Below are 72,089 nucleotides of genomic sequence, written 5' to 3'. Positions count from 1 at the left end.
TTGGCAGTTTGTAGTTTAGTGTCATTTGTCAATTGTCTATACAAACTGAGTGACAATAGGTTAGCTTGAGCTCCTGAATCCAATAGTGCTCTGGCTTTGATTTGGTTGGTTCCTACTTTGCATTGAATGATGGGTTCTTCTTTGTCATTATCCATTTCTGTTATGCTGACTGCGTTTATTCATATTGCTCCTTCATTGCGCTGTTTCTGACGCAGTAGTCTTCTTTTCTCCATTCTTTCCTTCGCCTCGGCTTGCGCTTCCTCCTCAATCTTTTTCTTTTTCTGGACACGCAGCTTTTCTTGATGTATTTTGAGAAGCATGTCTTGGGTTAGCGGCAAAAGATACTTTTTCACTCTACATCCACTAATCCAATTGGGCATTTCTTCTCCGTCTAATGTAGCAAGCTTGACGGCTCCACTTGGTGATAGATCTTTAATCACCAGAGGTCCCATCCCTCGCTTTTTAAGCTTCTTAGCATGTTGTTTCAGATTGTAAACTAGGACATAGTCCCCAACCTTAAACTCTTTAGTCCGCACATGCTTATCAAAAAATTCCTTTTGTTGCCTTTTTTGAGCGTAGATAGAAGCTACTGCTTTTAGGCGAAGCTCGTCTAGCTTTTCCAGGTCATCTATTCTATCAGAAAGCTCGTGCCCTGTCCACTCTAGATCCTTAGCCACCCTTAAGGTTGAAATCAAGAATTCTATTGGTAAGATAGCATTTAGCCCAAAAACCATGTTATATGGGGTCGTTCCTATTGATGTTTTATATTCTACCCTATATGCCCATAATGTTGAATGCAACTTCTGGTCCCAGTCAGTTCTCGACTCAGATACAATCTTCGTGAGGACCGTGCATATGGTTTTGTTTGTTGCTTCAGCTTGTCCGTTTGCTTGTGGATGATACGGGGCTGATTTCCTATGGATTACCATGAATTCATCTAGAAGGATCTCTATCATTTCATTTATAAAATGTGTGCCTCGATCACTCAAAATTTCTATTGGCAATCCATATCGTACAAAGACGTATTCATATAGAAACTGTGCCGTGGTCCTGGCATCTGCTCTTTGAGTTGCCTTTGCTTCGACCCACTTTGTTAGATAGTCTGTAGCCACAATGATGTATTGTGCATGAGTCTTATATGCAGGAGGTGAAATGGGTCTGACATAATCAATCCCCCATTTTGCAAAAGCTCTTGCCCCCATCATTGGTCTAAGCGGCATATCATCTCTTTTAAGTGGTACTTTGGTCCGCTGACAGTCATCGCACCGTTTAACGTATTCCTCAGCGTCCATATGTAATGTTGGCCACCATATTCCTGCGGCTAAGACAAGTTTTGCTGGCTTATCACCTGAGAAATGGCCTCCACCTACTCCTCCATGAGCTTGCTCCAGGATTATCACATACTCAGACTCTGATGCGCAAATCCTAAGCTGGTTGTCTTTACCTCTCTTATAGAGTTGATCTCCTATTAAAGCGTAATCTCTAGCTTCTATCTCTACAGATTTCTAACGAGCTTTTGACGTTCCTTCTGGGAAAGTTCTATTTGTGAGATATTCAACAATATACTGACTCCATTCTGGAGCGATCGTTATCTGATATAATGTCGAATACTCTGCTGGCGGTTTTGATGGATATACAACACATACAGTGACATATTCATGTACGCTTTCTTTCATTCCTGGCCAATAGACTCCCAATTGTAACAAATTTCTATATGTGTTCCTTCTTGAACAATGAAATGTACATTCCTGAACATGTGCTTCGCACAGATATATATTATATTCCTCAGGATTGATGCATAGTCGTAAAACATGATCATTTCCCAATTGATACAACCTTCCTGCAACCAATTGAAGATTCTTGGATTACTGAATAGCAATATGTTTCTGGTTGTATTCTCTTCTATCGAACTCTCCTCCATAGGTTAATAGGTTAACGACATTTTGAGACCACTTCGGTATCATTTCTATGTTGAACAAGTACGCGTCTGGCATGTCGTCATCTACTCCTACAGGGTCTTCTCCATTCGTCAATCGCGAAAGATGATCAGCTCTAAGATGTGTTTTTCCTTTCTTTACTACTACCGTGAAGTCGAATTCCAGTAAGATAATGAACCATCTCACTATTCTCCCGGTATTGCATGGTTTATTCACTAGGTAGAGCAAGGCTTGGTGATCCGTAAAAAACACAAACTTGTTGGCTAGAAGATAATGCCGAAATTTCTTCACAGCATATATCATTCCTAATCCCTCTCGCTCTGTTGTGGTGTAATTCTTCTCTGCATTGTTGAGCTGTCGACTGGCGTAACAGATAGGAAAATCCATGTTTCCTTCTTCTGGCTGAGCCAGAATGCATCCTATTGCATATGCCGAAGCATCTATATGCACATGGAATATCTTCTCCCAATCTGGTGATTTCAAGACTGGAGCGGTAATGAGTGCCTCTTTCAATTTCTTGAATGATTCCTCACACTCCTCTGTCCATTCAAAGTTCACTATTAGCCTGTAAAGTGGTTGGCCTATTATAGCGTACATGTAAATGAATCGTCTATAATATCCGCAATGTCCCATAAAGCTCTGCACTTGTTTCGCATTGATTGGTCTAGGCATATCCACTATAACTTTTATCTTCTCTAAATCCGTGGATATTCCGTTTTGTGAGACAATATGTCCCAGAATTCTGCCCTGTCGGACCATAAACACACATTTCTCAGGATTGAGACAAATGCGATATGTCCTACATTTCTCAAATAATTTTCTTAGGTGTTCTAGATGCTCATCTCTCAGAAGAGAATGTACACATAAGTCATCCATGTATATTTCTAGAAACAACCTTAAGTATTCTTTGAAAGAATGCGTCATCAGCCTCTGGAAGGTTGCGGGAGCATTGGTTAGACCAAAAGGCATAACCCTATAAGCATAGATTACCCACTCAGTTGCAAAAGCTGTTTTATGTTGATCTTCCAGTGCTATGGCTAGCTGGTTATATCCTGAAAAACCATCAAGAAAAGAGTATGCTGTTTTCCCTGATACACGCTCTAGAACATGATCAGTTATCGGCAGGGGATAATTGTCCCTGATTGTTGCAGCATTCACTTTCTTTAAGTTGACACACACTCGGAGTTTTCCGTTCTTCTTGGGTACCACCACAATTGGAGATACCCAATCGGTGTGTTCAATCTCGTAGATGAATTCAGCTTCCATTAGCTTATCTATCTCTTCTTTGATTCGCTTAGCAAACGTATCATTATATGTGTATGGTCTCTGTCTGCTAGGTTTTGCGTCTTGTTTCAGTGGGATTGTGTGTTGGCATATCGATGGGTCAACTCCTTTTAAGTCCTTATAAGACCATGCAAACACATCCCTATACTCTCTGAGAAGACTCAAAAGTCTCTCTTCCTCGCCTGGAGACAAATCTGTGGCTATGTACACCGGTCTAGGTGGCTCACCTGGAGCTGCTAAATCAACTTTTTTTGCATCCTCCGGTCCGTCATAAGATTCGTTCTCCTTTCTCTCTCGAATAGGTTGGGTTAATACCACCTTCCTATCCTCTATTGTGAATTTCCTATAGTGAGAGGGAACATCCATGTTTTCCTTGATTTTGGCATTTTCGTCCTCTCCACTCTCAATTTCTGTTGTCCAAACTTCTTTCAGAGTTTTCTTGAGCTCTCTGTACTTGTTTCTACGTTCTAACTTGGACTCCGTGTGTTCTCTGTTGCGCTTGTTCTTTTCTGATTTTTCTGTTTCTGTTTTCGTTCCATTCCTTTGAACTTGATTTCTTGAGCCTCTTTTGTCTTTTCGTAAGCTCTTTTGATCATTGCCTCTCATTCTTCCAGAAATCTTGTCCTTAACACAATCTTCCGCCCTTACTAGCATTAGGAATTGATTTTTTCCTCTTATTCTAGGCATCGGATTGGTTCTAACCTCCTTTGTTTTTCTCTTTGCTCTATAGCGTTTCTGGCGTTGTTTAGTTTGGTTCGGAACGTCATAAAATCGGACATCCGTTATAGTTTCTTCGTTTCTGCTTGAATTGTCCGTTGACTCGTTGTCTGCTTTATTTCCCCACTCAGGATGATCGGGAATGTCGTGAAACACCTCCTCTTCATCTTCCTTTTCCAGTGTATCGTTCTTTTCAGTTTCTTTTTCGAGTACAGTTCTCAACATGAAGTACGGAACCACGTTGTACCCGTCCTTGTCGCAAAATTTTGTTGTGGGACCATCCGGAATTGCACAAACATCTAGGGTTTCTCGAATGTGTGTCCATTCTAATGGTTCAAGCGTGTCCTCTGGAAAGGGTTCTCCTATATAAGTTTCGTCTTCGATAGCCCTTTCTAAAACACATTCTTCTCGTTTCAGACTTCCACATTTCGAAGCTCCACACATCCATAACTCCTTGGGCTTACCTAACCAAGCTGGAAATTCGGATCCCGCCAAAGTAGTTGAATCAAACTCCTCCACCGGTGTTCGGTTCACATCTTTGTAGCTATGGTCTTCAGGTTCACACGTGTAGTGGTTTCCATATTTCTCAGGTATATGTGATCGTAGCCCCAATCCTGGACCATTTTCAACTGTCTCATGAATGGTCTTCCCAATATGATATCATAGTTATTCTCCTTACCAAAATCGACAATAGCAAAAGTATGTTCGTATTCAATGCCGCAAGAAGTCACTACAACTTTCTCTAATAACCCCATAGGTTTCTCCATGTGTCCATCTGCTAATTGGAGTTTCAACCTAGTCTTCCTTATTGCTGGTTTTCCCCATTTTTTCCAGATTTCTTTTGTAGCAATGGCTACCCCAGCTCCGTTGTCTAGTATTGCCATCGTGTTTACTCCTTGGAATTCAACTGGTAAGGTTGTATTCCCCTCTTCACCTTCGCAATATTCTCCGACCTTGTTTAAGGGTACAGGCTTAGCGTTCTTTTGTGGTTTACTCAGCTCTTGTATACCCTCTTTCAGTCTCGATGTTGGGTCTTTTATCCCGAATTTCTCCAAGCATTTTCCTACAGTGGTCCACATATGTGGTCTTAGCCTCAAAAGCTCAGCTAGAGTGATAGTGCATGTCACTGGTGTTGACAAGATCTCTATCAATCCTTGCGAGTCCATGAATTTTTCTGATGAGATTCTTCGTGAGGGAAGTGCTCTAATCTCGGATTTTGCTTCTTACTCTCCTAAGTATGAAGGTAAGGTATTCAGTGAATGAGGTTTGCTCTCCATTGTTCTAACAGAGCCCCCATCTCCCCAGTAAGATTGCAGATCCAAGTCCACTTGAGATCCTGCCTCAAATTCCACTATGGGAGGATTCCTGATGTCCTTTTCCCAATTTGTCTGATTAGCTTGGCAACTTAGCTCGTTTGCAAAGTTTGCCTCTCTCACTTGTTTCCAAAATTCATTGTAATCCTCATCTCTTTCGTAAGACCTCTGTATGACTGGATGAAAACTCTCTATCTCCTGATCGGTTGTGTTCAACACTATGCGGTCATCCTTGTGTGTATTTTCAGGTTTTTGTGCACTGGGAGTCTTTTCAGCTACCCGTGAAACAATAGTCTCTTCCTGAATTGGGTTTTCCGTTCCACAATTCATTGTTTCTTTTGGTGGTTCTAATAAGGCTTGTGCAGTCTCGATCATTCTCTGGCACATTTCAAGTCTCTGCTTTTCCAATTCCGCGTTTGGGTATGTCATCCACCTCTGTTCTTGTGTTTGGTTGTTCTTTAACCTAGCTTCGTAAGCTCTCATCAGTGCGTCCAATGGTTCGTGTACTTTGTCGACTAGCACTGATCCCCCTGAGCTTAAGCTCGCTGTTTCTTTGATACTCTTTTGTTTCGTTCTTTCCGGGCTCATCTCTCGTTTCCCGTTTTGACTCTCAAGTTTTTCTAATCTATCTTTACTTCGCTTTAGTTCCTCAGCTAGAATAGCATCTTCACGTTCTTTTCTCAACTTCATGCGTGCTTTTCTAGCTTTCCATGTGTTTTTCTGACTCCGCGGTCCTGGACTAACCATTTCAATCGCTAACTTTCCATTCTCAGGTTCTCTAGTGGTTTTCTTAGCTTGAGCTCTAGTAACAACTTGCGTTGGTATCAGAGTTTCATTTTCAGACCCACTGCTGGTAGGAATAGTTATTCAATGTCGTCTTTTGCACTTTGTTTGGATTCTTTGAACAATCCTCAATGAAGTGAGTAACCCCACACTCAGTGCAATAAGCGTTAATTCTAATGATTTCCGTATGTGGGAAAACATTCATCAGATGGTCACCTCCACACTTGTAACACGGTCCTAGTGTTGGTCTTGGTCCCATTTGATTTGTCCTTTGTGGATAGGATGGTCTTTGTCCTGTTAACCCTCCATGAGCTATGAACATCAATGTTCTTGCGTCCAAATTGTATCTCTCTTCATCAGAAGCACTTGTAATTGTTGGTATTCCGACATTCCCAATCATGCCCCATGGTTCTGGTTGTTTGGGTTCTTCTGGTGGGTAATACACAGTTGGAGACATGTGTGCACCAGATTCTTCATAATAGGCTTGAACAGGCACTAGGGCTTGTTCTTCCTGATTCTCTAAGGTTGGTGCATATCTAATGCCTACTGGTCTTGCTCCTAGTAAAGGTGGTTGTTGTCCCAATACCGGTTGCGGTCTTTCTATCCCCATAGGTCCTGGTACATTTCCCGTTGGGTATCGAGGTACTGGATGTACTTGAGGTGGTGCTAATTGAGCAGGAGGTGCATACTGACGATCCCTTACATACCCCTTGTTGTAATAGCACTCATCTGTTGGATGGTTTGTCCATTTTTGTTCAATAGCACACCATTTCAGTGTTTTTGGCAATGGTTTTTGGTATGGTGCCATCCTTTTTAGAGCATCTTCTATAATTTGCTCTACATTTGGCATGGTTGTTGTTTGAACATTCTTTTTAGTGGTAGTCTCGCTCGCTACGGAGGAGGAGCTACTGGATGCAAAATCTGTATCCGCTGACACCTCTCCATAAACCGTACAGTTATCCACTAAGTACAATGCCTCTCTCGTTACTTGCTCGAAACTTGTACAAGCTTTCAAGTGCAAGTCCTTCTTGAGAGTGTCGTTTCTCAGTCCCTCAATAAAGAGAACACATAGTCTGTCATCTTGTGGTCGTTCACGTACTGGACATCTCTCAATGTATTGTTTGAAGCGAAGTGAAGCTTCCTTCACTTTTTCGTGTTCTCTCTGTTTAAAAGCATATTTTGTGAGACCGTATTGTGCTTAATCCCTCGTTTTGAGAATTCCTCAGCAAACTCTCTTAGCAAATGGTCAATGTCATGGAATCCCCCTATGTTCAGTGGTTGAAACCATGTCAATGCCGTACCTTCTAGAGTAAGACCAAATCCCTCGTATTGTGTATGGAAATCTGTTATCTGCTCAGCTCTTAAGACTTGCTTAAAGAGTGACACATGTGCATACGGATCTCCTGAACCACCATACTTCTTTGGCATACACTTGGCTACTTGAGATGGTCTCATACGTCTATGGTCTGCTACCAATCTCATTGCTCCTGTGTCCCGGCTAAAGCCTTCTCTAGCATCATGGACTTCATGGGTTACCCTTGTCGGTTCCCCTGCCCTGAATCTACTACTAGGAGGTAAATGTGATGGTTCCGCTTCAAACCTTGGACCTGGAGTGGTATATGTGTGGATTGGAACTGCAATACCTCGATTCGTATCCATTGAATCTCTGGAATGTAATGATCCCATTGGTCCGGGCTTCGAGTACTGAGGTTGACTGAAAGAGTCAGCAGCCTGAGTTCTTTGTCCTCCTGTCGTCATTGGGTTTTGCCCTCTATTTGTTGGTGCTGGTCTTTGTGAGCTAGAAGTAACATAATACTGATGTAGTGGTCCCCCAAAGTATGTATATCCTTCTGATTCTTTCTTGCCCATTGTTGAGTATTGCCTCCCATACTTGTCGTAAGCGGAAATTTTCACTTCAGATCCCTCTGTGTAGGTAAAGACATAAAGTCTTTTTTGGTCGGTCAACTCTCCGGTGTAGGGTTCTTCACATCTATAATAGAGATCTTGCTCCCCATTATTATATTTATATAGCCCCACATAGATGTTATCAGTGTTGATCCTTGTAGTTTCATTCTCTCTTCTTAACCTCGCATCAAGGAAGTTCATTATTGGTGCTTTCTCCTCAAGTTCTTCATCTACTTTGGCTTTGGTGCCCATCAATCCCCACTTGTACACAATGTTAGGGTTTAGGACTACCAAGTACATGGTACCCTCGTCATCTAGATATCTATCTCCGCTATAGCTCACAGGCACTAAGTCCTTGAACTCACTAGGTCTATCTTCTATCTTCACACAATAGCGGTCCATTCCATCCTTGTAGATCTTGGCACCTTGCTCATTGTCGTACTGATATTTTATGAACAATAGCTTCATTGTGGCGGAAGGGTTTGATGATCCTGCTGCCATATTTTCTCTGTTGTTGAGGTTCAAGTGTTCCAAGTGTTCGGTGAAAATCTCGTAAGATCTCTCCGAAGAAGTATCAGAGACACTTCCTTCAAAGATTGGCTCTAATGGTTGCACCCAACTTTGGTTTACACTTCCCTCGGTTGATATGACACTTGCTGGTTCCCCTTGTTTTGGTTGGTTATTCTGGAGGTTCCTGCCCGATCTCAAATTCATCAATTCCCCTGAAGGACTTTAACTTTTCCGTCTCGGCAATTTGTTTTCCCCAAGTTTTTGTGGTCAGAATTGATCCAAACTGATTGATACTTGGTCAATTGTTTAATCTTGTCAGTTGGACAACTTCTGTTTCATCAAGTGAGAATTTTGTTGTTGTTATGCTGAAAAAGATATTATACGCGTATGATGTTTTTTTTCACAGATTTAGACTATTTTGGTTATGCTCACTCTCAGTAGGCCCCTTATGCTCTTTCCACTCACAAAATTCAGTTTGAACTCTGTTTGAGCAAGTTATGGCTAATTTAGGCTTTTCTTGGCAATTTTCCGCTTTTGACTTGTTTTTTGGGTCAATTGTGATCCAAATGGGATGAAACTTGAAATATAACCTCTAGACAGCTATTACAATGGATTTGTGTTAGCAAAGTATCAAAATATGTCCAAAATTAGGTCAAAGACATTATACGCGTATGATGTCTTTTTCATCAATTTGGGTCAAACTTGATATTTATGCTTCCAACAGTGCTTGTAACAATCTTGTCAGGTCAGATATAAAAAATAAGCAGTGGATGTGCTAAAAGACATTATACGCGTATGATGTCTTTTGTCCCAGATTTTGACTATTCTTGGTTTTAAGCCTTCTCCAATGTTTATAATTGAGTTTCAAGTGTTTTTGTCAGGTTTGAATGTAAAAACAAGATCTGAATCCAAAATTTCCTCTTCTTTGCGTTTCTTGGACTCCAACTTGTCCTTTTGGGTTTCTTTGAGTGTTAATGCTCTTGTTTTAAGTTGAAATTAGGGTATAACCCCCCTTTTGAACACTCTGGTAAAGTCAAAATTTCTGTTTTGGTCTCTGTTTGGTCATTTAGACATCATACATGTATGATGTCTAAAGTTGCAGATTTCCAGTTTTTGGCACAGAATCCTTCTAAAGCTTTCTCTAGTGCTCAGCAATTCACAGATACACAGAAAATTTCTCTGACTTTGTTTATTGCAAGTTTCACTACTAACTCGACGGTTTAGTGATCTAACATGCAATCAACCATATCAAGCAAATACTCCAATGATTACTAGCTCTAGATCAGGATCAAATGAAGTCCTACCTAAGCTATTTCTAATCATAAAATGGTTTTGGTAATTGTGATCTTAAAGAGATCCACTGCCACTCACGGACTAGCAAATTCTTTTCTATCAACAACTACTCAACACCAACAAAAAACAAACAAATCTAAGCTAAACTAAAATTACTGTCAACACGGAAGACCCAGGAATACCCCACTTCCTAGTATCTCTCGAGATCTTCGGAGTCCACCACTCCTAGATCTTTTCTAACTAAAGTATACAAAGTAGTTTATACGACTCACCTCGTAGGATTAGTCTAAGGTCACCTACTTAGGGCTCTCGTCCCCGACAGTGGCGCCAAATGTTAAGGCGGTTACGCCGCTAGCGGAAGATAAATAGCGAGAACTCAACCAACAACAAAATTTGTCAGACGAGGACGAAGCTTGACCCGCAGGCGCATGGAAACAACTAGGTGGGTGTCAAATCACCTACTCGACCTTCTAATGACAATCACTACTAAGGAAATCAAATCTAAGTTCTAAAATACGCAAGTGACTGAAATCCGTACTACGAACGAATGCTATACGAAACAGGATCTAGAATCATTGAATCGATCTCAAACTCAAGGGGAAGTCTATGCACTAGGTAAGAACAACACCTTAAAGACTTGAACTGCAAAATCAACCTATAATCACTCCGTGCGGTAAACGCGTATGAAGACAGGCCGAAAAATACAGGTGACCGAAACTTGACCCCGATGGTACTAATGCGTAGCTCTACTCGTTGTGGTTCTATAGATATGCTGCACTCTCTATTCCGACACACGAGTTATAAGAAAACTCACACCGAAGCTCGTAGGAACTTACCACACATAGAAGCCGATAGCGCGCACTCTGGGTATCAGTGCGTAGCTCACGCCGTTGCTAACACAATGGCAGTGTCGCTTCTCCAATGGCGGCTCCGTAGCTCGCGTAGCAAGTAGATAAGACTCTCTCTCTCTCTCACTCTCTCTCAGACACAGTCACGGCGCTCAAAAACTCACTTTGATTAATAATCTGAATCTCTTTAGGTTACAAAAACATTGGCTTATATACCTCAGCCTTGAAGGTGAGAACATCTCTAACGAATTACATCAGCGAGTGAAATTACTTCGGAATTACAAGCTGGAAACTCAATTGAGTCCTGTTACTTAATGAATGGCTCAAATCAAAATTAATGTCGGAAAGACATTTATTACAATCAATGGTTACAAAAATTATGAGTGTGAGCAAAAATGTGGGTGTGATCCTCTGCTGGCTCAACAGAGCCTACCTTGGACAAATGGTGGAGCATCCTTCTCTCCATGTCTCAATGGACCCTTGCTTAGACAAGGGTGGACCTTTGCTTCTCTCTATGTTTCAATAGAGTTAGCTTGGACAAGTGGTGGACCTTGGAACCAAACCCCCATGTAAAACCTATCATGGTCACTCCAAGTAGTAAGAAAGAATAACCTTTAAGATGTAGCCTTATAGGTTGGACAAGTGGTGGACCTTAACACCCACATATTCTTAATAAAAGTGGTGAATCTTAAGACCAAACCACTCAGGCTACTAGCAATAATAGCTTGGACAAGTGGTGGACCTTGAATGTAAACCCCTCATCTACGACATATCGTGGGTTTAATGTTTTTCGATGGAGCCTAGCATCTTGGAGACATGGTGCACCTTGCTTCTCCTCATGTTTCAATGGAGCCTACCTTGGACAAATGGTGGAGCATCCTTCTCTCCATGTTTCAATGGTCCCTAGCTTAGACAAGGGGTGGACCTTTGCTTCTCTCTATGTTTCAATAGAGTTAGCTTGGACAAGTGGTGGACCTTGGAACCAAACCCCCATGTAAAACCTATCATGGTCACTCCAAGTAGTAAGAAAGAATAACCTTTAAGATGTAGCCTTATAGGTTGGACAAGTGGTGGACCTTACACCCACATATTCTTAATAAAAGAGGTGAATCTTAAAACCAAACCACTGAGGCTACTAGCAATAATAGCTTGGACAAGTGGTGGACCTTTAATGTAAACCCCTCATCTACGACATATCGTAGGTTTAATGTTTTTCGATGGAGCCTAGCATCTTGGAGACATGGTGCAGCTTGCTGCTCGTCATGTTTCAATGGAGCCTATCTTGGACAAATGGTGGAGCAGCCTTCTCTCCATGTTTCAATGGACCCTAGCTTTGGACCCTAGCTTGGACAAGTGGTGGACCTTTGTTTCTCTCTATGTTTCAATAGAGTTAGCTTGGACAAGTGGTGGACCTTGGAACCAAACCCCCATGTAAAACCTATCATGGTCACTCCAAGTGGTAATAAAGAATAACCTTTAAGATGTAGCCTTATAGGTTCGACAAGTGGTGGATATTAACACGCGCATATTCTTAATATAATGACATAGAGTGGAAAAGTGGTGAATCTTGAGACCAAACCACCAGGCTACTACCAATAAAGCTTGGACAAGTGTGGACCTTGAATGTAAACCCCTCATCTACGACATATCGTGGGTTTAATGTTTTTCGATGGAGCCTAGCATCTTGGAGACATGGTGCACCTTGCTTCTCCTCATGTTTCAATGGAGCCTACCTTGGACAAATGGTGGAGCATCCTTCTCTCCATGTTTCAATGGACCCTAGCTTAGACAAGGGGTGGACCTTTGCTTCTCTCTATGTTTCAATAGAGTTAGCTTGGACAAGTGGTGGACCTTGGAACCAAACCCCCATGTAAAACCTATCATGGTCACTCCAAGTAGTAAGAAAGAATAACCTTTAAGATGTAGCCTTATACGTTGGACAAGTGGTGGACCTTAACACCCACATATTCTTAAAAAAAGTGGTGAATCTTGAGACCAAACCACTCAGGCTACTAGCAATAATAGCTTGGACAAGTGGTGGACCTTGAATGTAAACCCCTCATCTACGAAATATCGTGGGTTTAATGTATTTCGATGGAGCCTAGCATCTTGGAGACATGCTGCAGCTTGCTTCTCGTCATGTTTCAATCGAGCCTATCTTGGACAAATGGTGGGGCATCCTTCTCTCCATGTTTCAATAGCTTGGACAAGTGGTGGACCTTTGTTTCTCTCTATGTTTCAATAGAGTTAGCTTGGACAAGTGGTGGACCTTGGAACCAAACCCCCATGTAAAACCTATCATGGTCACTCCAAGTGGTAATAAAGAATAACCTTTAAGATGTAGCCTTATAGGTTCGACAAGTGGTGGATATTAACACGCGCATATTCTTAATATAATGACATAGGGTGGAAAAGTGGTGAATCTTGAGACCAAACCACTCACGCTACTACCAATAATAGCTTGGACAAGTGTTGGACCTTGAATGTAAACCCCTCACTACATATATCGTGGGTTTAATGTTTTTCGATGCAGCCTAGCATCTTGGAGACATGGTGCACCTTGCTTCTCCTCATGTTTCAATGGAGCCTACCTTGGACAAATGGTGGAGCATCCTTCTCTCCATGTTTCAATGGACCCTAGCTTAGACAAGGGGTGGACATTTGCTTCTTTCTATGTTTCAATAGAGTTAGCTTGGACAAGTGGAGGTCCTTGGAACCAAACCCCCATGTAAAACCTATCATGGTCACTCCAAGTAGTAAGAAAGAATAACCTTTAAGATGTAGCTTTATAGGTTGGACAAGTGGTGGACCTTAACACCCACATATTCTTAATAAAAGTGGTGAATCTTGAGACCAAACCACTCAGGCTACTAGCAATAATAGCTTGGACAAGTGGTGGACCTTGAATGTAAACCCCTCATCTACGAAATATCGTGGGTTTAATGTATTTCGATGGAGCCTAGCATCTTGGAGACATTGTGGAGCTGGCTTCTCGTCATGTTTCAATGGAGCCTATCTTGGACAAATGGTGGAGCATCCTTCTCTCCATGTTTCAATGGACCCTAGCTTGGACAAGTGGTGGACCTTTGTTTCTCTCTATGTTTCAATAGAGTTAGCTTGGACAAGTGGTGGACCTTGGAACCAAACCCCCATGTAAAACCTATCAGGGTCACTCCAAGTGGTAATAAAGAATAACCTTTAAGATGTAGCCTTATAGGTTGGACAAGTGGTGGACCTTAACACGCGCATATTCTTAATATAATGACATAGAGTGGAAAAGTGGTGAATCTTGAAACCAAACCACTCAGGCTACTACCAATAATAGCTCGGACAAGTGTTGGACCTCGAATGTAAACCCCTCATCTACGACATATCGTGGGTTTAATGTTTTTCGATGCAGCCTAGCATCTTGGAGACATGGTGCACCTTGATTCTCCTCATGTTTCAATGGAGCCTACCTTGGACAAATGGTGGAGCATCCTTCTCTCCATGTTTCAATGGACCCTAGCTTAATGGACCCTAGCTTAGACAAGGGGTGGACCTTTGCTTCTCTCTATGTTTCAATAGAGTTATCTTGGACAAGTGGTGGACCTTGGAACCAAACCCCCATGTAAAACCTATCATGGTCACTCCAAGTAGTAAGAAAGAATAACCTTTAAGATGTAGCCTTATAGGTTGGACAAGTGGTTGACCTTAACACCCACATATTCTTAATAAAAGTGGTGAATCTTGAGACCAAACCACTCAGGCTACTAGCAATAATAGCTAGGGATAACCATTAAGATATAGTCTTTCAAGGGTTGAGAAAGAATAACCATTAAGATATAGTCTTATAGGTTGGACAAGTGGTGGATCTTAACACCCAAATATTCTTAATATAATGACAGAGAGTGGAAAAGTGGTGAATCTTGAGAGCAAACCACTCATGCTACTAGCGATAATAGGTTGGACAAATTGTTGATCTTGAATGTAAACTCCCCATATACAAAATAACGTGGGTTTAAGGTATTTCGATGGAGGATAGCATCTTGGAGACATGGTGCAGCTTGCTTCTCTTCATGTTTCAATGGAGTCTATCTTGGACAAATGATGGAGCATCCTTCTCTCCATGTTTCAATAGACCCTAGCTTAGACAAGTGGTGGGCCTTTGGTTCTCTCTATGTTTCAATAGAGTTATCTTGGACAAGTGGTGGACCTTGCAACCAAACCCCCATGTAAAACCATTCATGGTCACTCCAAGTGGTCAAAAAGAATAACCATTAAGATATAGTGTTATAGGTTGGACAAGTGGTGGACCTTAATACCCAAATATTCTTAATATAATGACACAGAGTGAAAAAGTGGTGAATCTTGAGACCAAACCCCTCATGCTACTAGCGTTAATAGGTTGGACAACTGGTGGACCTTGAATGTAAACCTTCCATGTTTCAATAGAGTTAGCTTCGACAAATGGTGGAGCATCCTTCTCTCCATGTTTCAATGGAGCCTAGATTGGACAAGTGGTGGACCTTTGCTTCTCTCTACGAGAAGAATAAAGTTAGCTTGGATAAGTGGTGGACCTTGGAACCAAACCCCTATGTAAAACATATCATGGACATTTCAAGTGGTGAGAAAGAATACCCTTTAAGATATACCCTTATAGGTTGTACAAGTGGTCGACCTTAACACCTAGATCTACTTTATATAATGACATAGAGTGGAAAAGTGGTGAATCTTGAGACCAAACCACTCATGCTACTAGGGATAATAGCTTGGAAAAGTGACTGACCTTGACGTTAAACCCCACATGTAAAAAATATCGTGGGTTTAAGGTATTTCAATGGATCCTAGAATCTTGGAGACATGGTGCAACTTGCTTCTTTTCATGTTTCAAAGAAGCCTATCTTCCACCAATGGGGGATCATCCTTCTCTAAATGTCTCAGTGGAGCCTAGCTTGGACAAGTGGTAGAACTTTGCTTCTCTCTATGTTTCCATAGAGTTAGCTTGGACAAGTGGTGGACCTTGAAACCAAACCCCCATGTAAAACATATCATGGTCATTCCAAGTGGTGAGAAATAATACCCTTTAAGATCTAGCCTTAAAGGTTGGACAAGTGGTCGACCTTAAAATCTAGATCTTCATAATATAACGACATAGAGTGGAAAAGTGGTAAATCTTGAGACCAAACCACTCATGCTACTAAGAATAATAGGTTGGACAAGTGGTGGACCTTGAATGTAAACCCCCCATGTACGAAATATCATGGGTTTAAGGTATTTCAATGGAGCCTAGCATCTTGGAGACATGGTGCAGATTGCTTCTCTTCATGTTTCAATGGAGCCTATCTTGGACAAATGGTGGAGCATCCTTCTCTCCATGTTTCAATGGAGCCTAGCTTGGACAAGTGGTGGACCTTTGCTTCTCTCTATGTTTCAATAGAGTTAGCTTGGACAAGTGGTGGGCCTTGGAACCAAACTCCCATGTAAAACCTATCTTGGTAACTCCAAGTGGTGAGAAAGAATAAAGTTTAAGATATAGCCTTATAGGTTGGACAAGTGGTGGACCTTAGCACCCAGATATTCTTAATAGAATGACATAGAGTGGAAAAATGGTGAATCTTGAGACCAAACCACTCATGCTACTAGAGATAATAGGTTGGACAAGTGGTGGACCTTGAATGTAAACCCCCCATGTACAAAATATCATGGGTTTGAGGTATTTCAATGGAGCCTAGCATCTTGGAGACATGGTGTAGCTTGCTTCTCTTCATGTTTCAATGGAGCGTATCTTGGACAAATGGTGGAGCATCCTTCTCTCCATGTTTCAATGGACCCTAGCTTGGACAAGTGGTGGACCTTTGATTCTCTCTATGTTTCAATAGAGTTAGCTTGAACAAGTGGTGGACCTTGAAACGAAACCCCCATGTAAAACCTATGCTGGTCACTCCAAGTGGTGAGAAAGAATCACCCTTAAGATACAGCCTTATAGGTTGGACAAGTGGTGGACCTTAACACCCAAATATTCTTAATATAATGACATAGAGTGAAAAAGTGGTGAATCTTGAGACGAAACCACTCATGCTACTAGCGTTAATAGGTTGGACAAATGGTGGACCTTGAATGTAAACCCCCCATGTTTCAATAGAGTTAGCTTCGACAAATGGTAGACGATCCTTCTCTCCATGTTTCAATGGAGCCTAGCTTGGACAAGTGGTGGACCTTTGTTTCTCTCTATGTTTCAATAGAGTTAGCTTGGACAAGTGGTGGACCTTGGAGCCAAACCCCCCTGTAAAACATATCATGGACATTTCAAGTGGTGAGAAAGAATACCCTTTAAGATATACCCTTATAGGTTGGACAAGTGGTCGACCTTAACACCCGATCTTCCTAACGTAATGACATAGAGTGGAAAAGTGGTGAATCTTGAGACCAAACCACTCATGCTACCAGAGATAATAGGTTGGACAAGTGGTGGACCTTGAATAAAAACTCCCCATGTACAAAATATCGTGGGTTTAAGGTATTTCAATGGATCTTAGCATCTTGGAGACATGGTGCAGCTTGCTTCTCTTCATGCTTCAATGGAGCCTATCTTGGACAAATGGTGGAGCATCCTTCTCTCCATGTTTCAATGGACCCTAGCTTAGACAAGTGGTGGACCTTTGCTTCTCTCTATGTTTCAATAGAGTTAGCTTGGACAAGTGGTGGAACTTGGAACCAAACCCCCATCTAAAACCTATCATGGTCATTCCAAGTGGTGAGAAAGAATACCCTTTAAGATATAGCCTTATAGGTTGGACAAGTGGTGGACCTTAACACACAGATCTTCTTAATATAATGACATAGAGTGTAAAAGTGGTGAATCTTGACATAAAACCACTCATGCTACTAGTGATAATAGGTTGGACAAGTGGTGGACCTAGAATGTAAACCCCCCATGTACGAAATGTGATGGGTTTAAGATATTTCAATGGAGCCTAGCATTTTGGAGACATGGTGCAGCTTGCTTCTCTTCATGTTTCAATCAAACCTGGCTTGGACAAATGGTGGAGCATCCTTCTCTCCATGTTTCAATGGTGCCTAGCTTGGACAAGTAGTGGACCTTTGATTCTCTCTATGTTTCAATAGAGTTAGCTTGGACAAGTGGTGGACCTTGGAACCATACCCCTATGTAAAACCCATCATGTGCATTCCAAGTGGTGGTAAATAATACCATTTAAGATATAGCCTTATAGGTTGGACAAGTGGTGGACCTTAACACCCAGATCTTCTTAATATAATGACATAGAGTGGAAACGTGGTGAATCTTGAGACCAAACCACTCATTCTACTAGGGATAATAGGTTGGACAAGTGGCAGACCTTGAATTTAAACCCCACATATACAAAATATCATGGGTTTAAGGTATTTCAATGGAGCCTAGCATCTCAAAGACATGGTGCATCTTGCTTCTCTTCATGTTTCAATGGAGCCTATTTTGGACAAATGGTGGAGCATCCTTCTCTCCATGTTTCAATGGACCCTAGATTGGACAAGTGGTGGACCTTTGCTTCTCTCTATGTTTCAATATAGTTAGCCTATATTAGACAATTAGTAGACCTCGAATCTCTCCATGTTGTCTAGAGCTGAGCTTGGACAAGTGGTGGACCTTACTTCTCCCTTCCCTTAGTTTACTAGCTTAAATGATCACTATGTATACTTGCTTAGATCTAGCTTGAACAAGTGGTGGAACTTGTATTCACACAAACTTAATCCATTACAAAAAAGTACATGTTAAAATAACATTTGGTTTTTTTTGTTTCAGGAAAGATGGCTCCAAAAAAACAGGTTGCAAGGGTTGCTGTCTCAGTTGACTATACTTGCAATGATCTTAGGAAATGGTATTTGGACATACATGGTATAGAGGGTGCACAATTTCATAAGGTGCATCTATTTATTGCCAAAAAGGAGAATGACAGCTTGTTTGAAGATGTTGGACAAGTTTTGGAAGCATTTGTCTCTGTAGTTGATAGTCATCCAGAGGTGGAATGCATTGACATTCTAGTTCCAATGAATCTAGAATTTCAACTATCTCCAGGAGCATATGCATTGGAGCGCATGTCTAGAAACAAAGAAGAGACAATGTTTTCTCGAGGATGGAAGTTTGCAGAATCAAATCCAAATATCACAGCAAATCAACTTCAAAGCTCCATCATTGCCACACTACAATGAAAAAAGGTGAAAGCTTCACGACCACCATCCACAAAGAAGCAAGCAAAAGTGCAGAAAGTAGAAGCTAAGCGAACTAGTTCCATTTTGGATGTAGACAAGGCATCTTTGGCATCCTCATCAACAAAGGGTTCAATGTCAAAGATGAGAATTGTGGATCCAGATGTTTTAGAAGCTGAGGCCATGAAAGGACAAGAAAAAGATACAGGTGGAATGAATAAGTACATAAATTATTTTCCTTTCCAATATAGGGAATTTGATATCCCTATTCAAAATTGTTGGCTTGCTCCTGATCACTATAATGCACGTATTATGGATAAAAAACACGCTGAAAGTGTGTTATTTGGATTTTCACGGAGTACAACCAAGCCTGCAGCATGTGCATATTTGATGCCTGTTCGAAATGCAAAATCAAAGAAGGGGACTCCTTTGGCAGTAGAAGAGGTAGAGGAGCAAAAAATTAAAGATTATCATTATTGGATTCTTGATGGGCAGCATTCAATCTATGCTGCAAAAGTTTTGCTTCACAATGAACAAAACAACAAAGAGATCTTTGAAAGACTGATTAGCGTGTATAAATTTAGAAAGGCTCGCATTGTTGTGAATGCTCCTCCATTTGTTGCAACTGCTATATCTGCCATTGCAAATGAGGAGGCTCAGGCATTGTATGTCAAGCAACCTTACAGCCAAATATTGAGACATTTACGGAGTCAATGGATCTTCTCAGGACGACCACCAAAGGCAGCAAGTGGAATTGCAGAGGGACATGCATCTCGTGCCGGATGGGATGTAAGTTATTTTCTTTGTCTTTTTGATAGTGTTTAATTAACAAATCTTGCTCAATAGTTAATTATTTCTCTATTTATTTTTAGGCTTTTCTTCGATTGGCAAGAATGAGTGCAGCAGCAAGTTGGATTGCTAAACAGGCACACATGGTCACGTACTCTGATTTAGTTTATGATTGCTGGATAAAAATCATTGAAAAGCTAGAAGAGGAGAATAAGAAACCCCCAACAAATGTATTTAGATACCTTTGTGGCCTTGAGGAATCAGAGGTAAAGACTATTCAAGAAGAGATTAGAGATGAGAAGATTTTACTCTCAAAGAGTGCAAAGGATGGTGATGCAACTGACATGTATGATCGAATCAAGCAGTTGAAGCAAGACAAATTGATTCAAGATGCACTTCTTGAAGGCTTCAACAATTTGAATGAGTCTTCACCATGTAAAGACTGGGAGGAGGTGGTCAAAATGTATAACATCAATGATGTTGTTTATAAAACAATTTTAAGTCTATGCGAGGAATGGATCAGATCTAGTTTGACGCATGGAACAAAGAAAATGGCTTTTCTAGATGGAGCAATAAAATACATGCAATGGGCAATTCACCTTCAAAAGGAGAAAACTGAGCCTAGAGATTTGCCATGGTCAATCTATGTGGTGAGCCTACAAATGGAAGGCAATCTCTACTTGATGCGCCACTTCAATAATAAAGTGCCTATTGGCTTATGTGTTTTAGATATGACAAAAAACGTTGGAGGCAATTTGAAGTGGAGTGAGGAGACATTTAACAATGCTTTGGATGGGATCTTGGCTATTGCTGGAGGGTCAACAGATCCTGGATTTGTCTTTCTTGCATTTGTGGATTTCACTAACTTCACAAAATTGCAATGTGCCTTTCACGCCATGGGAGATAATCTGAGCTACCATTGTTGTGGTGCATTGCATCACTTTCCATCAGCTCCTTGCAAAGGAGAAATTCAATTCCTAACAGTTATTGCCTTCTTGGGACAAGGCAATGCATTTGAAGACCTGAGAAGAAGATCAGAGGAACATCCCATGCCAATTGATTGTTCTCTTCTTCAAGTAGCAGATAACGATATGTCAGATTTGCAATATTTGGAGGCCAAAAACAGAGCTTTGGTCAAGCACTACATTCGTACATATTGTTTTGAAGACCGCAAGCTTGTTGATGTTTTTGATGATGGCTCCTTGGTTGCACAAGAAGGAATACAACAGAAAAAAGAAGTTATCTGCTTAATTGATAGTGTGGAGGAGGCAAAAAGCGTGGAGACCATGCTGCTAGACTTTGTTAAGTCTCATGAAGATATAGAAAAATGGGCTGGACTTCAACAATCCACTTCGCAATCAGGCGACATTGTGACTGTTAGAGAGGAGTGCTCTCCACAAAGAGAAGAAGAACAACAACAACACCATCCTCTGTCAATGGAGGACTTTTTGGAAATGGAGACACGTATGTTTTGAGTTTCTTGTGCATGTTAGTGTTTCTTGTTACTGATTTGATACTCTTAATGTTAGATTTTGCTTTATATAGTATTGATTGAGTTTGTATTTTTTATCTCAAGCATTCAAGGTTTGAATGTAAATAGTAAATTACTTGAGTTTTTGAATGGTGGATCTGTAGACTAAAACTATAACATTTAATACTCACAAAGACTTAATTACTTAAGAGCTTGAACTCAATAAGTTTTGGACCTTTTATCAATACCCCCTTGATATGATACATTAGATCGTAGCATGGTTAAATGGTGATGCTTCATAAATTGAACCTAGCTTAGACAGGTGCTGGAGCCTAAATTTAAACTAACCTTGCTAGAAGGGAGCTTATGTTTGGACTTTGAGAACTAGCATAAGTAATCAATTAGAGCATAGATTAGACATGTGGTGGTGGCCGGCCTTAGAGACCAAAATCTTAATGAGCTTGGAAAGGTATTTGAGTACTGCAATTTACTTAGTTTTAGTACTCATTAAATGCATAGCTTGACAAAAGGTGGACCTTACATGGATCCTAATTTCAAGAGGTGTGGTAGACCTTCAAAACAAGCTCATATAGCTTGGACATGTGGTAGACCTTGCATGAAGACTAGTTTAGACAAGTGTGGTACACCTTGTAACCAACACCCATTTGTTATATTAGCTTGGACAAGTGGTGGACCTTGCTTTTATGTTTCAATGGAGCATATTTTGGACAGGTGGTAGACCTTGTTTCTCTCCATGCTTCAATGGAGAGAAACTTTATCTTGGACAAGCTAGTGGTGGACCTTGTTTTTATGTTTTAAAGGAGCATATTTCGGACAAGTGGTAGACATTGTTTCTCTCCATGGTTCAATGGAACCCACCTTAGACAAGTGAAGTACCTTGAAACCAAACCCCCATAATACAACCTACTAAATAGGTTGGAAAATTGGTGGGATATGAAACCATCCATGATAGAGCATAGTATAGGTGAAAACGTAGTGGTCCTTATATCAATTACCCATGCATAGCTTGGACAAGTGGTGGACCTTGATTCTCTCTATGTTTCAATGGATCCTATCTTGGACTAGAGATATATCTTACTTAGTTCCATGCTTCAATGGATTGTAGCTTGGATAAGGAGTGGAACTTCAAACAAAACTCCACAACATAGCATATATTAACAATTCATGGGTTTTATAGATATTGTCTTGCCTATTTTAGAGAGTTGGTACACCTTTATTCTCCATTCTTCAATGGATATGAGGTTGGACAAGCGGAGCTGGAGAAGTGGTCAACCTTAAAATGAAACCTCCCATGCTACAACCCATCATAGATCGTATATGTAGTGGACCTTGAAACTCTTTTATGTCCCTAGCTTAGAGAAGCATGGCACTCTTGATTATCTCCATACATGAAGGCAAGGTTGGACAAGTGGTGGACCTTCAAACCAGAATCTCTATGCAATAATAGGCAAGTGGTGGAGCTTGTTTTCTCCATGTTCCAATGGACCCTAGCTTAGACAAACAATGGAGCTTGCTTCTCTCCATGTTTCAATGGATCCTAGCTTAGAAAAGTGGTGGAGCTTTGCTTCTCTCCATGTTCCAATGGACCATAGCTTAGACAAGTGGTAGACCTTGAAAAACACCCCCCGTATACAACATATTATGGGGTTTTCATGTTTCAATGGCGCCTAGCTTGGACAAATGGTAGAGCTTGCTTCTCTTTATGTTTCAATGGATCCAATCTTAGCCAAGGGGTGGACCTTGAAACAAGAATCCCCCCCCCCCATGTACAACGTATTATGGGTTTTGAAATCACTGGGAGAAAATAATAGCTTTGATAAGTGGTGGACCTTGCTTCTCTCCATGCTTCAATGGAGCCGAGGTTGGACACATGTTGGAGAGAAGATGGTTGCCCATGAAATAAGACCATGCATGCTATAATCAATCATATGTTGTACACATGGTGGACCTTGCAATTGTTTTATATGCCTAACTTGGACAAGTGGAGGACCCTTGATTACCTCCAGATATCAACAACAAGCCAAGTTTGGACAAGTGTAGTACCACCAAACCAGAATCTATATGCTACAATAGAGTATAGGTAGGACACGCGATAAACCTTGATATCAAACCATCCATGCTACTAGAGATGATAGGTTTCACATGTGGTGGAACCTTGTATCAATGTTCTATGTGTTGTTTTTGACTAGTGATAGACCTTGAAACTAATCCCTCTAGGCTACAAGAAAAAAGAGATGGATGAGGAGGCTAGACTACTTTTGTTGCATCAATGCATCCCATGTTACCACATATACTATAGGGTTCTTGGATAAGTGTTGGATCTTTTGTCAATGCTCCATGTCTAGCTTGGACAAGTGGTGGACCTTGGTTCTCTCTATGCTTCAAATGGGCAATAGATTGGAGACACAGTGGCCTTTTTTTTCAAATGATTTTATTTTTTGGAAACCTTGGAGGCACCATGTAAGAGGCTCTCTAAGTCTTCCATACAATGGACCTATTGGACTATAAAATAATGATATCTTTCTTTGATATTGTCATTATTTTATGCATAATATTTTCTTCTTTCTGCAGACACAAAGGAGTTAAGTGATATAAAAACTAGATGTATTTCACACTATGATTGGCATGAAGATCCTTTTGGGACACCAAATTTTCCTATTCCCAAAGATGTAATTTTCCATATTAACGGTGTGGATTTTGAAGTGCGACTTTCATGTATTGAAGGAGCTGGTTATGGGCTATTTGTGCATACTACCCTGGAAAGTGGTTTGACTATTCTAAACTATGGAGGGCATAAGTATAGATTTCAAGACTGGAAAAAGATATGCAAAATATTTCCAAGAGCTTATAAATATTCTCTTCTAGAGGATCCAAACATAGAAGAAGAGGAAGATCAATCATACATTATTGGTTGTGTAGAAGAAGGAAACGTGTCGGGCTATATAAATAGTTCTCACAGTACAAATGTCTGTCCCAACGTACGCTATACATTTGATCCAAATTTTCCACCTTGGCATAAATGCACCTCTTCACACATCAAGTCAGAAGAATATGGCCATGTATGCATTGAGACTATTTGTTAAGTTGAAGTAGGAGAAGAGTTGTTTGCTGACTATAACTTTACTTGACATTGTAAAGTATTGTACATGGATGGAAATCTCAAGTACATGCATCATTTTCATTTTTCATGGATGAAATCTCAAGTGAATATAACATTTGATTATTGTTTAGTTTATGCTCAACGAGAATCTAGAGTGCTCTTATGCTTTGTGTGTTGTCTAACATATTTGACTACCTTGGCCATAGAATCTTGATTCTACTTTAGATTTGTGATAAATCTTACCAAAATTTAATCAATGTCTAGGTTGGACAAGTGGTGGGGCTTCAAACATTACTGTCTTAAACAAGTGGAGTTATCTTACTTGAATAAGTGGTGGCCTTTGAATCCAAATCTAAGCGAAATCTCTAATTATTTTCTTGTAGTCTAGGTTGGACATTTGGTGGACCTTGTATCCATGTTTCCTCAACAAGGGTGGCTTTTAGTTTTCACTTTAAGTACTCATCTTTAATAAAGTGTAGGATGGAAAATGTTGAGTTAGTAGATTGTATTTTAGACAAGTGGTGTTTGGTGTACGAATGCTGAAAATGGTTGCAAGGATTCTAACAATGACTTTACCTTAAATAAATTTCTTACTAGGATTTCTACATATAAATATGGTGAATAAAATTCTAGTGGTTTTGAGATACCATTTGTGTGTGTGTTTTCTTAGATTCACAAACTGGGATGGATAATGCTCCTATGGTTCAGTCAACAACTATAGAATCCATAGATTCTATGGTTTCTAAAGTGCCCAGATGGATGATATTTCTATACTAGAGTCTAGTGTTGTGCAACTTGAGAAAGCTTCCATAATGAGAACCAAGAAATCGATGCTTCAAAAATGCAACATACATCAAAGAGACTAAAAAAGTCCACTCACGAGCTATTGCCAATTGGTACTACGTCATGTAGCGTAGATATTGAGAAATCCATGCTTACAATTATATTGGATTTAAATGGTCTATTGTTGAAACGTTCCCTCAACCATCCTCACCCCACAACTCAGTGCAAATGGATTCAAAAAGATATATTATACTCAGGCCAGGTTGCATCCAATTCTTGAAGACTATTTTACAAAGGTTTAATGTTGCAATTTGGTCGACAGCTACTAGGAATAATGTGTATCAAATCCTTGCAGCACTAAACAACTTAGCTGAGGATACATTGCCTTTCTTTGCAATTTGGTCGCAAGATGTTGCTACACGCTCAACTCAAATTGTTTAGACCCGACAATCCAAACGTTGAGGCAATGTTCAAGCCTCTAGCCAAAATTGCCATGGGGTTTGAATGTGATCCACAAAGAACAGTGCTTATGATGGACTCTCCTTACAAGGATGTATTTCACCAGCAAACAATTGCATTTTTTCCACCACAATTTGATGCTGAGAAGATGGTTGACAATATGCTCTTGGAGGAGCTACTGCCATACTTGATTCATCTTGATGAGAGAAGGGATGTGCGTGATTTAATTGCTTCTAATCGTTATGGACAACCTATAGTGACAAAATGATAGTGAATACAAACAAATCATGGAGTATTGGAAGCAGAAAAATGATGTTTGGTCAGCTAAGGTGTTCTTTACAAGAAGAATACCACCTGCAAAAGGTGACAGAGATGAAACTATCATTGAAGATGCAAGTGACACAAGCCCACTCAATGAAATGAGAAGAGCCCAAATACAAGAGATCTTGGCAAAGGAGCGTACACCCAGTGAAAGCATGAAAGCGTCACAATTGACCACTTTAGCTAGGCAATTGGGTTGTAACACAAAAGGAGTTTTGAAGGCAGCCACAGCAAAGGCGTATATAAAATAAGGTGAAAGCTGAGAACAATCTTCTAAGCTAGATAGAAAGCAACCCTAAGGTACTAGTGACATGTCATATATTCTTGATACACATTCTTGAACACTCATGTGAATGGTATCTAACAAATCTTTCTTTAATTCCTTCTTGCAGGATTTACAAAGGATACTACTAGATGGAGCTCAATCAATAGAGATTTTGATATTTTTGCTCAAAATAATGAAGCAGTCACCTACATTTTTTGTTTATCAATTTCTTGAGAGACTTTATTTTAGTTTGTAATCATCAAATGAAATGAAAAGTATCCTTCTTATTAAGATTGTTGATCTTTTTCTTGTTCAAACCTTTCAATTGTGATTTATATTTTGTTAGCATGAGATTGTGCTTTTTTAGTTTGAAAAAAACTGTCAAAGATCCAAGTCTTTTTGGATTTACTTAAGTTATTAATTGTGAAAGATCCAGGTCTTTTGCTTTACTTAAGTTATTGATTGCCTATGTAATAGTCCTTAACAATATCGGATAGCTTTCTTGCTCCCATGTCTCACATTGGTCTTTAGGTAAGACAGTGGTGACCTTGAAAGTATGGTCTCATATCTCGATCAAGTGAAGAGACATGAAGCTTAAATATCACTACTATGTATCTAGTGTTAAACTCCATCGAGACAAAGACTAGATAGCCAAATTGCAGTCGAGTTTAAGTGAAAAATCCATTCGAGCTAAGGTAAAACTTATAGTGCCTCATTTTTCTAGGATTCTACCCCATTAAGGAAGTTAGAATCTAGCACAAACCAATTAAGACTCTTTTGGAGCCTAGATAGGACAATTCGTGGAACTTATGAAACTTATTATTGAGTTAGAGTCTAGTTTAGATAAGCAAAGAACTTCAAACCAACACTTGACTTCTTACTATTCAATATTCAAAGTCCCTTGAGGCTAACAAATTACATACCCACTTGTAACCTAACTAATGAGTAATTATATAGATCTAAGCAAGTATATATAATGAGTCTTCAAACTAATAATCCAGGGAAGAGAGTGCAAGGTCCACTACTTGTCCAAGCTCAGCTCTAGACAACATAGAAGATGCTAATTCTACTAATTGTCTAATTATAGGCATGGAGAAATGATAGAAGGTTGACCACTTGTCCAACCTATCATCTCTAGTAAGATGGGAGGTTTGGCCTTAAGATTCACCATGTAACCAACCTATACATCATTGTATTATGAAGAGTAAAAAAGCAAAGCTCCACACTTGTCCAAGCTAGTTCTAAAATCCACATGGAGATAAACAAGCTCCACCATTTGTCGAATCTCTCTTCCATTTAAACATGAAAAAACTCAGCTATGTTGTACAGGGGGACTTTTTTCCAAGGTCCACCACTTGTCCAAGCTAGGATCCCTAGTAGCACGAGTGGTTTGGTCTCAAGATACACCACTTGTACACTCTATGTCATTATATTAAGAAGAACTATGTATTAAGGTCCACCCTTGTCCACCTATAAGGTTATATCTTAAATGGTATCCTTTCTCACCACTTGAAATGCCATGATATGTTTTACACGGGGGTTTCATTCCAGGTCCACCACTTGTCCAAGATAACTCTATTCAAACATAGAGAGAAGCAAAGGTCCACCACTTGTCCAAGCTAACTCTAATCAAACATAGAGAGAAGCAAAGGTTCACCACTTGTCAAAGCTAGCTCCGTTGAAGTATGGGAGAAGTAACCTCCATCATTTTTCCAAGATAGTGCCATTCAAACATGGAAAGAATCAAGATCTACCATGTCTCCGAGATTCTAGGCTCCATTGAAACACCCTAAAACCATGATATTTTGTACATGGGGTGTTTACATTCAAGGTCTACCACTTCTCTAACGTATTTTACCTAGTAGCATGAGTGATTTGGTCTTAAGATTCACCACTTATCCACTCTATGTCATTATATTAAGAATAACTGGGGTTAAGGTCCACCACTTGTCCAACCTATAAGGGTATATCTTAAATGGTATCCTTCACCACTTGTCAAGGTCCATCACCACTTTTCCAACCTATAAGGTTATATCTTGAATGATATTTTTCCTCATCACTTGTAATGTCCATGCTATGTTTTACAAAGGGGTTTTGTTCCAAGACCCACCACTTGTCCAAGCTAACTCCATTAAAACATAGAGAGAAGCAAAGGTCCACCACTTGTCCAAGATAGGCTCCATTGAAACATGGAGAGAAGGATGATCCACCATTTCTCCAAGATAGGTTCCATTGAAACATTGAGAGAAGCAATCTCCACCATGTCTCCAAGCTAGGCTCCATTGAAATACCCTAAACCCATAATTTTGTACATGAGGGGTTTACATACAAGGTCCACCACTTGTCCAACCTATTATCCCTAGTAGCAAGAGTGGTTTGGTCTCAAGATTCACCACTTGTACACTCTATGTCATTATATTAAGAAGAAATATGTGTTAAGGTCCACCACTTGTCCAGCCTATAAGGTTATATTTTAAATAGTATCCTTTCTCACCACTTGAAATGCCCATGATATGTTTTACATGGGGGTTTCATTCCAAGGTCCACCACTTGTCCAAGCTAACTCTATTAAAACATATAGAGAAAGAAAGGTCCACCACTTGTCCAAGCTAGGCTCATTGAAACATGGAGAGAAGGAACCTCCACTGTTTCTCCTAGATAGGCTCCATTGAAACATGGAGAGAAATAAGCTCCACCATGTCTCCAAGTTGCTAGGCTCCATTGAAATACCCAATACCCATAATTTTTTGTACATGGGGGGTTTACATTCAAGGTTCACCACTTGTCCAACCTATTATCCCTAGTAGGTTTGGTCTCATGATTCACCACTTGTCCACTCTATGTCATTATATTAAGAGGAATTAGGTGTTAAGGTCCACCACTTGTCCAACCTATAATGTTATAGCTTGAATGGTATTTTTTCTCACCACTTGTAATGCCCATGACATGATTTACATGGGGGTTTTGTTCCAAGGTACACCACTTGTCCAAGATAAATCTATTGAAACATAGAGAGAAACAAAGGTCCACCACTTTTCCAAGCTAAGCTGCATTGAAACATGGACCTTAATACCAAATTATTTCTAGTAGCATGAGTGATATTTTGTACATGGGGCATTTACATTTAAGGTCCACCACTTGTCCAACCTATTTCCTTAGTAGGTTTGGTCCCAATTTCACCACTTATCCACTCTATGTCATTATATTAAGAATAATTGGGTGTTAAGGTCCACCACTTGTCCAACCTATAAGGTTATATATTGAATGGTATTTTTTCTCACCACTTGTAATGCCCATGATATGTTTTACATGGGGTTTTTGTTCCAAGGTCCACCACTTTTCCAAGATAACTCTATTCAAACGTAGAGAGAAACAAAGGTCCACCACTTGTCCAAGCTAGGCTCCATTGAAACATGGAGAGAATGATGCTGCACCATTTATCCAAGATAGGCTGCATTGAAACATGGAGAGAAGCAAGCTTTACCATGTTTCCAAGCTAGGCTCCTTTGAAACACTCTAGGGGGTTTTATTTCAAGGCCCACCACTTGTTTAACCTATTATCCCTAGTAGCATGAGTGGTTTGGTTTCAAGATTCACCACTTGTACACTCTATGTCATTATATTGTGTTAAGGTCCACCACTTGCCCAACCTATAAGGTTATATCTTAAATGGTATCCTTTCTCGCCACTTGAAATGCCCATGATATGTTTTACATGGGAGTTTCATTCCAAGATCCACCACTTGTCCAAGCTAACCATATTCAAACATAGAGAGAAACAAAGGTCCACGACTTGTCCAAGCTAGGCTCCATTGAAACATGGAGAGAAGGAACCTCCACCATTTCTCCTAGATAGGCTCCATTAAAACATGGAGAGAAGTAAGTTCCACCATGTTTCCAAGATGCTAGGCTCCATTGAAATACGCAAAACCCATGATATTTTGTACATGGGTGATTTACATTCAAGGTCAACCATTTCTCCAACCTATTATCCCTAGTAGGTTTGGTCTCACAATTCACCACTTTTCCACTATATGTCATTATAATAAGAATTGGGTGCTAAGGTCCACCACTTGTCCAGCCTATAAGGTTATACCTTGAATGGTATTTTTCTCACCACTTGTAATGCCCATGACATGCTTTACATGGGGGTTTTGTTCCAAGGTTCACCACTTGTCCAAGCAAATTCTATTGAAACATAGAGAGAAACAAAGGTCCACCACTTTTCGAAGCTAGGCTCCATTGAAACATGGACCTTAATACCAAATTATTCCTAGTAGCATGAGTAATATTTTGTACATGGGGGTTTGCATTCAAGGTCCACCACTTGTCCAACGTACTTTTCCTAGTAGGTTTGGTCGCAAGATTCACCACTTGTCCACTCTATGTCATTATATTAATAATAATTGGGTGTTAAGGTCCACCACTTTTCCAACCTATAAGGTTATATATTGAATGGTATTTTTTCTCACCACTTGTAATGTCCATGATATGTTTTACATGGGGATTTTGTTCCAAGGTCCACCACTTGTCCAAGCTAAATCTGTTCAAACATAGAGAGAAACAAACGTGCACCACTTGTCCAAACTAGGCTCCATTGAAACATGGAGAGAATGATGCTCCACCATTTATCCAAGATAGACTCCATTGAAACATGGAGAGAAGTAAGCTCCACCATGTTTCCAAGATGCTAGAGTCCATTGAAATACCCAAAACCCCTGATACTTTGTAGATGGGGGGTTTACATTCAAGGTCCACCACTTGTCCAACCTATTATCCCTAGTAGCATGAGTGGCCTAGTCTCAGGATTCACCACTTGTCCACTCTATATCATTATATTAAGAAAAATTGGGTTTCCATATCTAAATGGATCTTTGCTTGGATAAGTGGTAGACCTTGAGACCTAAATACCCATTCTACACTAGAGCATTGGTTAAGCCTTATACACTTCAAGCATACCTTTAACAACAAGTAGTAGTTATTAGTTGACTTAAGTCTAGTTGAACTCCATGGTATTGAGACTAAGAGAGAGTGTAGCATAAAAAAGAGTCAGGATTTTAATTTGACTTTCTTTCTATTAATGAGTAGATCATAGATGGATTTTGGTATCTAATAAAACCTTAGGGTAGACAATGTAAAACTCATGTCTATTGTTGTGTTTGCATTAAGTGTTCTTGTTCTTTAATTTCAGAACCATTACAGAAAAATGGATTGGCTATATGCTGGCATAAATTGAAGAAAACTATTGAATTACCCATCCAACCTCCTCCAAGACCTTGTCCAAGGAATGAGTCACCTCCTTACCACCTACCACTTGCTTTCAAGGACATCAAAAGAGTACTTATCTTGGATCTAGAGGGGTTACTTCTCAAGACAGTTGAAATGAAACATGGAGATTCTATGCCATCTTGGGCTCAACACATGCGACTTGTGGAGGACAAAGATGAAGTTTATCATGTGGTGCGACCAGACGCACAAAGTTTTTTGGATTTTTGTGCTGAATACTTTGAGCTATGGATATGGAGTTGCTATAACTTAACAAGGGTGCAACGCATCACACAAAAATGTTTTCCTGAGCAGTATACCAAGTTCAAGGTGTTTATGAGTAACAAAAATTGCCAAAATCCAAATATCATGTTAGGATTTACAAGGGTTTATCACAAAAATCTGAGTGATATTTGGAAGATATTTGAGGATTTGGATGCAAACAATACCTTAATTTTTGATGACACTCCATATAGGGTGATGTGGAACATGCCAGGGACATATCTTATATTTCCAAAGATGTGGAGGCAAACTTCCGAGCAACTTCAAAACTTCTTGCAGAGAACCATAATTCCATGGTTGGTAGGATGGTTGTATGCAAGAGATAAGAGAGTCTATACATACAACACAATTGTAAATCAGTATAGTGATTCTGAGACAAATTATGTCCTTGGTGTGTACTTGTCAACATGAAAGCATTGAATAAATATGGCTATAAGATGTTTTTTTAATTCTAGTGTGTATCTTTCAGCATTTGTATAATTTGATAGAGTCTTTTTTTAAAAAAAAGGTGTGTCAATTTTATGAACACTTGAATGGAGTGCACCCTACTCTAAGGGGACTTCAATGTACTATTGGAGTGCATCCTATTGTAAGGGGACTCTGATGTATTGCTAAAGTGCACCCAAATTTTTGGGGACTCATTTTTTATTTGATTGGGGCCTATGTTGGGTCATATAGTAAAAGAAATTCATTTTTTGTCAATTCATATCGAGGTTGCATTTATTTGGAACTATGAAAGAATTGATGTTTGATGTCAAAATAAAACTTGTAAGTGTGGATCAGAGAATTCATGGACTTTAAATATGTGAGAGGGATCTTTTTCTTGGGCACAAATGTTTGCTTCAAGAATTTTGTCATTTCATACTTTATGTGAAAGAGTTTTAGAACCTAAAAGACTTTGAAAACAAAACTATGGAATCTAAGTGCATGTATTCTTGAATGGCTTGAAAGTTGATGTATACATGCATGTCGCCTTGATGAAGATTTAGATCTGACAAGATGGAAAGATATAATTCTTGGACATTACCTTTGTCAATTTGGTAATAAAATATTTAACTTTCTTTTAATATGGGTGGAAAATATATTATTATGTGCATTTGGAACCTAATTGCTTGACCTTCAAACCAAGATTCCTATGTTATTTTTTCATATACTTTTTTGTACTGAATTAAGATTGTGGATGCAAGGTCCACCACTTGTTCAAGCTAGATCTAAGAAAGTATATATACTGAGTCTTCAAACTAGTAAACCAAGGGAAGAGAGAAGCAGGGTCCATCACTTGTCCAAGCTCATCTCTAGACAACATAGAGAGATGTTATGTCTACTAATTGTCCAATATAGTCATGGAGAAATGATAGAAGGTTGATCCACTTGTCCAACCTATCATCTCTAGTAAAATGGGAGGTTTGGCCTTAAGATTCACCATGTAACCAACATATACTTCATTGTATTATGAAGAGTAGAAAAGAAAAGCTCCACCACTTGTCTAAGGTAGTTCCAAAATCAACATGGAGAGAAGCAAGCTTCACCATTTGTCCAAGATATGTTCCATTAAAACATGGAAAACCTCATATATGTTGTACATGGAAGCTTTTTTCCAAGGTCCACCACTTGTCCAAGCTAGGATCCATTAAAACATGGATAGAAACAAGGCTCCACAACTCGTCCAACCTTTATAGCTGCGAAGTGTACCGGTTGTCTAAACTAGGCATGGGAAAATAATAGAAGGTCCACCACTTATCCAATATATTATCTCTAATAGCATGGGAGGTTTGGTCTCAAGATTTAGGAATTGGCTGACCTGTATTTCATTGTATTTTGATGAATTTGGTTTTAAAGTCAACTACTTATCCAAGCTATAAGTTTATATCTTGAATGGTATTCCTTCCCATCACTTAGAAAACCAATGATATTTTGTACATGGGGGGGTTTGTTACAAGGTCCACCACTTGTCCAAGCTAGTTTCATTGAAACATGGATGAAGACAAGCTCCACCATTTGTTAAAGCTAGACTCCATTGAAATCTAGAAAATCCATTCTATGTTGTACATGGGGTTTTTGTTTTAAGGTCCAACACTTGTCCAAGCTAAGATCCATTGAAACATGGAGAAGAGAAACACTCCACCACTTGTCCAAGCTAGGCAACATTGATAGTAGTTGGTTTATTTTGAAGATCCACCACATGTCTAAGATAACTCTATTGAAACATAGAGAGAAGCAAAGGTCCACCAACTGTTCAAGCTAGGCTCCATTGAAACATGGACAGAAGGAAGCTCCACCATTTCTCCAAGATAGACTCCATTGAAACATGGAGAGAATCAAAGGTCCACCATTTCTCCAAGCCAAGATCTAGTTGTCCAACCTATAAGGTTATATCTTAAATGGTAATCTTTCTAATCACTTGGAATACCCATGATATGTTTTACATGGGGGTTTTGTTCCAAGATCACCACTTGTCCAAGCTAACTCTATTGAAACATAGAGAGAAGCAAAGGTCCACCACTTGTCCAAGCTAGTCTCCATTGAAACAAGGAGAGGCTAGCATGGATAAGTGCACCTTGAAACCAACCTTCCTATGAGGCAATAGAGCATATGCTACATATTTTATGTATGCCCCATGCCTCAAATTAAGAAGTTATAGATTAGAAGTGGACCTTGCTTAAATGTCACATGCAATAAATTAAGGAAAAATAGCCAAGTGGATTGTATTCCTCAATGGATCCTTGCTTTCACAAGTTGTGAACCTTGAGCCACTTTTACATTAACTTGGACAAGTGGTGGACCTAGAAACCAAGCTCTCCATGTTGAGATAAGTTGTAGGTAGGACAGTAGAACATAGACAACGATAATGGATGCAATATACTCCTCTCCTAATAATCCAATTGATTGAAACCATGATATTTTAGTTGTTTTCATTGTGTATTGTATGTGCATAAAGTGGACTGAGACCTTAAGAAAACTCAAATTTTTGACAAAATCTCTATATTTTATACATGATATATTGAAAGTTGTCCAACCAGGGAATTGGGATTTTCCCACTTTACCTAATATGGTCTTTCCTACCTAAAGGTACCTTCTACACATCATATGGGGTTTTGCATCTATGAGGATAAAAATGCTTCAATTCCACACATGGACTAGCAAATTCTTTTATCACATCACAAATCACTCAACCACCAAAAACTACTCTAATCTCCAAGTAATAGTACAAATCCTAACTAAATCTACCTAGTCGTAGACCCTCATCAAGACACACACTTCCTAGCTATCCACTTGATCTCGGAATAATATCTTCCGGATCCACTTAAAAGAAATGCTTTCTTTAGCCAAAACTAACACAAGCAACCATTAGTAGGAATATCTACCTAAGTCCTTGGGTCCTCGGTACAGTGGCACCAATGTTGATGGAGCAAATCACACCACCTATAAAGTACATGCAACACAACCTAAATCAACATTATTTCAATCTAGGACACAAATGACATGATAGGCGCACGGAGGCAGTCTCTTTAGTATGTCAGGCTGAGACCATCCCATGCATACAACACTCTAGAAGGATAATTTAACCACAATCTAGAATCTCAATGCTCTCAAATAGACCACCCAACCCTCATATACACAAGCGTAACGAAACTCATCAAACCATGCTAGAATCGTATGAAACTTATGGAACACTATCCCCTCACTAGGATACACTAGTCCCTAGACCTCTACACTCAAAACCCTCACCCTAGACCCATCTGCAAGAAATGCGTATGAAGACAGAGCCAAAATTTTGAAGTGGCCTAAATTGAAGTCTATGAGTACCTATACATTGTTTGATACACTTTCTGCAAATAGCTCGTAGATGTGCAAGCGCGCTCGCTCTCTTCCACAAGTAATTCTTAGAGTTGTTGTGTAGCTCTTGCCAAGGCTAGCACGATGGCATTGTCAGATCTCCAATGTGAGGAACAAGTGGATTCTCTTCTAATTGTACTGTAACTGTTGGAGGAAATTGAAAGAATTCAAGTGGCGGTGCAGTGATAGTAGTGTTATTGGTTTCCTTTGGGACCCACTTCTTATTTTCTCTTGGTTGTTTTGTGGATGTTGCTTGTTTGGGAACCTAGTCTTTGTGTAAGTCAGTAGTGGTCTTTCATTCAATCCTTGTAGAGACTTGGTTGAGGAGGAGATTTAGACTTTGGGAGTTGATGCTTTATTTGTTTTGCAATCCAAATAAACTCTTCACCTCTCTGTGCTTGAAGAAACTTCTTTGGAACCCAAATCTGATTTGTGGAAGCTCACAATTTAATGTTTGTCCTAGATGCTCTTGCAGGCTTCGACTATTTTGTTGTTGACATTGGATCTCGTGATCTGTCATGAGAGATCTTTGTCTTTAGATCCATACCTACTTTTGGCTAATCTGTCTCTTTGATGTCAAGATTTGCTGAACTTTTTGGTTTTGATTTGTCGTTCTTTTATTTTGGCCTTCTTTGGTTGTTAAGGAAGCTACTAATGATAGTGATGACTTGAGTTTTGGGTAGGGGATGTCATAATAATCATTATTGTCACTGTTATCCTCAACAAGGTTGTATTTTAGCACTTTCCCTTTGTGGTTTGACTGGTTATGGAAAACTACTATCTGTTTGCTCTTGAATTTTTGTTTTTGGGACGGATTTTCTATCCACTTGATTATAGTGTGTATATGATCCATGTATGAGGATGATTGTTGCAGTTGCAATTCCACCGAGGATTTTGGAATCCACTTTGGATGCACTTTATTTTTGTAGCAATAGAATTGTTTCTTGGGTCTTTGATCTGGACAATCATAAGACCGTGCATTTATTAAAGTGTTGTTCATGTCACCTGCTAGGTTTTTTGGATTTTCATTATTGACATCTTCTTGAAGCTCCAAGTGTTCTATGGAGTCATAGAACTTATCTTCTTCTTTGTCTTCATTTCTTGGATCACATTCACTGCAAAGTAAGGAACGATTTCATTGCCATTTTCATCACAAAACTTTGTTGTTGGACAGTCTTGAATGGTGCTCACATAAAGAGTAGCCAAGATGTGCTCCCATTCAAGTGTCTCTAATTCTTCCTCAGAAAAGGGTTCTGGGATGTAATTTGTATCTTTAATTTCACTTTCTAGGATTTATTTCTCTCGCTTTTAGCTTCAAAATTGTGATGCTCCACATATCCACAGCTCTTTAGGCTTACCAAACCATGCTGGAAGTTTTGATTCTGCTATAATAGAGGAATCAAACTCTTCTACTAGGGTTCTTGTCACTCCTTGTAACTATGGTCCTTCAGATTTATTTTGGTCGCGGTTTCCATATGTCTCAGTTAGATATGGTCATAACACATGTCCTAGACCATTTTCAATTGTTGTATGAATGGTCTTCCTACAACGATGTCATAATTGTTTTTCCTACCAAAATCAAAAATAGCAAAGGTTTGCTCGTATTCAATGCCACAAGAAGTAAGAAATACTTTTTCTAGCAGTCCTATGGGTCTTTCCATGTGTCTTTTTGCAAGATGCAATTTCATCCTAGTAGCCCTCATTTCTTTTTCTCCCTATTTTTTCCAAACCTCTTTTGTTGCGATGGCAATGCCAGCTCTGCTGTCAAGGATTGCCATGGTCTTTACATCTTGGAATTCTACAGGAAGAGTGGTGTTCTCATCTTCTCCCTCATAGTACTCGCCTACCTTGTTCCACCATTTGCATATATCTCATGTCTATAGGAAATCTAGCACCTGGTAGTGGAGGTTGTTGTCCTAAGACAAGATGTGGTGTTGAAACTCCTACTGGACCTGGCACATTCTCCATAACGTGTTTAGGTGGAGTAGGTGCTAGTGGATTAAGTTGAACATACCTCTCCCTAGAATATTCTATGATATAGTAACACTCTTCCCTCCTATGGTTTGTCCATTTTCTCTGAATTTTGCACCACTTAAGCTCCCTTGGATCAACATTTACAAGAGGAGCTAACCTCTTGACCATTTCATCGATAACCTTTTCTTGATCGATAGGTGCTGTTGGTTTTGCAATGGACTCACTTTTTTGTGAATCATTGTACTGAGAGGATGTATTAGCCTCTTGACTATTATAATCCTATTCTCTATATTCCTCATACTTAACCACCATATGCAGATCCTTCTAGAGACCCACAGGTCTCATCCCCCGGATAGAGACCAACATTAATCGTGCTTGCATGGGAAGTTCTACTTTTGGACAGAACTTGACATATCTTTTGAGCCGTAATGTCGCTTTCCGTACTGATTCATCCTCTTTTTGTTTGAATCTGTGAATTTGCAAGATTGTATTGTGAGCTATGTCTTTGTGTGACAATTCTTTGATGAATTCATCAAACAATTTGTCTAGAGTCTCAAAATCACATCTTTCCACTGAGTCAAACCATGTAGCCGCATTATCTTCCAAAGTTAGTCTAAATCCCGCAAATTGTGTTGCAAAATCCAAACCTTTCTCTTCTCTAATAACTCTTCTAAAAGCCATTATGTGATCTCTCAGAACATTATCTCCGGTGTATTTCCTGTCTACCCATTTCTAAATCTAGGATGGTCTAGCTCGCCAATTGTCTATAAGTCTAACAATAGACTCTCTCAATTCTTCTCTCACTTCAGGCCTTCTACTTTGCCTAGGTTCTTCTTCAAAGTGATTGGTCAATATGTTGGAGATTGGTCCCTTAGGAAAACTCCCTTGAGGAGGCATGTCTGCCGCCATCTCTATGATCACTTCATCTCTTGTTATCGCTCTAGAAGAGAATCCAGGTGGCTCCCTTTTTGGAATTCTCGTGTTTGGTGGAGATATTTGTGGTCCTTCATTGACCAAATTTCCACCTCTTTTTTATGCAATTTGTGGATTTGTGCTTTTTGTAGATCGATTTGTATTCTTGTCCATACTTGTCAATAACTATAGATTTTAATTGATAGTCGACTCCGTATGTGTAAACATATAAGAGCTTGTAATATGTCAGGTCTTCTGGGTATGTCTCTGAGCACATATATAGTGTCATGCCAAGGGTAGGACTATAGGAGGGCATGGACCTGGCCAAGGGCCTACAAATACACATGCATGATAAGGGCTATATATAGCTATAAAACTAGAGGGCCACGGGCCTATATATAGGCAGGTTGAGTGGTTATGAGCATGTTTGTATTACATATGGTCTTTCACTAGTATCAGAGCTCAGGGGAGGGGAGAGCTAGAGGGCCACGGGCCTATATATAGGCAGGTTGGGTGGTTATGAGCATGTTTGTATTACCTATGGTCTTTCACTGGTATCAGAGCTCAGGGGAGGGGAGAGCTATGGAGGAGGGAGAAGGAATCTATCTATTTAAGTCTCTCTCTTTGGAATTCAGTATGAGGCATGGCCTCTCTCTCACTTTGGAGTCTTCTCTCTTTTCCTCATTTTTAGCAGCAGAATGTGCATGGTCTTGCATGTGAGTGCAAGCAGTGGCGTGCAAGGTGGCTAAGAAAGGGGATGGGGTCAAGGCACACTACGTGTGCAGAGACTCTTGGCAAGGGTTTGGATCTTGGGTGTGTGAAGAAAACCCTGTGTCGGGAATGAGGAGGAAGTCGACTTGCATAAAATGGTGCTCAGATGGGCTCGTTTGGGAGCACGATGGTGATCCAAGGGGCATTCGTTTTTGTAGCAGTCCAATACGAGCTATGTAGGTGTTTCTAGGTCGCTGCTCAACCTTGCGCTTTTCGATGGCTCTATAGTAGGAAAAACTCATTTGTTTTCATATTACCTCAAGTTTGGGCACCCAAGGGGTAGCTCTAAGGTCATCCCTAAAGCACCCTCCCACCACTACTGTGGTGATGCGCATATGACGGCCAAGTTGCACAATGTAGGACAGTTGATGGTCGATCCAAGGGCCACGGACCGCTCTCAAATTTTGCAATTTCTTTTGTGCATGAACACATGCAAGAGGAAATATGGACTTCATCACCCGCATGCAAGGCGATTCAAGGTTTACGATAAGGAGTTTTGACACGGCCATCCTCCAAGCATGTATGCCATCATGGGACTTGGTCTTCGATGATCCAAGGCCTCAAACAATAGCCAAGTCATGAACCTCGACAAAGAGTCTCGACAAGCAAGGTGTTTGAGGTCATTCAGGCGGTAAGCAATCAGATTCAAGTTTGTTTGTTATTGTCTTCAAGCACATGTTACATCACGAAACAAGCACGGCTTGTCAAAGGCATAAAAAATCATCATGACGGGACCATGCCGAGTTGTTTACCAAACTTTGACTCCAACAAACAATGATTGATTTGAAGACCAGAATCAAGCACGGATTCCGTACAAATTGTCTCTCTAACATCTCAAGGCAATCGGCATGGCCTATTGTTAGACGTGATCCTATTACAAGTGACGACTCCTCCAAAGCTTGAGCTATGACAAGGATTTCTCTATATCATATTCTAAATTGGAAATTTTGCTAGGGCATGGCTTCTCAGCATGGAAGTTGTCTGTCATTGATGTGGTCAGGTAAGGAAAAACCCTTGTGTTACCTAGCAAAGAGGGAAAGCACGACTTTCAGGAGCATGACTCTACACATTACAACAAAGGTGTTGTAGCTTGCCAAGGATCGGGAAACATACGTATATGATTGTGACACTTTTAGACAAATCTATTAGTCCTTTTTGTGTTTTTTTGTCTCCAACTTCCCAGGAAGTTTTGCTAAGCCAAAAGCGATCCAAATTGAATGAAAAAGTTCATCCCTAGGCTTATTTTATGTTGTCAAAGACTTCTGTGATCTCAGTGCAAGTTTTGAATTCTAATTTGGCACTTGAGACATCATATGTGTATGATGTCTATGTGTTCATAACTGGCCCAAACTTAGTTTGTAAGCTTGTACTGTTATTCTTAACACCCTGGTAAGCTCAGATTTCAACTTTGGTCCCTAAAAGTGCCCTTTAGACATCATGTCTAATTGGTAAGTTTGAAGTGAGTTTCACTCTAGAGGTTCCTCACTACACTGGTAACTCTCATCAAGTTTCATAATTGAATTTGACCACTTTTTGTGCAAGTTATGATCACTTCAAGAAATCACTTTGCCTAGATCCGTCTTTGGTGTTTACAAGCCCAAAAATGCTTCAAACCTGATGAAATTTGGCCTATATGCTTTGCAAATGCTGTAGATCACAAGGGTGCATTTAGTTCTAAGTTTTGACCTCAGATCTATCCTCTAAGACATCATATGCATATGATGTCCAAGTGGTCAAAATTCTATTGTGTTTCTACAAGAGATGCCCCTTAGTGTGTAGAACAAGAACATGTACTCACAACAAATTTTAGGTGTCAAAATTGCACAAAATCATCACTTTTGACAAGGAAATCCCCTGAAAGAGTAAAATCCCTCCATCTTTCAATCTGTAATCCCAAATGATATGAAATTTTACGTATGTGCTCAATACAACATGTAGGAGATGGGTATAATGTCAAAAATAAAAAAAAATTGCTGCCAGAATCACTCCTCTGACATCATACACATATGATGTTTGCTGATGAATTTTTGGACAAAATTCATTCATAGGCATTCCCAAGTCTCTAGCACTGGTTTTAAGCACTTCTACCAATTTTCATGCAAAAATGTGCTTAGAATCACAAGTTTTATTTTCCATTTCAGAGACTCTGTCTTTTGTCTTTTGGGTGGCAAGAGTTGGTCAAAACTCTAGTCTCAAGGTGTACATAGGGTAAAACCTCCTTCTGAACACTATGATGCAATCAAATTTTGCAAATTTGTTCTCCAGACGCCCCTTGAGACATCACATGCGTATGATGTCCAAGTTTATAGAGTTTCAGGTTTTCTTCACAGAACCCTTGCGCATGCCCTCTTATATGCTCAACACCAATCAGCCATGAAAAAATAACAACATAAGCTTGTTTAATGCATTTTAACCCAAAAAACCAGACTTCTTACAGATTATAAATGCAAACAAGCATTTCAATAAATAAATCAGTGATGAATAGATCTAGGTACAAATTGGCATGTCCTACCTAAAGGTAACTTCTACACATCATATGGGGTTTTGCATCTATGAGGATGAAAATGCTTCACTGACACACATGGACTAGCAAATTATTTTATCACCTCACAAATCACTCAACCACCAAAAACTACTCTAATCTCCAACTAATAGTACAAATCCTAAATAAATCTACCTAGTTGTGGACTCTCAGCAAGACACATGCTTCCTAGTTATCCACTTGATCTCGAAATAATCTATTTCGGATCCACTATTTAAACAAAAAAACTTTAGCCAAAACCAACGCAAGCAACCATTACACGCGTGCTAGTAGCAATACCTACCTAAGTCCTTGTGTCCTCGGCACAGTGGCACCAATGTTGCAGGAGCGAATCACACCACCCATAAAGTACATGCAACACAACCTAGATCAACATTATGTCAATCCAAGACACAAATGACATGATAAGTGCACGGAGGTAGTCTTTTTAGCATGTCAGTCTATGAGTACCTATACGTAGCTTATGCCGCCATGATTCTAATGAATAATTACAAGCAAAAAGTTGACATCGTTTGGTACACTATTCGCAAATAACTTGTAGATGCGTAAGCGTGTTCGCTCTCTTCCATGAGTAATGCTTAGCGTTGTAGCGTAGCTCTTGCCAAGGCTAGCACAATGGCATTGTTGGATCCCCAATGTGATGAATGAGAGGGGAGTAGCACCTAGATGAAGCTCTCTCTCTCTCTCTCTCTCTCTCTCTCTCTCTCTCTCTCTCTCTCTCTCTCTTCCTCTCTCACATACAATCGACGACAGCTTAACACTAGGGCTGTGTGAACCTGAGCCACTTTTGTGGCTATAAGCAACTTTGTTGTAAATTCTTATTCTTATAGACCACAAAAGAACTCATTAAAACCTTTCAAGGATTTGTTCTCAAGGCATGTAGGGAGTTGAAAAAAAAACAAATAAATATTCTCGTGTAAATTTGTTATTTTTTAAGAGACATCCTTTAGGTACAACCGAGCAAAAATCACTCAAATTTTTTGATATCCCTTGTAGACCCATCAAAAACCTTCAAAGCACATTGAAATTTTCTTGAAAAATACATGGATATGTATACAATGAGAATCTATGCATATACTATTTTTAGAAAAAAACTTGTCGACTTGTTTTAGGCCTCAAAAACATGTATGCTCTTAACACTAGAATGGTAACCTAACAGGACATAAAAGTCTCCTTTCAGGGTTTTGGGAAAAAAATCCAAAACCATAGTAGATCCACTCATTTTGAAAAATCCTTTCATGAGCTTATAGTTGCATATGGAAAAAATGAGAAACTTGTAATTTTTCTCATCCCTTGGTCACTACAAGCCTCTAAAGTTGATGGACCAATGCATCTTGTCCAAACAAGCAATTTCTTACGGTTGATTGCATATAAATAAGAGTGGGGATTTTTGTAGGACATGAGATAAAATGCCCCGTTAACTTCAATGGGTAGGTGACCAAAACATATGGTTGCTTTTACCTCACTAATTTTGTTTGGGGCAAAAAAAATAGGTACAAAAAAGTTGCATTTTTGCCATTCTGCGGACCTATCATCAAAGTTTCTATAGTCACGCTCAATACAAATACTATATACATGTTTTATTAGTTTCCTTTGGGCCTTTGGATTCAAAATGAGCCATGGAGCATGTCAAAAGGATAATGGATCTCTTACAATTGGAACCTTGGGGGCAATGTTAAAGTGCTAAATATAGCAAACATGAAAAAACTGGGTTTAGCATTATGACCTCTAGCAACCCATAGAAACTACTCAATATGTAGCCAAGTTTGTAGTCTATGATTAGATATGGTTACTACCTACAAAATACACACAATTGGCCTAAGAAACTAGCAATATTGAGAAAGTTATACTTGCTACTCTAAAATGTATCGTATTCTTCAGCAATCAAAAAACTCAACTATCATCATATACTATGCTATATAGCATATTAGGTCCCCCAAAACTCAAGGAAGATTAGCTTTATGTTATACATTACAATTACACAATCAAAATTGAATTTGGATATCTAGAAAGCCACCAAAAAAATCATAAAAGTGCTAATTTTGGCCAGAAAACAGGATAATGCAATTCTTGTAAATTGGTCATAACTTTCAATTTTAACACTTAGCTCTCCCTACAAGCATCAAAACATGTTGAGAACTATGAAGGCCTAACCTCTAGCCATCTAAACCTCACAAACATGAAGTTTAGAGTGGTATAGCTGCCAAAAATTGAAAAAAAAGCCAAAAACAGGACTCGTTTTTTCACACAGTTTAGGTTTAAAAATGGTGTGCAAGAGTAAGGTTAATGTTGAGATCGATACTCCAAAAAAATTGCTATTTTTTTTCAGCTCATAAGGCAACTTTGTGGATATATAGCACCTAGAAATTCATTTTCATACTCTTCAAATAAATCAAGCAAAATGGTCACTTAACAGGACCCAAAAATGTCCAAGGACATAAAAGTGTCCTCTTACCATTCTAGTGTTAAATTCAAAAGACACTTTCATGGCTTCTTACTATTTTTAGAAAACTAAAATTTTAAATTCTACACTTTTCTGGGATAAACGGTATACTAGAACTTTCCCCTATGTTATAGGACCTCAATGATATCCTATGATCAGGGTTTCTTAAAAAATATACAACGTTAGAGCCAACTTAATAGAATGAGGTGCCAAGCCACTAAAGTGGCTCAAACACAAACCTAGTGTTAATAATTAGATTATGGTAAAGTTCTTTTTACAAATGACCTAGGTACCTTAGATACTAAGGAAACCATAGGTTAAACCTAAAATAGAGTTCAAGAGGTCAGATGGCTTTGTGTTCACAATCTAGAAGTGCTATTGCACCCCGGCTTTTGCAACTAGACTAGCTACTTATTACAAATGATGTTTCTAGCACGAAACATTTCATAACTTTCAGAGTATAAGGCTTTGTTGAGTTATGTCGTGTTGTTGACATAGCGGTCAACACCTACGTTGAAGAAGATCCACTTGCATTCAAACCATCAAGTTTAATAAATTGCAAATTCAAATTCAACTCTTGTATACCTTTTTCCAGCTCATCAAGGACTGGCTCTTCCAGCTTGGGCTTTGGCTTCTCTACTTTGATCCTCTTCAAGCGCTCCCATAGGATCAACCACTATGAACTTGTACACCCTCTTTTGTAGATTCCCAATCATATTGACAACTTTTGTAACCAATTTCCAATCAAAGAGCAGGTGTACCAAGCTCTTCTGAAGGCACAATTCTATTTCTTGATGAATAGTTTGACCTTTTTTGGCCACATTGTTTTCTGCTCAGCAATATATAACTGTTTAAGTTTCTTTTTAAAAGCTCATAGCAATTCTTGCACTGTTAGAGAACTGCTCAAACGGGTGTCCACCTAGTCGAACACGTAGCCGGGCACCACATTTGTACTCTTAATTTTTCGAGCTAGTGTAGTGATACTCTATGTAAATCTTGACTCCAAAGTAGCAGTCAATTCCTGCATTGTAATGATTTCATTATAATTGTAAAGGTCCGTATGAGCCGGCCACTAGACATTTAGAATGCCCGAGGTATAAAGATCAATAACCTTAATGTGAAAGGATCTTATCTTTAGAAGAAGAAGGAGCTTCACAAAACGTACACTCAAGCTACAAAGCTACTCCAAATTGTAGTCAACTTTTCTAATGATTCGATAATCAGTTTTCAATTTCAAAACTTGCATTGTGTTCCTCTGTCTTTGCTCTTTCATTCCAGTATAAGCATTGTCATTTTTGTTGTGGTTTACCACTACCCATTTGTGATCCTTAATTGCAAGTTTGAGTGCTTAAATCAATGTTTTATAAAGTCTTGACCATAAGAGAGTGTTCTTAGATCATACAAAGACCTTTCTAAAGTGATCTGTTGTAGTTTTTTGAGGACCTTTTTCATGATGGATTGTGATTTTGGTACCTTCTTGGATGCATCCAAATTTGGTATGATAGTGCCCCTAAGTTTCCTAGACATCCTCCTAAAGTTCCATTTCATTTCGAGTGTCGAAATATCGTGATGACCTAGAGCCGTGAGAAAGGACATAAACAAATTTCCCTAATCATTGAGTGATTGATTTTCTTGTTGTGTTGTTGCGTTAGATTGCTAGGTTCACTTCTTGAGATTAAAAACCTCAAAGAGTCTGTGCCCCATCCGAGTCACTTCCTTGAGTATTGACATTATGTTAGTGTCAGATCACTATGCTACAGACTTCCATCGTAGCAACCCGCTAACATTGGCGTTGTTGTCAGGGATATGATCCTTAGATGGTGAGTGACCTAGTGTGAATTTAGAGTGTCTTTTTTGAATATTTTTCTCTTCAACCATTTACACCTTATAAGTCAACCAGCTAGACATGGGGTTTAGTGCTTGGTAGAGTTTAGAAGTCGAGGACTTGCTAGATATATTCTCGAGAGGTAAAGAGGGTTGTGAGTGAGATAGACAAAAGCATTTCATTCTTTGATTCTCTCTATGATTTTAGAGTATTGTATCGTATAACATTTAGACTTTATTTTGTACCATTTTGTTTGTTTTTGTTTCATGTTTCATTTAAGTACTTAGGAGTAGGGTAAGTAGAAACTACCACCATCAAATTTGGGCTAAAACATTGAGGGAAAACAGATTGAAAACCATATTTTGGCCAAAATTTTGAAATTTTGATTGTAGAGACCTGAAAAGGGATCAAATCTCAACAATTTGTGGATCAAAGGCATCCACATACTCTCCAAAATCAATCTAAAAAATTTGACTAGATGTTGTGGAGGAACAGGGATCGCCATCGATGTGCCCCTGCTACCATATATATGTGGTAGTGATGTGTGTGAACACACTAGGACCAGCGCGGCATTTTTTCCCTCTTTAGGAGGTTTTGTCCCTCGTGCATTGTATGCCCGGGGAGGTCATCTAATAAAAATGTAACCTATCACGTGAGTTCAACAGAAGGGTATTTAAAGTTCTTGAAACTTACAGAAATATACATACAGAAGGGCATTATTTTTTCAAATTTGAAAAAAACTTATAGATTTTAAAAGAAAAGGATATGTTATATTCTTAACAAAATTCACAGAGGGGTTTTACAAACATGTCTTGAACGCACGTGATATGGTAGTTTTACACATAGTGAACCCCCCGAGATTGTATGTACGCCCATCACTCTAGGACTATCTATCTTTCCATTGCACACTAAGTAACAAACTCTCTATTGTGTTCCTTGATCTTCCTTCATCTTCTCCAAGATATGTGTGTGTTTTTGCAACCCTAAATCCAACAATTGGTATCAGAGCAGGTTGCATCCTCCCAGACTTAGTCACCAGTAGATCCAGCATACACGTGCTCACTTTCTCCAATTTCAATGATCTTTGGCGAGTGTTTGTAGGTCTACTCATATTTTGGGATGGTTGTTTTGACATGAGAGTGTGCATAAGTAGTTTTTGTTTCATGCTTCGCAGTTCATGTAAATCATGGTTGAGTAAGAAGCTACGGTTGAGTGTGTATGGCTCAGATGCCTTAGGCTGATTTGGGTGTTGGACATGACACTGCCAACACTATCTACACTAACAGTCAGAGCACATTGGCAGTTGCAAGAAACCCTGTTTTTCATTCGCTCACAAAGCACATTGAGGTGCATTACCACTATGTCAAGGAGAGGCTCTCATAGGAGAGATCAACGTGGCTTATGTGACAACACAGGACATCCTTGTAGATCTTTTCACAAAGGCATTGTCTCGTGAGAAGCTCAAAGCTTTCCACAAATCTCTGGGCTTACTCCCTTTGTGGACTGATCGTGTCCTCAGGTCACAGAACTTCCCTTTACTCATGTTCTAGCTCTCATTCACCACATCACTCCAAGGGGGATTTGTTACCATCATATACATGTGGTAGTGATGTGTGTGAACACACTAGGACCGCTGGGACATTTTTTCCCTCTTTAGGAGGGTTTTTTCCTCATGCATTTTATATACGTCCATCACTCTAGGGATATCTATCTTTTCATTTCACAATAAGTAACAAACTCTCTATTGTATGCCTTGAGATTCCTTCGTCTTCTCCAAGCTGTGTGTGTTTTCCAACAATTCTAATTTCAATAGCCCCACAGATCAATTTTGCAAGAAAATGGTTAGTGACACTGAGTATCAGTGGGACATTGATCTCATCAAGTTTGCTTGAAAGAAAAACTCAAAAATCACATCAAAATTGGTTGCTAGGGCAAAAAACAGTAAAACATACATTTCAAACACAAAATTTGGGATGTTTTAACTTTTTGGGATCCAAATTGAAAAAGGGGTGAGACATGACTTCTATAAGGAATAGAGAACTAGCATAACAAAAATTATGAAAAAATGCTATCAAACCTGGATCGCAATCCATGTACCTTTTGACATTTGGGACCATAGCAAAAAATTACAAAAAGTTGATCAAAAGACCAAAATTCAACCAGATAGCCAAAAATTGCAAGCAGACACAAAAAAATTATTTTGGTTGGTCAAAAGTGATTCAAATTCAAAAAGAAGTGGTGGAATAGACTACTGACATTGCAGGTAATCCTCTGATCAAATTTGATGTTCAGATCTGATGGAACGTAGATTGTGATCCATGTACCTCATCATGATTTTTAGCTGAGATTTGAGCAGGGGGTAGCTAACAAATAGACAGATACATTTCCCAAAGGAACCATATACAAAAAATTTATAAAAGGTGGTCAACGCAGCCAAAAATAGTTTATTGTCAAAACTATCACAATAGATTGTAGATCACTTTTGGTTGGGAAAAAGTGATTCAAATTCAAAACGATTTGGGAAAGAGTATCACCATAACATGGACTATAAGATGATCAAGTTTCATGTCAAAATGAGGGCAAACATGGGCGAAATCCATGTACCTCCTGAGGAATTTTTGGACACAGACTTTACCAACTTTTAGTACAGATCATTGTGAATAAAATCCCCCAAAGAAGCGTTGTCAAAAAAGTTCAAAAATTGTGTCAAAAGTGTCAAAAACAGTTCAAGATGAGAACCCTAAAACAGACCTGCGTATTGACTTTTGTCTGACCTAAACAAGTCCAAATCAGATAAAAACCATATAGCACGGATCAGTGGACCAAGGGAAAGTTGTGAGTGAAGTTTCATTACCATATGACATAGAGGTAAATGGATTGCAATCCATGTTCCTCTATCATAGACTGATACCAAACTTGCGTTATAGCTAGAGAACATCATAAGGAGTCTAGTGGCCTTTCAAAATTGAATTTGGATATAACTAAACCAAAAGCCCATAACTGCCAAGTACTATGAGCAAGTTCCAAAATTGGCCTAATTTTCAATTGAGAGGTCCATTTTAAAAAAAAATGATACTATACCTCCTAACCATGATGATTCTAATGGTACTAACAAAAGTCAATTTGTGCTTCAAACATGGATCATAATCCATCTGCCCTTGGTGATAGCTTGACCTAAATTTTTCCAGATCAGTAATACATACACAAGGAAACATATGTCCAAGTTCATTTTTTAGAAAACATTTGAGTAAATTTCGGTCAAAAGAGATAAAAACAAGTGACAGACTAAAAACCACAATCAAGACCTTGTATTGGCCATTTGACCTATCAAACTGAGTTCAAATCCAAAAATATTTGAGATTTAGCTTGTGGACATAGAGTGCCGCAAGCTGCCAAGAGATCAAGTCGCGATGTGGTTGAACATGGATCACAATCTATGTACCTCAACCTCAAAATTTGATGAAAATCGGTAAGAGCCTGCATGTAACCTTGTCTACATATTGTCAAAATTTGGAGGGAAAAATTTGATAGGGGAACATGGATCACGATCCATGTACTTCAGCATAGTGGGAATTTTTGAATTGATGATCTTGTAGACATACTTCAGTATATCCCAAATCTCAAGTTTGAGCTAAAAATACCTGCTGGAGACCAAGATACAAGCCAAAGTTTTTGTGTTCTGTTCTTGAGATTGTCTTGAGTGTGCTGTTTCAAGTGTAGTTCACTAAAATTGCTCTAACTTTTGATTGACAACTCCAAATTGAGTCAGGTGTAATAAGGAAGAAATCCTGCGAACTAAAGTTTCTCGGGTTTTCTATTTCCAAACTTTTAGGGTACCCCAGGACCAATTTTGAGAGACCAAAAAGTCACAAATACTTGACTTCTGAGAGACCTAATCAAAGGTAAAAAGGGATAAGTTGCACTAAATCAAAGTGGCCTTGTGAAGGAGTAGAGAGTTGAGATTGAGCCTTAAAAATGACAAATCATCTGCCACCAGGGTTCTCTACTCCACTTAGAGACATAAAAAATGTTGCAATGCTGACAACATGGGGGTTGGTAGAATACCTAGAGGAGAGGCATCCTCTGATCAACAAACCGAATGTGAGATTCATCAGGATCAACAAAGCCATGAAAGTTATTATAGATTATGCTCATGAGGGAATATATAGATTCACAAACAAAGATGAATATATCTTCTACAAGTGTGTAGAATCTTATGCTTGAGAGATGACATTCCATAAGAATCTTTATGCATTCATGTATACAAATGTCCATGAAGTTCAAGTTTTGATGGTAGATAAGTATGGGAGAGAGTACAAACTTGTCAATCCAATTGACTTAGAGAGATATACATACAAGGATACTCCAATCTCTACTTACTTTCAATCAAAAACGATGCTAGAGTGAATATTAGAGAGGACTCCATCGGGATTTTCTCCAAAACGAAAGGAGTGAACGAGAGACGTCTTTCTAGAAGACCACAAATTGGTTAGATTGATGACTGTACCACAATGATTAAGACTATATTAGGTGGTCCAATGTGTCAAGACAAAGCATAATGGGTCAAGATATCTATATGCTCATGTCTCACTCTTCAATTAAGTTTTGAGAGCTGAAAAAATTGCAGATTTCCATACTCAGTATGAGGGATTTGGGTTGACATTGGAAGGACCATCCTTGACTTGGTTCCAACCATTAAACAGAGATGATTTTTCCAACATAGCACAACTCTTGCAAGAATTCACAGAGCAGTTCTTCAAAAGAAGAATCAAACACAACACGATGTCACAAATCTATGCTTTAAAAAAGAAAAAGGACGTAAAAATGAAGGAATATTTGATTCACTTCAAGCAATACATCGAGAGGTCTCCTGTGAGACATCTACCATAAGATGAGATATTGTCAATTCTCTTCATTAAGGTCTTAAAGAACGAGACTCTCAACAAGGATCTACATTTGCAAGGATGCACAACATTTGAGTAAGTCACTAGAGAAGCTCTTTATCTAGTTGACAATTGTAAGGCCTATGGAGGGATGATTGAAGATACAGAAAACAAGACTAGTAGTGCATCATCTTTAAAGATAAAATAAACAAGAAAGAGAGACGTTCAAAGTCCTTGGGAACCAACCATTGATCAAGTGGTTGAGGAGGTGATTAGAAGAATAATCCAAGGCTACAAACAAAACCCAAATATGTGACTGCCTCAATTGAGGATATGTAATACTTTTGGAGAGGATCGTCCCACTCTGTGGTGTAGCACTCAACCAAAACCACAAAATATGATAGGGCAAAAACCGCATCATCTGAATGATGGTAGAGTGGTAGTCAGCTATACTTAGCCAATGCATGTTCCCAACCCTTGAAAAACCAGTACTCCATGGATGTGAATACGCTCATGTTCATAGCCAATCAAGAGTATGGTTCAAAGAACATTCTCACTAGTCCATAACAACAAATAGATGGATCACTAGCTATGAAACAAGAAGGTCCATGCTATGAATGTGGAGATGACCATTGGACACGAGGTTGTCCAAACAAGGGTCCACAAGGAGATTAAACTCCTAGTTATCAGATGCATTAGGTGAAATTTGGACTCACAAAGGGGCCCTTTAAGGAGTTTGACTTTACCTCTCTCTACCAAAATGGGCCCATGGATAAACTTTTGCAAACAAACTCCAAAGTTGGAGGAGGTTTGATAGTTAGAATGTCCTCTTCAAGCTCTATCTACTGATATATAGCACACCATGAGATTCCTCATATTTTAGAAGATTCTTTTTTTGATTCACTTAGATCCCGACAGAGTTGTCACATCATAGCTGAATCAAAAAAAGAATCTTCTAAAATATGAGGAATCTCATGGCATGCTATATATTAGTAGATAGAGCTTGAAGAGGACATTCTAACTGTAAAATCTCCGCCAACTTTGGAGTTTGTTTGAAAAAATTTATCCATGCGCCCGTTTTGGTAGAGAGAGGTAAAATCAAACTTCTTAAAGGGCCCCTTTGTGAGTCCAAATTTCACCTAATGATCCAAGTGACAGTGCCGCTAAAAGCCCACCTTGGCTATTGATCAGAATAAACTCAAAGCTTGACTTGATTGATTGAAGATTACGGTGATTGACATATATTTTTTTTCACTTGTTATTCTTATACTCTCTCACACCTCTCACAACCAAGGGCCCGGTGCCTTCCCGACTCACGTTTCAAACACATTTCCCCCCCAACATCTTTGGTAAACCCAACGCAAAACTGAGCCAAGGTGGGAGGTAAAGATGGAGAATTTAGACCAGATGATGAAGTTAACTGAAGAGGTAAGTGCAAATGATTTTGATGATAAGTCAACAGTTCCAAATTTTTCAAAGATGTTTCAATTGGTTCAAGGATCTTTGCTTGAAGTGGAGACCATGAAGCAGAAGAATCAAATGGATGAAGCTTTGGATGCATCTTTAGATGCAGTATACAACGAGAGATGAGTCTTTGATGGATATGATCCAGAAGGCTACCTAGAGTGTTATGATTTGGAAACCAAGTTAAGAGGGATATCAGAAGAGTTAATGATTAGATCCTTTGATCAATTAGTGAGTTCAAATTTGAAGGAGTGGATTCAAGAGGCTACAAAAGCTTGCAATTACAACTGTGAATATTTCAAAGAAGCTATTATATAAAAGTAATTTATGAGCATTATTCAAGCTATCAAGAAGAGAGTCCAAGTCTACCAAATTACACAAATAATCAAGGACAAGTACAATCAAAATTAGAAGCTGTGATCGATGAGTGTATTGTACAAGATGCTACCTTCTTACAAGCTAATGATGAAGATATAGTTGAAGCTGTGTATGAAAAGCTAGGTCTAGCAGATGCCTTACATGAAGTATAAATCTTTGAGGGTGAGACTCTACAAACTCAAGATACATAGAGTGAATTCTGCAATTAACCTACATATGCAGTACACGAGGAAAAGAAATTAGGGAATCAAAACAACGAATTGGCTAAAGCTCAATAAGAAATTGTGAAGTGAATGAGTGTAACCATATTCAAGTAGACATGGATGAAGATTCGGTCGCAAATGATACTTTTGCTATTGACTCTGAATTAGAGTATATTGTTTTTGGTACAGATTCTACCATAGAGTTGATTGATGATACTGATACAGATTCTACCATAGAGTTGGTTGATGATACAGATGTTATAGGTCAAAGCAAGGCTGTTGTTGAGAGCAGTAGGATCATGACTTTGGATATACCAGATTTTGAGACTTGGAAGATATGTGTTTGAGTATGTGTTTGAAGGTATGAAAACTGTTGATTTAGAGGGGGTTCAGACTCCTTCTTTGACAAGTTTCTGTGACCCAGAGCTGTCGATGTGGCAAAATCATCCTAAATTTGGTGATAGGGGATGCAAACTTCTTCTTTATAAAGATTTTGTGACACAAGGCTCACACTATGGCAGAATGATCATGAACTTGATGATGTTGATTCAGAGGGGGTGCATAGTGAAGTGCAATCTCTTGGTGCTGAATATGATTGGTTTCATTGTACCGATGATACAGACAGGGTAGTAAATGAAATTTTCAATGTGCATGCTGAAATTTGTGCTACAGAAGTGAAAGATATTTGGATGAGGGTGAAAGACTTAAAGAGCAGTCTACAACATATGTGTTCAGTATGCATGTCATATGTGGAAATTTTAGTTTATAGTAGCCTGAGATGTGTAGGAAGGAGGAACCTTCTAAAGCAATCGACCTAGATCTTATGTGCTTATTGGAAAAAGATTTGGAAGGATTCGCAAATACAAATTCTAAGGATACCAATAAATCTAGACTCATGCATGGGCAAGTTTTTTTAGATGAAGCTAATGATGACCTTATGCAGTTGTTGGATGATGCTCTACTTGATTTTGAGCCTCTACAAGATAGAGAATTGTTTTTTGATGCATTTTTTGAGCCTAATGAAGAGAGTTTTGCCAGAGACTTGATGTATTTAGGTATGTATGATTGGCATTCCAATACTAGTGAGAGTGAAGGTGCACCCAAATATTTCACTGCTTTAACTTCTTGCTCCGAGATCCATTTGACGTGCAATCAACTCGTGCTACCTCCATACACCGCATAGCATCTCTTTAAACTCTATTGATGTCCAAAAAATGCCAGATGGCATGACTCCCCATGTGGTCAAGTGGGCACCAACCTAGCCCTCGACAAAACTTCAACTGGCCAAAAACTGCAATCCGTAGCTCCAACCTACAAGCTGAAAAGATGTGTAGGCTCCATAAATGGAGCAATATGCACATGTACACTGACATCCACTTGGGCCACCTGTCCCCAATTGCCCTGTCTGACAAGAATCTGCAGCACACATCACCTTCAGCCTTCAATATCTTGGGCTTCGTAGCTCTGTTTGATGAGCCGTCTAGACTTGCTCCTTTAGCACCTCAAGCTCTACAATCTTGGACCAAAACGCTCCACATTGCCTCTCCTTCACTTTCTCCTCAAATTATCCCCTTTTGGAGACTTTGTTGGCTTGTAAACCGCATCAGCCGTATGTTTTTGTTGCTACATGTCTGTCCATGATCTTCCTAGCATGGGGTATTCACTAAGGGTTGCCATATGATATCATGTGAATGTACAATAGGGGAGTTTTCTAAGGCAAAATGGATAGATTTTACATAGGAGGGTCCCGTATGTAGGGGTTAAAAAGGCAATTTTGTTGCACGTAGGTGGCGCCCCCTATTACTACAAGTGAATCCCCCGTGCTTCCTAGCTGCTCCAACATTTTTCCATGCTTCTGCTAGCCTGCACATACCATCCCATGCCATCTTCTATGGTAAACACTTTTTAGATGTACCATCTTTGCCCACCCCCTAGTTGAGAATTCATGCTCAACCATAAAAGACCATTTCTAACTGAAAAACTTGGCAAACACTAGGAGAAAACCAAAACCATATTTACATAGTTTTATTCTCTCCTACTACCAAACCTTCCGAAGTGGGTTGCCCCACCCCCTACATCACATAGATTCCGTCTGGATCAAACACCTGCCTTTGGTATCTTCCACACATCTGTAACACCTCGCCATAGTGCCGTATCCCAGCACATATGATACCATGTGTGTAGGCTATCCATAGCCTGGTTTCAACTCTCCATGAATCCCTTCGCAAACGAACATTCACTCCATACTGAGCAACATCAAGCATATCATCATCCCAAAAACATGTACCTCATACCAAGCTTGAACACATGTCTGACCCTCCTTCCCAACCAAATAAAGTGGAGGCCTCAAGCATAAACCCCTGTACCTGCTGAACCAGCCACCGCATAGCTATATCTACCACCATATTCATCAACCATGGCTTACATACCTTCAATGGAAGCAAAGCCACTATTGGGAATTCTCTTTTCTCCACCATTTGACATGTTTTCCGCATCGATACCTCCATCTTCTTTGGCAACACAACCTCCTCTTTGGCCACACACTCAATTCCAGCATCATCGGGCCCTTCCTCATCAACCAATCCTTCAAGGTCGATCAGCACCATCTTCTCTTCATCTTCAATCACCTACTCTTCAAGCACCTCTTCCACCACTGCATCATGCTTCGTTAAGAAAGAGAGAAAATCGTTCTCTTTTGCATCCACCTTGACTTCCTCCATAGGCATGGCTGCTCTATCTCTCATGGAAAAATTTTGCACCTGCTGCACCACCATGGCTTATTCCACTGCTACTTTCATCAACACAACCATTAGCATGGCACCACATACCACCTTTTCTTGCATATCATCATCTATAGACCTAGACTGCTCCACTTGGTCTTCATCAAGCATCTCAGCTTGCTTTGTTCCCTGCTCTTCTTGTACATGGGCTACTATTATATCATCAAACACATTTGACGACAACTTTACCTTTACTAGCTCAGGCTCATCAGACTCCGTCTCATCATCATAGGATGTGGACTCCTCTGGTCTATTCTCCTCGCTTGTCTCCCAACTACACGAGCTTGTATCCTCATCATCACATCATCATAAACCGACTATGTATCAGCATCTTCATCTCCTTGCTACTCCACAAAAGCTTAACCATCATCATGACTTTCCTCACTTTCTTCATTTTTTTCCGAACCCTCGGTATCTGTAACTTGATTGCACTCTGCTACCTTCTCATGCAAAATTTCCACAAGAACAAGCTTTCCTTCTTCAAGCTCCACTGGAACCTCCACATTTGCTACCACTTTTGCGCCTTGGTTCACCTCGATATGGAGCTTCTCCTTGTTAACAAGCTTGTCCACCCTCGGAACATGCACCTCACAAGCCGGAAATATCCAAGGAACATAGCCAACAACAGGCCTTACCTCAACAGGCTCTGCACTTGAAATAATTAGAATAGCCTTTGGCTAGACTAAAGAGCACTTTGCTACCTCCAGAACACGCACCTAATCTGCTGGTTTCAACACGCCTAACTCCAGCTTCCACTTTGACTCCTTGCTCTTCCTCTTGGCCACATAAACCATGTCATCATATGTATCTGCACCATCTTCAACCTTTTCTCTAATCCTGGGATGCAAGCACTCTAGAAACTTTGACATCTTCAAATATTGATTTCTTTTTACCCCAGTACCAACCTCTAATTGCTTCCAACAGGCTTCAAACTTCTCTTTTAAAATGGAAAAATCCTTACTCACATATTGGCATACTGCTTCAGCTTTGCACCAGCTTCCTCCACCGTAATCACCTTCCGAAACTGCTCCAGAAACTAACTTTGCAATCTTTGCCATGATTTTTAATCACTGCTCTTTAAACCATTGAGCCACACCTTGGCTTGTCCTCGCATCAACAGCGGCACCATTTGCAGCCTTTTCACATCCGTCAACATATGCATTGACAATAGCCATAACTCAAAATCTACTAACCAGTCCTAGGGATCTTCAACGTGCGTAAACACGGGGCCAAAACTTGGCTCCACCACCTCTGTCACCTCCAAATTCAACCATCAAACACCTCCACCATCGGCCAACCGATTTGTCCCTGGCTAAAAGATACCAGTTTCAATCTCAAATTGGAGCATCAGGTAGCTCCTTAGTGGGGGCACCAGAAGATGGAGAGGGGGAAAGGGCAACACACGCGGCACACAACACAATGACTCACTATAGCCCAGGGTATACACAGCAGCCCAATCCACTAGAGTTCACCTTCAAAACTCGACACTACCTGCAAACAAACCACCACTTGCAAACAACCATACACACACACACCTTGCAATGCACCAGACAGATTCAATCACTCCGCTCCGCTCAATTCACAGCCTTCCACACTCTCACAAACTCTCTCTATCGCTCTTTGTACAAAAACACACGTACACAAGTAGAGAAGAGAAGGGGGAATGCCACCAAGAGACAACAATAAATGAACTTCTCGCATAAACAACACCATGTACAACCAATATCGTGTCGGCACCAACCTCAGCAAAAATCTCAACAGGCCAAAAAGCCTAATGACAAAAGGCTCCAAGAGCCAGAAGCAACCTTGGCCAAAAGACCCCAAAAATGAACGTGTACATCCTTTTATAGGGGGAACTAAACCTGAAAAATAAAAAAGGTGATCTCTCTTGCTCGTGTAGTTCTCTTTGAGCTCCATTTAGAATTAGCTTTGCATTGCTTGCACTTGGCATAGTCCACTTTTGGTAACTCCTTGCATGGTGCACACTTTGCTTTGTCCGCCCAGCTCGAACGCCCTTGCACTTGCCCTCTTAGGCCTTTGAACTCCCTCTCTCTTTCTCTCTCTTTGGCTCCATACCTTGCTTGCCGCGGGACCCCTCCCCTTAGTGAGCAATAGCAACATCGCTATTGGGGGAGCTCCTTTTGCCTTTAAAAAAACTTGGCCCCAACGAGGGCGTGAATTGGCCCTAGGCAGGCTCACATGCCATGTCACCACCTATGTGAAACCACCACCCCCTATTGTAGGTCGTCGGCCCTTGACACAATGACGCCGTGCACCACCTTAACCTGCCAAAATCGCCGCCATGCACCATAAGGCCCGCGTGCATAGTGCTGAACCAGATCTGCCATAGCCAACGGGGGCTCCAAGCTCCCTTCACCTTCACACTTTACCAATGGGCTCACAGGCTAGGACTTATGCCCTGGATGCCCATTCTTGAGCCCTGCATGTGGGGTTTCTCGAATGCCATGTGGCGGGAAGGGGCAACATAACCCTCCAAGACCCTTAATCTTCCAAGCCCTCCCCCACAAAGCATGTATATAACAAAAACTTTTTTTTGTGCCTCCTTTTCCTAGCTCCCATTTCCTGCTCCAATGTCAGCTTGCCAAGCCGCAAAGCCCGGCCAAAAACTCACTGCACCAACTTGAAAATCCCTAGTTCTTTCTGCACTTCGAGATTCCCCAAGACCCCAAACCGAGGCCGCAAAAAAGTGAATATTCATCTGTAACCAACTCCGGACAAATGCACCTAAATTTTTGACTGCTTTAACTTCATGCTCTGAGCTCCATTTGACGTGCAATCAACTCTTGATAGCTCCATACACTGCATATCATCTCTTCAAAGTCTGTCGCGGTCCAAAAACTTCCAGATGGCATGACTCCCCATGTGGTCAGGTGGGCACCAACCTAGCCCCCGACAAAACTTCAACTGGCCATAAACTACAAGCCGTAGCTCCAACCTGCAATCTGAAAAGACGGCTAAACTCCAAAAATTGAGCACTACAACCTGTACATTGACATCCACTTAAGCCACTTGTCCCCAACTGTCCTTTCCGGCAAGAATTTGCAACACACCACACCTTCAACCTTCAATATCTTGGGCTCCGTAGCTCTTTTGATGAGCTAGCTAGACCTACTCCTTCAGCACCTCAATCTCTATAGTCTTGGACCCAAAAGATGCACCTTAAATCTCTTTCACCTGCTCCTCAAATTAGTCCCTCTTGGAGCATTCCTTGGCCTGTAAACTGCATCAGCCATACATTTCTGCTACCTATCTGCCCATGATCATCCTAGCTACTCCAGCCTTTTTCCATGCTTCTGCTAGCTTGCACATACCTGCCCATGCCATCTTCTATGGTCAACACACTTTGGTTGTATCAACACCGTGACTGCGTGGTGGTGCCTAATTTTTAAGGAGTTGGGGGGGTGGGGGGGGGGGGGAGAAGGTCTTTGTGGTCAATGAAAAAAGGAGCAACAAGAGGCAAGGAAGGTTTTCTTTGTCTCTGGCTCAGGCCACGGGAAGGAAGGGCTTGCTCTCTCCCTCAACCCACAGAAAGGAAGGGTAGCACTCTTGATCAAGCCACAAGAAGGAAGGGCTCACTTTCTCGCTCAAGCCCCAGGAAGGAAGGGTTGGCTCTCTCACTCAAGCCAAGGAAGGAAGGGCTTGCTCAAGACACGGAAAATAAGGTTTTCTTGCTCTCTCTCTCTTTCTTGCTCCCACAGGAAGGAAGGGTAGCACTCTTGCTCAAGCCACAAGAAGGAAGGGCTCACTCTCTCGCTCAAGCCACAGGAAGGAAAGGTTGGCTCTCTCGCTCAAGCCAAGGAAGGAAGGGCTTGCTCTCTTGCTCAAGCCACGGAAAAGAAGGGTTTCTTGTCTCTCTCTCTCAAGACACAGAAAGGAGGGGTTTCTTGCTCTCTCTCAAGCTACAACAAGGAGGGGTAATTTCTTGCTCGATCGGAGCTCGGTAAGGATGTAATTTATCTTTCTCTCAACCTAAAGAAGCAAGAGGCATGTCAAACAAGGAGTTTCCCTCTCTCTCTTTCATAGATGAGCAAGCAGGAAGTTTCTCTCTCTCTCTCGTCGAGCATAAGTCAAACATAACAAAGAGGGAACTCTCTAGCAAAGCAAGGCAAGGGAAGGCAACCTCTCTCTCGGATAAGTAATGGTGTAAAGCTCAAGGGATGGCAAGACATTTGCTAAAATAGGGCAATTGAAGGAAAAAAAAATGAAGAAATTGTGTAGAGCTTTCAAGAGCTCTTGAAAACAACAAAAGAGAAATTTGAGATTTATTCTTGGTAACTGAAGCAATGGAAGGAGCGAAAGAGCAGGATACGGAAGGCACTCGGAGAAGTTTTATAAGGAAAATCAAAGCAACGGAAGCATTGCAGAGAGCTCTTGAATGTAGTTGAAGAAAATAAAGCAACAGGAGAGAATTTCCATCACCGCCATCAGCTTGAAGATTGATCAATTATCTTGTTAATCCTCGGTGTCGTTAACAGCCCGATTGATCTTGTAAATAGAGATCTTAAACTCCTAGTTATTAGATGATCCAAGTGATGGTGCTGCTAATAGCCCGCCTTGGATATTGATCAAAATGTACTAAAGCTTGACTTGATTGATTGCAGATTACGATGATTTCCATAACTGTTTTTCACTTGTTGTTTTTATTCTCTCTCACACCTCTCACAGCCAGAGGCCCGACACCTTCTCCGCTCACGTTTCAAACACATATCCCTTGACATTGTTCAATAGAAGATGGAGTGTACATTAAGGAACCATTTCCAGAGGATTTTTCTGAACCTTTTGGATTTGAGTAAATACTGGCGACTCTTGATGTCTGCATAAAGAAAGTAACCACCACCAAATTTTGAGGCACGTGTGGCTATGATATAAGACTCTTTCTAATGTTTTAGACGGTCCAAGAAATTGAAAACCTCTTTGAAGCTAATGAATACCATGATTCAAGGAGCAACCATCTAGGGAACGATACTGAAGAAAAAACTTTCAAGTTGCTATGATATAGCTCTCATATTTATGATGAAGGTGTTGAAGGAAGCTAACAAGGTTTGTGAGTGTGAAAGCAAAAAAGGTGAGATAGATAGCTATGTCATGGAGCATGGTGCCAAAGTGCAAACAAAGAAAGCAGAGCAACCACGAGAACATGTCATCATTGACATACCTAAAAATTGACAAAAGATGTTTCAAAGAAGCTGATTCTATAAAGAGAACAATTGTCAAATGTTCAACAAACACAAGATCAACACAAGAATAGGGATAAGGAAGAAGATCAATTGTATCCTACAATGATCAAATTCAGCATATGTGGAGAAACATGACTCAAAATCACATGTTAAGCTATGATAGATCCAAAAGCGACAAAGAATATAATGTGTTATGGCACGTGGATAATGATTGGAAAGCCGTCAATCCCTGAGCTAGAGAAGATTGTACACACAAGTTCAAAAATACTGATTCCTAACCTTGGCTTGGCAGAAGTCATACTCAAGTTGAGTACAAGGAGACTTTCCACATATTTGACTCCCATCACCTCAAGGAGAGTCTAGTCCTGACATAAAGCTGGAGGAACATCTTTTTTCAACAACAACCAAAGATTCAACAATGAAAACGATAATAATCCATGAAGCTTCTCAAATCCATGCAGAGAAAAAATAGCCAACTATTGCAGAAAAACATAAAGATAAGGTAAACTCTAAAGAAGATCAACCCTGTAGGATGACTCTATCTTCAACGAGCCTCTATCAAAATTCTTGTGAAGCCTCTACATCACGATCCAAACCATTGACAATGCAATTGAAATCAAAACAAAAGGTCTATCAACCAAAGTTTCCATCACAAAAAAACATAAAGAAGAAGCCAAAGGGAATCAACCAAGTGTTAGTATCCAAAGAGCACATCCAAGTCAAAGACCGAGTTTGGATACATAAGACACAAGTTGAGCCTCACCAACAAAAGGTGACAGGGTGGGTAGCATCAAATGAGTCAATCACTGCTCAAGGCTATTTTCAAGGAAACATTAATGTTTGGGCCAAAAAGCCTAACGTAATAGCGTGGATGTAGTCACCTCAAGAAATAAGTTCTACAAGGAGCAAGCCAAGCTATAAACGAAATATAAACAACTCACTCAAGCAAAAGAACAACAACAAAAGGAAAAAGAAGATAGCTTCCAAACAAGCAACACCAAAAGTATGGGTTTTGAAGTTAGACTTCAACAAAGTTACCCAACACAAACAGGTGAAGCAGCATATGATTCCAGTTAAGCTTCTCAAAGCAAAAGCATTTTATGAAGGTAATATTCAAATATGGTTACCAAAAATTGTAGCTCAATTTGGAACAACTAAGAGAAATCATGCAGCACAAGCTTACGCCCAAAATCAAGGAAAGAAAACCAACAGCCAATAGAAGCCAATTGTAACTAAGGATACTACAATCTCTAGATGGGTACCTTGTCATCAACTCCAAAATGAAGGCTTCTACAAAGAAAATGATCGGATATGGATACCAAAGCCTAGTGTCCATCAAGCCAAATCTAAAGAGAAAACTTTGAAGACAGTCACACATGGACCAAAAATAAGATGGGTTCCAAAGTCGCTCGAGGAGACACAAACACAAAGAACCCACACACAAATTCAATCACTTCCCATGCGAGATAAAGCAAAGGCTACATCAGTAACTCGACAATCAAGTCAAGAGGATCCAGAATATACCAACCTACTCAAAAAAATGGTGGCATCCCATGACCAACACAACGGAAGAGGCTTAAATTTCTAGAACTTATGTAATTGGGTTTGTGGCCTTGAACATGTAACTCCAAGTCGCCATTAAACATACACGGCACAAAAGTCAGAGTCGGGCAGCTAAGCCACTAAATGTACGAGGCATTAGTCCCAAAGCTTCATGTCATATTCTTTGTGGTCTAAGCGTCTTAGATATTTTAGGTACCGCTCAAGATGAAAGAGTTGAGCATATTTATGTTGTGTCACTCATGTTGGTACATGTGGCATAAGAGTGAAAGTCTATGTAATTTATGTCTTGTGAAGCAAAGGAGAAGGTCCAAGAAACACTTACACACTAAGCACACTAAAGTATGAGTGGAGACGTTTCTACAATGGACACCCTTCTTGGACATGTGGAAGCTATTGTGATGTCCTTTGATGTCACAAAGGTCGACAGGAACTAGGAAGGGGGGAATGTTAGAGGATTGATCAAATGGGGGAAATTTTAGAGGACGTGTATCGGGACACCACATTTGCACTCTATTAGTTTTCCAAGCTAGTGTAGTGATACTCTGTGTAAATCATGATTCCAAACTAGCAATGGATTCCCTACGTTGTATTGATGTCATGATAATTGTGAAGGTATGTGTGAGTCAGCTCGTGGCCTTTAAGAATACCCTAGGCATAAAGGTCAATAACTTTAATGTGAAAGGAGGCATACCTTTAGAAGAAAAAGGAGCTCTACAAAATGTACGCTCAAGTTACGAAGATGCTCCAACTTGTAATCAAGTTTTTTAAAGATTGGGTAATCAATTTGCAATTTTAAAACTTGCATTGTGTTCCTCTCTCTTTTCTCTTTCATTCAAGTGTCGGCATTGTCGGTTATGTTGTGGTTTGCGACTATTTGTTGTCATGTATTTTTTGGATGAGCATAAAGTCACTAAGTCATGCCAAAAAGCTTGCCCACTAGCATCATGTGTATATGTGTACATAGCCCTGCAAGTTTGGGAGGTGACCATGTAAAAATCCTTGTACAAAGGTGTGATTTTTCCAGGATTGAATGCTGATGTTTTGGGTTTTTTGAGACTCTAAAACATGGTTTTTAATAAGTATTTAGTCGTTCTTTATAGATTGTGAGTCGGATTTGTACGTCATGTTATGAGCATCCAAAGCGAGCGGTCTCAACTTATAAGGTGATTGCGAGTGCATGAGACAAGAAAAACTAGGCCAGCTTGGGGGGTCTAATATTAGAAATACTTAAGTTTTACATTTATAGAGATAGGCGAGTTGATGGGCTTGGAGTTGTGTGTTACAGTGCGTCATTCAGGGAAGCAACAAGTTATGCCTCAAGGAAAATCGCCCGACAAGTCCTCTTATGCTTTAGGAGAAGCTGGGAAGCTTGAGGAAGTTTCCATGTGGCATGGGAGTAATCCCACATGAGAAGAGGAAAGGGGAAAGTGGGGGGTATATAGGGCACTTTGGGTACCCATTATGGTGTATCAAAGGTGAGAGGAGCTCTCTCAAGTCTTGGCTATGGGGGCTCAAGGGCTCATGTGGAAGGAGATGGTGCATTTTTCAGTTCCCAGTACCTGGACATGCGCTTGGACACTTTTTTGGTCCTCCGACACTTGCCCCCACCCCATTCCATGGTCAAAGAGTCACCGAAAACTCATTTTTCACCCAAAAAAGGCCAAAATTGAACCAATTAAAAGGTGCGTGAGGAGAGAACCTTGTCAGCTAATAAGAGAGAGAGAAGTCTTGGAAAAAAAGGATAAGAAAGACCCCATTTTAATAGCTACAACACTTTCACAACTTCCAGAGAACTCATTTTTGAGCAAGAAAAGGGACACCTCCATGTTCAAGCGGCTATAACTTCTCCATTTCTTCTCTGTTTGCATACAACCCTGATCGTTGGCCGCTGTATACAGAAATACACATAGAGACAAGCTCTCTCCAGCTTTCCATGGATGCTTCCTCCACGCAAATCTCTCTTTCTCTCTTCCTTGACGTAAAGGAGCCAAGCCTTTCCTTGAGATCGCGGATTTTTTGATAGCACATAGAATTTTGAACGACCAAGAAAACCTTTCTCCTTTCTTTCTTTTTCTTCTTCCACCTCTCGTACTTTCTTTTCTAGTTCTATCTCAAAGGGGCAACGGCGACGCCGTCATTGCACCCTTGCTTAACACTTTTTTAAACTTCCTCTTTTTTGTATCCTCAAAAGGAAAGGTTCCTTTTCCACGTTGTTTTTTAAAACACTAGATGGCCCATATCCGCTTGTATTTGCTCTCACGACTCCCTTTTGAGTATTAACCCCCAACCACCAGTTTCTTTTACATCCTCAACTAATGGCCTTTTAACCCCAAATTTGTGGGTCATCGGTGTTGGCACGTGGTCGGACTTGTTGGGCACATGTCCAACGATCCTACATTGGAGCTGCACGACCAATAATGCATCACCTTTGACCACTAACCTGGAAATGCCAAACTCAACGCATTGTTTCAAACCTAAATGGAGGGCGAGATATTATGCTTCATTGTTGGTATATGAGCATCCTCCAAATCATAGGCTTTTGAGAATATTGCTTGCCATGTGGATCGTGTATCACCACACCTCCACTAGCTTTCTTTATCACCCTCCTATATGCACCATCAAACCACATGGTAAAAGCTCCCACCTGGTCTGGCTCCTCTTTGGCTTAATCTTGTACCACTCTTGGATAAATTGGAAAATCTAAGGCCTTGTTGACCAAAATGTCCGCCAAATTCGATTGTCTTGTATGGTCAATCTTGAACTCAAACTCGAATTCCTCTAACTCTATTACCCACTTCATGATCCACTTCCCTGGCTTTAAGTGTAACATCACTTTAGGAAATAGATTTTAAATCGTCAACACATAAAACTTACGCACAATGAGGTGCACTTTGAACTTCCGGCAAGAAAAAACCAATGCCATGACCCACTGCTCCGCTTGAGTGTAGGTCACCTCTCTAGGACTTGTCACCCTGCTTTCAAAGAAGAGGTGCACTTTGAACTTCCGGCAAGAAAAAACCAATGCCATGACCCACTGCTTCGCTTGAGTGTAGGTCACCTCTCCAGGACTTATCACCCTGCTTTCAAAGAAGATAGGCTTATAGCTCCTTCCTACCTTTTGCAGTAGCACCACTCCAATAGCCACTGTAGCTACCGTCATTGCCACATAGAAATCATCCTCTTGGATTAAAGGGCACACAATTGGCAGCTGACACAAAATTTCTTTCACGCTGTCAAAAGCTTCTTGAGCATCTTCATCCCACTCAAATCCATGCACCTATTGAGCCCTCTTTTGGAGAGGATACACATACTCTGATAGCAACCAAAAAAAAGGCCACAAGTACTTTAGCTTATGCACAAAGGATGCCAAGCTGTGTGCACTAGAGGGAGGCTCCATCAAAACTAGCGCCTTGACTTTCTCTGGATCTGCCTCTATTCCATTTTGTGACACTACATGGCCTAGCAACTGCACTCGAGGTTGTGCTACCTTGTACTTCTTAGGATTCAACTGACCTCCTTCTTTGTCCAGTCTTTGAAAAAAAAGCCGGAGCTTTGACAATGATCTGCCCTTGAGCTATAACATCCAATGTCATCCATGAAAACTCTAATGAATCTACCCAAGTAGGGACCAAACACCCTATTCATCCAGTCTTGGAAGGTGGCATAGGCATTTACCAAACCAAATGACATCCTGCCATTCCAAGATTTCATCTTGGAATGGCAGCGGGTAGTGGTTCCTCTTAGTTGCCACATTCAATGGCTTGTAGTCAACACACACCCGCCATTTACCATTCTTCTTAGGGGTGATAACCACCGGAGAAACCCACTCCGACTCCTTCACCGGGTATATGATACCTGCATCTAACAATTGGTTAATCTCCTGCTAAAGAGCCTCCTTAAAAATCTCCCCTAACCTCCTTAGCTTTTGCACCTTTGCTTTGCACCCTTCTTTAAGAACTATCTTGTGCTCTGCACCCTTTTCCCCTCGTAGATCCTCGTACTTTGTCGCAAATAAATTCAAAAAAGAGGCACACAGCTCGACATAGCCTTCTCTGTCTTGCTTGGTCAAATCTTCACTTAGCATAGCAGTTACCTCCTCCGCACCTATGCCATGAACCTGTGGTTGCACCTCTTCTTTTTTATTGGGAGCCTTCAATAGTGACCCCAAACAAGTCTGCATCTATCTTTAGCATATCATCCTTTCTTTTCTCTTCCTTAGTATCCGTGTAGCCCTTGTCATAGGCTGTCTTAGTTTCGTATTCATAGCTTGTTGTATCATCTTCATCTTTCTTTACCCCAGGGTGAAAATGACTCTCTTTCGTCTTTAAATCAAGCACCACATGTCTCCCTCTCTCTTTTTAAGGCAAGGTAAACACCCTGCTCCCCCAGTCTTGCTTAGCCCCTATTGCAAGTAGTCATGGCCTACCCAAGATGATTAGATAAGCATTTTCACCTGCTTTCATCACAAAGAAATCAATTAGGCACTCAATGACAATCACTTTCACTCTTACATCTTGAGCCATGACCAAACACCTAGCTTTGGTATGGTTAGCCATTCTCATGCGTACATTTGATTTAGCTACTGCTTTGACACCCGTATCCTTCAAAGGAACCTCCATCATGACACAAAACTGTGCTCCACCATCTATATAGGCCTGAACCTACATCCTCTTTTCAATGAACTCATCCACTACAGGAAGGACATATGTCCGACTACCCACTCTCAATGCCATGTTTGCACTGCATGCACATTTCCCTTAGCGTTTGGCAGCCTCGTGCTAATGCTTGTAGACCATTGTATTAGTAGCTTGGGATTCAAAGCCAACAACTAACCAAAGGTAATGTTAGCCTTTTGATTTTGAACATCGCTTACCAGGTCGTATTTGGGGTAGCCACGCCCTAGCTGAAAGTCTGCTTGCTTGATTTTGCGATGCCTCCTCTTCTTGTTAGTTTCTTGCTACTCCTTGCCTTCGTACACTTTCTCGTTTCTTGCTACTTTTCGGTTACTCCTTTCCCTCGTTTCCCACTCGATTTTTGTCTCCCTTTCCATCCTTGCTATTTTGCTGGTCAAAACCTCAACATCCTGCCTATCCACTTTGATGATGTTCACCCTAGGGACTTCACCACCATCCGGAGAAGCTGGCTGCACGTGATTCTCGACTACCTGCTCCCTCAGGCCATTGAGATGTGCTTGGCCTCTACCTCTGCCAAATAGTGGATAAATACCACCTCTTTCCCTTAGCGGTGAGGCGGTCTGGGGCGGGCAACAAGAAGAGTGGCCTCCAAGCACTCTTCTAGGCTCCCATGCTGCTCAATTGGGTTGGGGTTGGAAAAAAACAACAACACACACACAAACCCGCAACCTAACCCTACACAAATTTGGGGCACCACCTAGTTTTGGATGCGAACTAGGACGCGTAGAGAGAGAGAGAGAGAGAGAGAGAGAGAGAGAGAGAGAGAGAGAGAGAGAGAGAGAGAGAGAGAGAGAGAGAGAGAGAGAGAGAGAGAGAGAGAGAGAGAGAGAGCTCGGGCTGCTTTGAAACGTATCGGCAATGATCAAGCAAACACAACTATATATTTAAGAAAGAGAGAGAAAGGGGGAGGGGATGCTTGTTGCATTAATACCTTTTTACAAATCTGTCATGACAAATCAAAGTGAGATTAGTATTTGTTCAACATAGCTTGCGTAAATTTCACCACAACACATCACAAGAAAAGCCACCCCAATCACTGTCTTAAGGCTAGGGGAGTCCTCTCCACCCTGTCGCCCTCTTACAGTATGTGGGACTTATGGCTAGATTGATGACAACACCAGAGACAAGCTATCAAGAACTTAACAAAAAACACCAAGACACTTACGCATCATTGTTGTCCATTACTTCACGTTGGAAGGGAGACAAAGTATCCAAGCTTAGTCCAAATCCACCCTCCTTGATTCAGCAAATGTTGGGCTTACACTAGTAGGAGAAATGATAGATTTCCTACTCTCAATTGAATGATCACTCTCTCTCTTACAATGGCATAGAGTTCCCTTGCTAATCCCCTGTTACAACACATGCATGTGCATAAGACAATGAGCTTCCACTCAAGAGCTCCTTCTAGAGAGGTTGAGCTTGGCTTCTCAAGCTATAGCATAGTGCTCTTGCTTATGGCTCCCCCCTTTTGTGCTAGCTACACCCTCCTTTTATAGCAATTTTGAAGGCTAGAGTTACTCCTCTAACCATGGTTGGGTTAGATTTTCAGCAATTTATCTAATTTCTTTTGCTTGGAATTATCAAGAAGTTGGTGGGGAAAGAGAGAGGAGAGAGATGGAGGTGATAGGACTTTTCATAGTGGGTTAGTGTTAGTAGAGTTAGTATTAATGTACAAATGGGATTGGATATTTACAATGGGAGTATCCATGTAGGATACAAATAAGGAAGAAAAAACTCTTAAGAGGTAAGAAAAGGTGGATTTCTTACAAGGTTGATGCTCCAAGTGTCTTGAGTAGGGCCAATTTTGAAGCTTGTTGACGGTCCACTAGCTTTGACGGTACATTTTTTCTCCACTCTTAACCTTCCTTGAGAGACAAGGTAATTGAAGCTGAGTAATCAACCACCATGATGCTGTCTTTTAAGAGAAGAGGCTGAATTTTGTGGTTTTTTTTATAGATATGGGTAAATTGGAGTAGGAAAAATGAGACTAGGTGGTCAATTTTGGAATGGAATTGTGTGTGGGAGGTATGAGTTCACCATGGGTTCTCTTATTCTTCAAGGTTGAGGAGAAGGTGAGTAGGGTGCAGAGAGGAGGGGTGAGAGAGGTGGGGATGATGAGTGGAGAAGTGTGTGTGAAAAAGGAAAATGATAAAGTGGAAGAGAGAGTGTGGCTGCATAACATGGGAAAATTGGGGTCCACTAATAAAATCATAGCTCACAGCTCGTAGCTCAAAAAAATATGAAAAACTTTGAGGCAAAAGTTCAGCCCACGAGCTACAACTTTTGTTTGTATCACCTTTTCAAATTCGGAGAGCAAGTGAACTTTAAAAATTCAGTAAAACCGACCGTTTTTTTCCACTGCACAAGGTCCTTGTGGGGTCCTTCTTTGGATGATTCTTTTGAATACCTCCAAGAGTGAGCCCTCCATAGTGCATGTATGCATGCCACCTACCCTTGACCTTATTTGGTAGGTCTATAATTGAAGATATTGTTGAGATTATGATATAAGTGAATAGTACAACTAAGAAAATCAAATATTGAGGGGTCTTAAAAAATGTACATGTCAAATATAAATAATATAAGTGGAAAAAAATATAAAGGGGGCAAAAGAAATCTCTCTCATTATGAGGCTACCATAAAAAGATAAATATTTTTGGTGTTCTAATTTTTTAGAAAAAAAAACAAAATAGATGTAGGAAGGGAAAAATCACAATAGTGAAAAAATATACACATAAATAAAACTAGTTTTTTTGGATTTTTGTTGGGGTGGAGTTACACCAAATATAAGAGAAGCTTACATGAAAATATTTCTATATGGAATAAAGAGTATGAAAAATGGTTTAAAAAAATTGTGGTAATGGTGAGGCAATGTACAGAGCATATATAACACACACCTAGGTAGAAATATTTAAATAAATACCAAAATAATTATGAAAAAATCTTTTATTTAGGCACTATATACATAGAAATATTTACATATGCATGGGCCATAATATACTTATATTTTTTATTTATTTTTATTTTTTTGGCTGAACTAGCCCAATGACTAGCTAATTGAGGGTTTTTTAAGAAGATATGGGAAAAGTCCCGTGACTCACGTACGCCTATGTACAGTGAAATGGTAGGGATAGCCACAGTGTTTGAGTGATTTGATAGGGTGAGGTAGCTTACTATGGCCACTATGGAAAGCCAAAAAACGGCTATCATTAGCCCTCCCCCAGGATGATGGTATATTCATGTACCATCATAGAGCATCTTTTCCAAAGAGAGTGCTTCAGAGTCCTTGACGAGATTTTCATTGTTTGGCCCCTCAGAATTTTGGCTGGAGTTACACTCATGCTTCATGTAACAATACTTACATGAGACAGCGGCCTTTGGACAGATCTTTGGTAGATCCTTTGGTAAAAGGCGACTCAAATAGGGCTTCAAGCGATACCCGTTTACCTTCCTGGAGTGCTCTTTACCATTCAAGTCCATAAGCTGATAGTAACTAGAATTGAAAGCCTTCTTGACTATGTATGGCCCTTGCCAACTAGTTTCAAACTTGGCATCAAAACGATTGTCAAGTCGATTGTCATACCTTAGCACAAGCTCTCCTTCCTTGATGCCTTTGTCCTTCAGTTTCTTGTCGTGCGTTTCTTTCGCTTGTGTGGCTTTCCTCTTGTAGCACTCATATGCTCCTTCTCTTTTCCACTCAAGCTCCACTAATGTAAGAAGTCGATCCATCCATACCTCTTGATCATCTTGTGCTCCTTTTCCATGAAGTCGCATTGTTGGAATGTTGAGCTCGATAGGCTACAAAGCCTCTTGACCATAGACCAAGTGAAATGGTGTGAACTCCGTGGCTTCCCTATATGTGGTTCGATATGCCCACAAGGCACCATCCAAGAAGTCATCCCATAATTTTGTCTTGTTTTGCACCATCTTTCTAATGATTCCTGCAATGACACCATTAGCCTTCTCCACCAAACCATTTGATTGTGGGTAGTATGGTGTGCTATGACGATGTAGAATGTGAAGCTCTTCACAAACTTCTGTGAGCAAGCCCTTCCTAAACCCTGGACCATTATCAGAAACAATCTCCAAAGGTGTGCCAAATCTGCAACAAATGTGATTGTACACAAACTTGCTAACTGTCCTCTCATTCACTCTTGCCACACTTTGAGCTTCCACCCACCTAGTCATATAGTCTACAGCCACTAGAATGTAGAGTTTACCATTTTTTGTCCTAGGCAGAGGACCCATAGCATTAATGTCCCACTTTTCAAAGGGTCCATTTGCAAGCACTATTTGCCTCGGGCCATACACCAACCTTCTATTTCCATTTATCTTGACAATTGTGACAGCTTTTACACCAATGTTGAACATCCACATGCAAGCTTGGCCAAACATACCCCGCAAGAAAAATCTTCTTCACAGTTAATTCTTGGGCAAAATGACCACCACATGCTTCTTCATGCAAACCTTTTAGAATGGCTAGAATTTCCTCAATAGTTGGTACTCTTCTGCATACTTGATCCCTCCCTCTTTGATAGAGGGAGCCTTCTAGGAAGAGATATGCGCTTGCCTTCTTCATGAGTCTCCTCTTCTGAGCCTTCGTGAAGTCTTGTGGAAACTCACCCTCCAAAATGTAGCCGATAATGGGAGCCAATGACTCCAATCCCTGGTATCTCGGTTGCTTGACAGCTGCTGCCACCATGATGACCTGCACTTCTCTCTCAACACATGTAACTACTTGCTGTGCAAGTAAATCGGCATCTTCATTCTGTTTCCTAGGAATATGATATAGTTGCACTTCTTCAAATTGATTAAACAATCTACGAATGGCATGAACTTTTGTCCATAAGCTTTCATTCTTGCATGCCCAAATACCTAAAATCTGTTTAACAATGAGAAGTGCATCTCCCTTTACCATGAGGCGTTGTATCCCTTGGCCAATGCACATCTTCAAACCATGAATTAGTGTGTCGTATTCTGCTTCATTGTTGCTAGCTGAACTTGGTAGATTGAACTTCTCTTTCATGACCACCTCTCCACTTGGGTTGAGCAACACTAGCCCTCCCCCTGCTTTTCCTGTGGCTTGACGAAAA

Source organism: Adiantum capillus-veneris, chromosome 6, assembly GCF_014529385.1.
Source record: "Adiantum capillus-veneris isolate H3 chromosome 6, ASM1452938v2, whole genome shotgun sequence".
Taxonomy (NCBI): Eukaryota; Viridiplantae; Streptophyta; class Polypodiopsida; order Polypodiales; family Pteridaceae; genus Adiantum; species Adiantum capillus-veneris.
Note: the sequence above shows the minus strand (reverse complement) of the source record.